Source organism: Fringilla coelebs (genome assembly GCF_963513975.1).
Source record: "Fringilla coelebs genome assembly, chromosome: 8".
Taxonomy (NCBI): Eukaryota; Metazoa; Chordata; class Aves; order Passeriformes; family Fringillidae; genus Fringilla; species Fringilla coelebs.
The window spans coordinates 658,015-725,392 of record NC_140066.1 but is presented as its reverse complement, the minus strand read 5'-3'; positions in this window follow the sequence as shown (position 1 = coordinate 725,392).

The window sequence follows — 67,378 nt, the reverse complement described above, 5'->3', positions numbered from 1 at the left end:
GTGCAGGAGAAGCGGCTGAGGCTTCCTTGCCGGAGAAGCGGCACCTTCGCCGGCAGAGAGCATCCTGCCGGCCGCGGTGCGCTCCGGAGCGGGGGCTTGTGCCGAAAGAGGCCGGCAACAGGCGCTGACCTTCGGACAGCTCCGGATGCCCGTCTAATGCGTCTCTTGTCGCCTACACGGCAGGGAAAAGCTTTTCCACTCTTTCTAGGAAGGAGAAAGTGTGCCAGCACAGCAAATGCCTCCCGGACTTTCCCTGCAATTCAGCAAGTGCTTTGCAGCTTGAAATTGGAAGGAAAGCCTCAGATTTAGCAGCCAGAGCTTCAGGAGGAGCAGCAGCGAGCACAGCATCGCTTTTGCAGCAGCTCCTTCCATGTGCATGTTTTTGGGAGTGGAAAGGCTTGCAGAGTGTTCAAGTAGCTTTTTCTCTCCGCTGGAAAGCTGCACGCTCAGTGCCAGTGTTCTGCAGCTTCTTTCTTCACGTTTCAGCAGCTAGCACGCTCTCCGTGTGCAGGAGAAGCGGCTGAGGCTTCCTTGCCGGAGAAGCGGCACCTTCGCCGGCAGAGAGCATCCTGCCGGCCGCGGTGCGCTCCGGAGCGGGGGCTTGTGCCGAAAGAGGCCGGCAACAGGCGCTTACCTTCGGACAGCTCCGGATGCCCGTCTAATGCGTCTCTTGTCGCCTACACGGCAGGGAAAAGCTTTTCCACTCTGTCTAGGAAGGAGAAAGTGTGCCAGCACAGCAAATGCCTCCCGGACTTTCCCTGCAATTCAGCAAGTGCTTTGCAGCTTGAAATTGGAAGGAAAGCCTCAGATTTAGCAGCCAGAGCTTCAGGAGGAGCAGCAGCGAGCACAGCATCGCTTTTGCAGCAGCTCCTTCCATGTGCATGTTTTTGGGAGTGGAAAGGCTTGCAGAGTGTTCAAGTAGCTTTTTCTCTCCGCTGGAAAGCTGCAGGCTCAGTGCCAGTGTTCTGCAGCTTCTTTCTTCACGTTTCAGCAGCTAGCACGCTCTCCGTGTGCAGGAGAAGCGGCTGAGGCTTCCTTGCCGGAGAAGCGGCACCTTCGCCGGCAGAGAGCATCCTGCCGGCCGCGGTGCGCTCCGGAGCGGGGGCTTGTGCCGAAAGAGGCCGGCAACAGGCGCTTACCTTCGGACAGCTCCGGATGCCCGTCTAATGCGTCTCTTGTCGCCTACACGGCAGGGAAAAGCTTTTCCACTCTGTCTAGGAAGGAGAAAGTGTGCCAGCACAGCAAATGCCTCCCGGACTTTCCCTGCAATTCAGCAAGTGCTTTGCAGCTTGAAATTGGAAGGAAAGCCTCAGATTTAGCAGCCAGAGCTTCAGGAGGAGCAGCAGCGAGCACAGCATCGCTTTTGCAGCAGCTCCTTCCATGTGCATGTTTTTGGGAGTGGAAAGGCTTGCAGAGTGTTCAAGTAGCTTTTTCTCTCCGCTGGAAAGCTACACGCTCAGTGCCAGTGTTCTGCAGCTTCTTTCTTCACGTTTCAGCAGCTAGCACGCTCTCCGTGTGCAGGAGAAGCGGCTGAGGCTTCCTTGCCGGAGAAGCGGCACCTTCGCCGGCAGAGAGCATCCTGCCGGCCGCGGTGCGCTCCGGAGCGGGGGCTTGTGCCGAAAGAGGCCGGCAACAGGCGCTGACCTTCGGACAGCTCCGGATGCCCGTCTAATGCGTCTCTTGTCGCCTACACGGCAGGGAAAAGCTTTTCCACTCTTTCTAGGAAGGAGAAAGTGTGCCAGCACAGCAAATGCCTCCCGGACTTTCCCTGCAATTCAGCAAGTGCTTTGCAGCTTGAAATTGGAAGGAAAGCCTCCGATTTAGCAGCCAGAGCTTCAGGAGGAGCAGCAGCGAGCACAGCATCGCTTTTGCAGCAGCTCCTTCCATGTGCATGTTTTTGGGAGTGGAAAGGCTTGCAGAGTGTTCAAGTAGCTTTTTCTCTCCGCTGGAAAGCTGCACGCTCAGTGCCAGTGTTCTGCAGCTTCTTTCTTCACGTTTCAGCAGCTAGCACGCTCTCCGTGTGCAGGAGAAGCGGCTGAGGCTTCCTTGCCGGAGAAGCGGCACCTTCGCCGGCAGAGAGCATCCTGCCGGCCGCGGTGCGCTCCGGAGCGGGGGCTTGTGCCGAAAGAGGCCGGCAACAGGCGCTTACCTTCGGACAGCTCCGGATGCCCGTCTAATGCGTCTCTTGTCGCCTACACGGTAGGGAAAAGCTTTTCCACTCTGTCTAGGAAGGAGAAAGTGTGCCAGCACAGCAAATGCCTCCCGGACTTTCCCTGCAATTCAGCAAGTGCTTTGCAGCTTGAAATTGGAAGGAAAGCCTCAGATTTAGCAGCCAGAGCTTCAGGAGGAGCAGCAGCGAGCACAGCATCGCTTTTGCAGCAGCTCCTTCCATGTGCATGTTTTTGGGAGTGGAAAGGCTTGCAGAGTGTTCAAGTAGCTTTTTCTCTCCGCTGGAAAGCTGCAGGCTCAGTGCCAGTGTTCTGCAGCTTCTTTCTTCACGTTTCAGCAGCTAGCACGCTCTCCGTGTGCAGGAGAAGCGGCTGAGGCTTCCTTGCCGGAGAAGCGGCACCTTCGCCGGCAGAGAGCATCCTGCCGGCCGCGGTGCGCTCCGGAGCGGGGGCTTGTGCCGAAAGAGGCCGGCAACAGGCGCTTACCTTCGGACAGCTCCGGATGCCCGTCTAATGCGTCTCTTGTCGCCTACACGGCAGGGAAAAGCTTTTCCACTCTGTCTAGGAAGGAGAAAGTGTGCCAGCACAGCAAATGCCTCCCGGACTTTCCCTGCAATTCAGCAAGTGCTTTGCAGCTTGAAATTGGAAGGAAAGCCTCCGATTTAGCAGCCAGAGCTTCAGGAGGAGCAGCAGCGAGCACAGCATCGCTTTTGCAGCAGCTCCTTCCATGTGCATGTTTTTGGGAGTGGAAAGGCTTGCAGAGTGTTCAAGTAGCTTTTTCTCTCCGCTGGAAAGCTGCACGCTCAGTGCCAGTGTTCTGCAGCTTCTTTCTTCACGTTTCAGCAGCTAGCACGCTCTCCGTGTGCAGGAGAAGCGGCTGAGGCTTCCTTGCCGGAGAAGCGGCACCTTCGCCGGCAGAGAGCATCCTGCCGGCCGCGGTGCGCTCCGGAGCGGGGGCTTGTGCCGAAAGAGGCCGGCAACAGGCGCTTACCTTCGGACAGCTCCGGATGCCCGTCTAATGCGTCTCTTGTCGCCTACACAGCAGGGAAAAGCTTTTCCACTCTGTCTAGGAAGGAGAAAGTGTGCCAGCACAGCAAATGCCTCCCGGACTTTCCCTGCAATTCAGCAAGTGCTTTGCAGCTTGAAATTGGAAGGAAAGCCTCCGATTTAGCAGCCAGAGCTTCAGGAGGAGCAGCAGCGAGCACAGCATCGCTTTTGCAGCAGCTCCTTCCATGTGCATGTTTTTGGGAGTGGAAAGGCTTGCAGAGTGTTCAAGTAGCTTTTTCTCTCCGCTGGAAAGCTGCACGCTCAGTGCCAGTGTTCTGCAGCTTCTTTCTTCACGTTTCAGCAGCTAGCACGCTCTCCGTGTGCAGGAAAAGCGGCTGAGGCTTCCTTGCCGGAGAAGCGGCACCTTCGGCGGCAGAGAGCATCCTGCCGGCCGCGGTGCGCTCCGGAGTGGGGGCTTGTGCCGAAAGAGGCCGGGAACAGGCGCTTACCTTCGGACAGCTCCGGATGCCCGTCTAATGCGTCTCTTGTCGCCTACACGGCAGGGAAAAGCTTTTCCACTCTGTCTAGGAAGGAGAAAGTGTGCCAGCACAGCAAATGCCTCCCGGACTTTCCCTGCAATTCAGCAAGTGCTTTGCAGCTTGAAATTGGAAGGAAAGCCTCCGATTTAGCAGCCAGAGCTTCAGGAGGAGCAGCAGCGAGCACAGCATCGCTTTTGCAGCAGCTCCTTCCATGTGCATGTTTTTGGGAGTGGAAAGGCTTGCAGAGTGTTCAAGTAGCTTTTTCTCTCCGCTGGAAAGCTGCACGCTCAGTGCCAGTGTTCTGCAGCTTCTTTCTTCACGTTTCAGCAGCTAGCACGCTCTCCGTGTGCAGGAGAAGCGGCTGAGGCTTCCTTGCCGGAGAAGCGGCACCTTCGCCGGCAGAGAGCATCCTGCCGGCCGCGGTGCGCTCCGGAGCGGGGGCTTGTGCCGAAAGAGGCCGGCAACAGGCGCTTACCTTCGGACAGCTCCGGATGCCCGTCTAATGCGTCTCTTGTCGCCTACACGGCAGGGAAAAGCTTTTCCACTCTTTCTAGGAAGGAGAAAGTGTGCCAGCACAGCAAATGCCTCCCGGACTTTCCCTGCAATTCAGCAAGTGCTTTGCAGCTTGAAATTGGAAGGAAAGCCTCCGATTTAGCAGCCAGAGCTTCAGGAGGAGCAGCAGCGAGCACAGCATCGGTTTTGCAGCAGCTCCTTCCATGTGCATGCTTTTGGGAGTGGGAAGGCTTGCAGAGTGTTCAAGTAGCTTTTTCTCTCCGCTGGAAAGCTGCACGCTCAGTGCCAGTGTTCTGCAGCTTCTTTCTTCACGTTTCAGCAGCTAGCACGCTCTCCGTGTGCAGGAGAAGCGGCTGAGGCTTCCTTGCCGGAGAAGCGGCACCTTCGCCGGCAGAGAGCATCCTGCCGGCCGCGGTGCGCTCCGGAGCGGGGGCTTGTGCCGAAAGAGGCCGGCAACAGGCGCTTACCTTCGGACAGCTCCGGATGCCCGTCTAATGCGTCTCTTGTCGCCTACACGGCAGGGAAAAGCTTTTCCACTCTGTCTGGGAAGGAGAAAGTGTGCCAGCACAGCAAATGCCTCCCGGACTTTCCCTGCAATTCAGCAAGTGCTTTGCAGCTTGAAATTGGAAGGAAAGCCTCCGATTTAGCAGCCAGAGCTTCAGGAGGAGCAGCAGCGAGCACAGCATCGCTTTTGCAGCAGCTCCTTCCATGTGCATGTTTTTGGGAGTGGAAAGGCTTGCAGAGTGTTCAAGTAGCTTTTTCTCTCCGCTGGAAAGCTGCAGGCTCAGTGCCAGTGTTCTGCAGCTTCTTTCTTCACGTTTCAGCAGCTAGCACGCTCTCCGTGTGCAGGAGAAGCGGCTGAGGCTTCCTTGCCGGAGAAGCGGCACCTTCGCCGGCAGAGAGCATCCTGCCGGCCGCGGTGCGCTCCGGAGCGGGGGCTTGTGCCGAAAGAGGCCGGCAACAGGCGCTTACCTTCGGACAGCTCCGGATGCCCGTCTAATGCGTCTCTTGTCGCCTACACGGCAGGGAAAAGCTTTTCCACTCTGTCTAGGAAGGAGAAAGTGTGCCAGCACAGCAAATGCCTCCCGGACTTTCCCTGCAATTCAGCAAGTGCTTTGCAGCTTGAAATTGGAAGGAAAGCCTCCGATTTAGCAGCCAGAGCTTCAGGAGGAGCAGCAGCGAGCACAGCATCGCTTTTGCAGCAGCTCCTTCCATGTGCATGTTTTTGGGAGTGGAAAGGCTTGCAGAGTGTTCAAGTAGCTTTTTCTCTCCGCTGGAAAGCTGCACGCTCAGTGCCAGTGTTCTGCAGCTTCTTTCTTCACGTTTCAGCAGCTAGCACGCTCTCCGTGTGCAGGAGAAGCGGCTGAGGCTTCCTTGCCGGAGAAGCGGCACCTTCGCCGGCAGAGAGCATCCTGCCGGCCGCGGTGCGCTCCGGAGCGGGGGCTTGTGCCGAAAGAGGCCGGCAACAGGCGCTTACCTTCGGACAGCTCCGGATGCCCGTCTAATGCGTCTCTTGTCGCCTACACGGCAGGGAAAAGCTTTTCCACTCTGTCTAGGAAGGAGAAAGTGTGCCAGCACAGCAAATGCCTCCCGGACTTTCCCTGCAATTCAGCAAGTGCTTTGCAGCTTGAAATTGGAAGGAAAGCCTCCGATTTAGCAGCCAGAGCTTCAGGAGGAGCAGCAGCGAGCACAGCATCGCTTTTGCAGCAGCTCCTTCCATGTGCATGTTTTTGGGAGTGGAAAGGCTTGCAGAGTGTTCAAGTAGCTTTTTCTCTCCGCTGGAAAGCTGCACGCTCAGTGCCAGTGTTCTGCAGCTTCTTTCTTCACGTTTCAGCAGCTAGCACGCTCTCCGTGTGCAGGAGAAGCGGCTGAGGCTTCCTTGCCGGAGAAGCGGCACCTTCGCCGGCAGAGAGCATCCTGCCGGCCGCGGTGCGCTCCGGAGCGGGGGCTTGTGCCGAAAGAGGCCGGCAACAGGCGCTTACCTTCGGACAGCTCCGGATGCCCGTCTAATGCGTCTCTTGTCGCCTAGACGGCAGGGAAAAGCTTTTCCACTCTTTCTAGGAAGGAGAAAGTGTGCCAGCACAGCAAATGCCTCCCGGACTTTCCCTGCAATTCAGCAAGTGCTTTGCAGCTTGAAATTGGAAGGAAAGCCTCCGATTTAGCAGCCAGAGCTTCAGGAGGAGCAGCAGCGAGCACAGCATCGGTTTTGCAGCAGCTCCTTCCATGTGCATGCTTTTGGGAGTGGGAAGGCTTGCAGAGTGTTCAAGTAGCTTTTTCTCTCCGCTGGAAAGCTGCACGCTCAGTGCCAGTGTTCTGCAGCTTCTTTCTTCACGTTTCAGCAGCTAGCACGCTCTCCGTGTGCAGGAGAAGCGGCTGAGGCTTCCTTGCCGGAGAAGCGGCACCTTCGCCGGCAGAGAGCATCCTGCCGGCCGCGGTGCGCTCCGGAGCGGGGGCTTGTGCCGAAAGAGGCCGGCAACAGGCGCTTACCTTCGGACAGCTCCGGATGCCCGTCTAATGCGTCTCTTGTCGCCTACACGGCAGGGAAAAGCTTTTCCACTCTGTCTGGGAAGGAGAAAGTGTGCCAGCACAGCAAATGCCTCCCGGACTTTCCCTGCAATTCAGCAAGTGCTTTGCAGCTTGAAATTGGAAGGAAAGCCTCCGATTTAGCAGCCAGAGCTTCAGGAGGAGCAGCAGCGAGCACAGCATCGCTTTTGCAGCAGCTCCTTCCATGTGCATGTTTTTGGGAGTGGAAAGGCTTGCAGAGTGTTCAAGTAGCTTTTTCTCTCCGCTGGAAAGCTGCAGGCTCAGTGCCAGTGTTCTGCAGCTTCTTTCTTCACGTTTCAGCAGCTAGCACGCTCTCCGTGTGCAGGAGAAGCGGCTGAGGCTTCCTTGCCGGAGAAGCGGCACCTTCGCCGGCAGAGAGCATCCTGCCGGCCGCGGTGCGCTCCGGAGCGGGGGCTTGTGCCGAAAGAGGCCGGCAACAGGCGCTTACCTTCGGACAGCTCCGGATGCCCGTCTAATGCGTCTCTTGTCGCCTACACGGCAGGGAAAAGCTTTTCCACTCTGTCTAGGAAGGAGAAAGTGTGCCAGCACAGCAAATGCCTCCCGGACTTTCCCTGCAATTCAGCAAGTGCTTTGCAGCTTGAAATTGGAAGGAAAGCCTCCGATTTAGCAGCCAGAGCTTCAGGAGGAGCAGCAGCGAGCACAGCATCGCTTTTGCAGCAGCTCCTTCCATGTGCATGTTTTTGGGAGTGGAAAGGCTTGCAGAGTGTTCAAGTAGCTTTTTCTCTCCGCTGGAAAGCTGCACGCTCAGTGCCAGTGTTCTGCAGCTTCTTTCTTCACGTTTCAGCAGCTAGCACGCTCTCCGTGTGCAGGAGAAGCGGCTGAGGCTTCCTTGCCGGAGAAGCGGCACCTTCGCCGGCAGAGAGCATCCTGCCGGCCGCGGTGCGCTCCGGAGCGGGGGCTTGTGCCGAAAGAGGCCGGCAACAGGCGCTTACCTTCGGACAGCTCCGGATGCCCGTCTAATGCGTCTCTTGTCGCCTACACGGCAGGGAAAAGCTTTTCCACTCTGTCTAGGAAGGAGAAAGTGTGCCAGCACAGCAAATGCCTCCCGGACTTTCCCTGCAATTCAGCAAGTGCTTTGCAGCTTGAAATTGGAAGGAAAGCCTCCGATTTAGCAGCCAGAGCTTCAGGAGGAGCAGCAGCGAGCACAGCATCGCTTTTGCAGCAGCTCCTTCCATGTGCATGTTTTTGGGAGTGGAAAGGCTTGCAGAGTGTTCAAGTAGCTTTTTCTCTCCGCTGGAAAGCTGCACGCTCAGTGCCAGTGTTCTGCAGCTTCTTTCTTCACGTTTCAGCAGCTAGCACGCTCTCCGTGTGCAGGAGAAGCGGCTGAGGCTTCCTTGCCGGAGAAGCGGCACCTTCGCCGGCAGAGAGCATCCTGCCGGCCGCGGTGCGCTCCGGAGCGGGGGCTTGTGCCGAAAGAGGCCGGCAACAGGCGCTTACCTTCGGACAGCTCCGGATGCCCGTCTAATGCGTCTCTTGTCGCCTACACGGCTGGGAAAAGCTTTTCCACTCTGTCTAGGAAGGAGAAAGTGTGCCAGCACAGCAAATGCCTCCCGGACTTTCCCTGCAATTCAGCAAGTGCTTTGCAGCTTGAAATTGGAAGGAAAGCCTCCGATTTAGCAGCCAGAGCTTCAGGAGGAGCAGCAGCGAGCACAGCATCGCTTTTGCAGCAGCTCCTTCCATGTGCATGTTTTTGGGAGTGGAAAGGCTTGCAGAGTGTTCAAGTAGCTTTTTCTCTCCGCTGGAAAGCTGCACGCTCAGTGCCAGTGTTCTGCAGCTTCTTTCTTGACGTTTCAGCAGCTAGCACGCTCTCCGTGTGCAGGAGAAGCGGCTGAGGCTTCCTTGCCGGAGAAGCGGCACCTTCGGCGGCAGAGAGCATCCTGCCGGCCGCGGTGCGCTCCGGAGCGGGGGCTTGTGCCGAAAGAGGCCGGCAACAGGCGCTTACCTTCGGACAGCTCCGGATGCCCGTCTAATGCGTCTCTTGTCGCCTACACGGCAGGGAAAAGCTTTTCCACTCTGTCTAGGAAGGAGAAAGTGTGCCAGCACAGCAAATGCCTCCCGGACTTTCCCTGCAATTCAGCAAGTGCTTTGCAGCTTGAAATTGGAAGGAAAGCCTCCGATTTAGCAGCCAGAGCTTCAGGAGGAGCAGCAGCGAGCACAGCATCGGTTTTGCAGCAGCTCCTTCCATGTGCATGCTTTTGGGAGTGGGAAGGCTTGCAGAGTGTTCAAGTAGCTTTTTCTCTCCGCTGGAAAGCTGCACGCTCAGTGCCAGTGTTCTGCAGCTTCTTTCTTCACGTTTCAGCAGCTAGCACGCTCTCCGTGTGCAGGAGAAGCGGCTGAGGCTTCCTTGCCGGAGAAGCGGCACCTTCGCCGGCAGAGAGCATCCTGCCGGCCGCGGTGCGCTCCGGAGCGGGGGCTTGTGCCGAAAGAGGCCGGCAACAGGCGCTTACCTTCGGACAGCTCCGGATGCCCGTCTAATGCGTCTCTTGTCGCCTACACGGCAGGGAAAAGCTTTTCCAATCTGTCTGGGAAGGAGAAAGTGTGCCAGCACAGCAAATGCCTCCCGGACTTTCCCTGCAATTCAGCAAGTGCTTTGCAGCTTGAAATTGGAAGGAAAGCCTCCGATTTAGCAGCCAGAGCTTCAGGAGGAGCAGCAGCGAGCACAGCATCGCTTTTGCAGCAGCTCCTTCCATGTGCATGTTTTTGGGAGTGGAAAGGCTTGCAGAGTGTTCAAGTAGCTTTTTCTCTCCGCTGGAAAGCTGCAGGCTCAGTGCCAGTGTTCTGCAGCTTCTTTCTTCACGTTTCAGCAGCTAGCACGCTCTCCGTGTGCAGGAGAAGCGGCTGAGGCTTCCTTGCCGGAGAAGCGGCACCTTCGCCGGCAGAGAGCATCCTGCCGGCCGCGGTGCGCTCCGGAGCGGGGGCTTGTGCCGAAAGAGGCCGGGAACAGGCGCTTACCTTCGGACAGCTCCGGATGCCCGTCTAATGCGTCTCTTGTCGCCTACACGGCTGGGAAAAGCTTTTCCACTCTGTCTAGGAAGGAGAAAGTGTGCCAGCACAGCAAATGCCTCCCGGACTTTCCCTGCAATTCAGCAAGTGCTTTGCAGCTTGAAATTGGAAGGAAAGCCTCAGATTTAGCAGCCAGAGCTTCAGGAGGAGCAGCAGCGAGCACAGCATCGCTTTTGCAGCAGCTCCTTCCATGTGCATGTTTTTGGGAGTGGAAAGGCTTGCAGAGTGTTCAAGTAGCTTTTTCTCTCCGCTGGAAAGCTGCAGGCTCAGTGCCAGTGTTCTGCAGCTTCTTTCTTCACGTTTCAGCAGCTAGCACGCTCTCCGTGTGCAGGAGAAGCGGCTGAGGCTTCCTTGCCGGAGAAGCGGCACCTTCGCCGGCAGAGAGCATCCTGCCGGCCGCGGTGCGCTCCGGAGCGGGGGCTTGTGCCGAAAGAGGCCGGGAACAGGCGCTTACCTTCGGACAGCTCCGGATGCCCGTCTAATGCGTCTCTTGTCGCCTACACGGCAGGGAAAAGCTTTTCCAATCTGTCTGGGAAGGAGAAAGTGTGCCAGCACAGCAAATGCCTCCCGGACTTTCCCTGCAATTCAGCAAGTGCTTTGCAGCTTGAAATTGGAAGGAAAGCCTCCGATTTAGCAGCCAGAGCTTCAGGAGGAGCAGCAGCGAGCACAGCATCGCTTTTGCAGCAGCTCCTTCCATGTGCATGTTTTTGGGAGTGGAAAGGCTTGCAGAGTGTTCAAGTAGCTTTTTCTCTCCGCTGGAAAGCTGCACGCTCAGTGCCAGTGTTCTGCAGCTTCTTTCTTGACGTTTCAGCAGCTAGCACGCTCTCCGTGTGCAGGAGAAGCGGCTGAGGCTTCCTTGCCGGAGAAGCGGCACCTTCGCCGGCAGGGAGCATCCTGCCGGCCGCGGTGCGCTCCGGAGCGGGGGCTTGTGCCGAAAGAGGCCGGGAACAGGCGCTTACCTTCGGACAGCTCCGGATGCCCGTCTAATGCGTCTCTTGTCGCCTACACGGCTGGGAAAAGCTTTTCCACTCTGTCTAGGAAGGAGAAAGTGTGCCAGCACAGCAAATGCCTCCCGGACTTTCCCTGCAATTCAGCAAGTGCTTTGCAGCTTGAAATTGGAAGGAAAGCCTCCGATTTAGCAGCCAGAGCTTCAGGAGGAGCAGCAGCGAGCACAGCATCGCTTTTGCAGCAGCTCCTTCCATGTGCATGTTTTTGGGAGTGGAAAGGCTTGCAGAGTGTTCAAGTAGCTTTTTCTCTCCGCTGGAAAGCTGCACGCTCAGTGCCAGTGTTCTGCAGCTTCTTTCTTTACGTTTCAGCAGCTAGCACGCTCTCCGTGTGCAGGAAAAGCGGCTGAGGCTTCCTTGCCGGAGAAGCGGCACCTTCGGCGGCAGAGAGCATCCTGCCGGCCGCGGTGCGCTCCGGAGCGGGGGCTTGTGCCGAAAGAGGCCGGGAACAGGCGCTTACCTTCGGACAGCTCCGGATGCCCGTCTAATGCGTCTCTTGTCGCCTACACGGCAGGGAAAAGCTTTTCCACTCTGTCTAGGAAGGAGAAAGTGTGCCAGCACAGCAAATGCCTCCCGGACTTTCCCTGCAATTCAGCAAGTGCTTTGCAGCTTGAAATTGGAAGGAAAGCCTCCGATTTAGCAGCCAGAGCTTCAGGAGGAGCAGCAGCGAGCACAGCATCGGTTTTGCAGCAGCTCCTTCCATGTGCATGTTTTTGGGAGTGGGAAGGCTTGCAGAGTGTTCAAGTAGCTTTTTCTCTCCGCTGGAAAGCTGCACGCTCAGTGCCAGTGTTCTGCAGCTTCTTTCTTCACGTTTCAGCAGCTAGCACGCTCTCCGTGTGCAGGAGAAGCGGCTGAGGCTTCCTTGCCGGAGAAGCGGCACCTTCGCCGGCAGAGAGCATCCTGCCGGCCGCGGTGCGCTCCGGAGCGGGGGCTTGTGCCGAAAGAGGCCGGCAACAGGCGCTTACCTTCGGACAGCTCCGGATGCCCGTCTAATGCGTCTCTTGTCGCCTACACGGCAGGGAAAAGCTTTTCCAATCTGTCTGGGAAGGAGAAAGTGTGCCAGCACAGCAAATGCCTCCCGGACTTTCCCTGCAATTCAGCAAGTGCTTTGCAGCTTGAAATTGGAAGGAAAGCCTCCGATTTAGCAGCCAGAGCTTCAGGAGGAGCAGCAGCGAGCACAGCATCGCTTTTGCAGCAGCTCCTTCCATGTGCATGTTTTTGGGAGTGGAAAGGCTTGCAGAGTGTTCAAGTAGCTTTTTCTCTCCGCTGGAAAGCTGCACGCTCAGTGCCAGTGTTCTGCAGCTTCTTTCTTCACGTTTCAGCAGCTAGCACGCTCTCCGTGTGCAGGAGAAGCGGCTGAGGCTTCCTTGCCGGAGAAGCGGCACCTTCGCCGGCAGGGAGCATCCTGCCGGCCGCGGTGCGCTCCGGAGCGGGGGCTTGTGCCGAAAGAGGCCGGCAACAGGCGCTTACCTTCGGACAGCTCCGGATGCCCGTCTAATGCGTCTCTTGTCGCCTACACGGCTGGGAAAAGCTTTTCCACTCTGTCTAGGAAGGAGAAAGTGTGCCAGCACAGCAAATGCCTCCCGGACTTTCCCTGCAATTCAGCAAGTGCTTTGCAGCTTGAAATTGGAAGGAAAGCCTCCGATTTAGCAGCCAGAGCTTCAGGAGGAGCAGCAGCGAGCACAGCATCGCTTTTGCAGCAGCTCCTTCCATGTGCATGTTTTTGGGAGTGGAAAGGCTTGCAGAGTGTTCAAGTAGCTTTTTCTCTCCGCTGGAAAGCTGCACGCTCAGTGCCAGTGTTCTGCAGCTTCTTTCTTCACGTTTCAGCAGCTAGCACGCTCTCCGTGTGCAGGAAAAGCGGCTGAGGCTTCCTTGCCGGAGAAGCGGCACCTTCGGCGGCAGAGAGCATCCTGCCGGCCGCGGTGCGCTCCGGAGCGGGGGCTTGTGCCGAAAGAGGCCGGGAACAGGCGCTTACCTTCGGACAGCTCCGGATGCCCGTCTAATGCGTCTCTTGTCGCCTACACGGCAGGGAAAAGCTTTTCCACTCTGTCTAGGAAGGAGAAAGTGTGCCAGCACAGCAAATGCCTCCCGGACTTTCCCTGCAATTCAGCAAGTGCTTTGCAGCTTGAAATTGGAAGGAAAGCCTCCGATTTAGCAGCCAGAGCTTCAGGAGGAGCAGCAGCGAGCACAGCATCGCTTTTGCAGCAGCTCCTTCCATGTGCATGTTTTTGGGAGTGGAAAGGCTTGCAGAGTGTTCAAGTAGCTTTTTCTCTCCGCTGGAAAGCTGCACGCTCAGTGCCAGTGTTCTGCAGCTTCTTTCTTCACGTTTCAGCAGCTAGCACGCTCTCCGTGTGCAGGAGAAGCGGCTGAGGCTTCCTTGCCGGAGAAGCGGCACCTTCGCCGGCAGAGAGCATCCTGCCGGCCGCGGTGCGCTCCGGAGCGGGGGCTTGTGCCGAAAGAGGCCGGCAACAGGCGCTTACCTTCGGACAGCTCCGGATGCCCGTCTAATGCGTCTCTTGTCGCCTACACGGCAGGGAAAAGCTTTTCCACTCTTTCTAGGAAGGAGAAAGTGTGCCAGCACAGCAAATGCCTCCCGGACTTTCCCTGCAATTCAGCAAGTGCTTTGCAGCTTGAAATTGGAAGGAAAGCCTCCGATTTAGCAGCCAGAGCTTCAGGAGGAGCAGCAGCGAGCACAGCATCGCTTTTGCAGCAGCTCCTTCCATGTGCATGTTTTTGGGAGTGGAAAGGCTTGCAGAGTGTTCAAGTAGCTTTTTCTCTCCGCTGGAAAGCTGCACGCTCAGTGCCAGTGTTCTGCAGCTTCTTTCTTCACGTTTCAGCAGCTAGCACGCTCTCCGTGTGCAGGAGAAGCGGCTGAGGCTTCCTTGCCGGAGAAGCGGCACCTTCGCCGGCAGAGAGCATCCTGCCGGCCGCGGTGCGCTCCGGAGCGGGGGCTTGTGCCGAAAGAGGCCGGGAACAGGCGCTTACCTTCGGACAGCTCCGGATGCCCGTCTAATGCGTCTCTTGTCGCCTACACGGCTGGGAAAAGCTTTTCCACTCTGTCTAGGAAGGAGAAAGTGTGCCAGCACAGCAAATGCCTCCCGGACTTTCCCTGCAATTCAGCAAGTGCTTTGCAGCTTGAAATTGGAAGGAAAGCCTCCGATTTAGCAGCCAGAGCTTCAGGAGGAGCAGCAGCGAGCACAGCATCGCTTTTGCAGCAGCTCCTTCCATGTGCATGTTTTTGGGAGTGGAAAGGCTTGCAGAGTGTTCAAGTAGCTTTTTCTCTCCGCTGGAAAGCTGCACGCTCAGTGCCAGTGTTCTGCAGCTTCTTTCTTCACGTTTCAGCAGCTAGCACGCTCTCCGTGTGCAGGAAAAGCGGCTGAGGCTTCCTTGCCGGAGAAGCGGCACCTTCGGCGGCAGAGAGCATCCTGCCGGCCGCGGTGCGCTCCGGAGCGGGGGCTTGTGCCGAAAGAGGCCGGGAACAGGCGCTTACCTTCGGACAGCTCCGGATGCCCGTCTAATGCGTCTCTTGTCGCCTACACGGCAGGGAAAAGCTTTTCCACTCTGTCTAGGAAGGAGAAAGTGTGCCAGCACAGCAAATGCCTCCCGGACTTTCCCTGCAATTCAGCAAGTGCTTTGCAGCTTGAAATTGGAAGGAAAGCCTCCGATTTAGCAGCCAGAGCTTCAGGAGGAGCAGCAGCGAGCACAGCATCGCTTTTGCAGCAGCTCCTTCCATGTGCATGTTTTTGGGAGTGGAAAGGCTTGCAGAGTGTTCAAGTAGCTTTTTCTCTCCGCTGGAAAGCTGCACGCTCAGTGCCAGTGTTCTGCAGCTTCTTTCTTCACGTTTCAGCAGCTAGCACGCTCTCCGTGTGCAGGAGAAGCGGCTGAGGCTTCCTTGCCGGAGAAGCGGCACCTTCGCCGGCAGAGAGCATCCTGCCGGCCGCGGTGCGCTCCGGAGCGGGGGCTTGTGCCGAAAGAGGCCGGCAACAGGCGCTTACCTTCGGACAGCTCCGGATGCCCGTCTAATGCGTCTCTTGTCGCCTACACGGCAGGGAAAAGCTTTTCCACTCTGTCTAGCAAGGAGAAAGTGTGCCAGCACAGCAAATGCCTCCCGGACTTTCCCTGCAATTCAGCAAGTGCTTTGCAGCTTGAAATTGGAAGGAAAGCCTCCGATTTAGCAGCCAGAGCTTCAGGAGGAGCAGCAGCGAGCACAGCATCGCTTTTGCAGCAGCTCCTTCCATGTGCATGTTTTTGGGAGTGGAAAGGCTTGCAGAGTGTTCAAGTAGCTTTTTCTCTCCGCTGGAAAGCTGCACGCTCAGTGCCAGTGTTCTGCAGCTTCTTTCTTCACGTTTCAGCAGCTAGCACGCTCTCCGTGTGCAGGAGAAGCGGCTGAGGCTTCCTTGCCGGAGAAGCGGCACCTTCGCCGGCAGAGAGCATCCTGCCGGCCGCGGTGCGCTCCGGAGCGGGGGCTTGTGCCGAAAGAGGCCGGCAACAGGCGCTTACCTTCGGACAGCTCCGGATGCCCGTCTAATGCGTCTCTTGTCGCCTACACGGCAGGGAAAAGCTTTTCCACTCTGTCTAGGAAGGAGAAAGTGTGCCAGCACAGCAAATGCCTCCCGGACTTTTCCTGCAATTCAGCAAGTGCTTTGCATACTTGAAATTGGAAGGAAAGCCTCAGATTTAGCAGCCAGAGCTTCAGGAGGAGCAGCAGCGAGCACAGCATCGCTTTTGCAGCAGCTCCTTCCACGTGCATGTTTTTTAGAGTTGGAAGGCTTGCAGAGTGTTCAAGTAGCTTTTTCTCTCCGCTGGAAAGCTGCAGGCTCAGTGCCAGTGTTCTGCAGCTTCTTTCTTCACGTTTCAGCAGCTAGCACGCTCTCCGTGTGCAGGAGAAGCGGCTGAGGCTTCCTTGCCGGAGAAGCGGCACGTTCGCCGGCAGAGAGCATCCTGCCGGCCGCGGTGCGCTCCGGAGCTGGGGCTTGTGCCGAAAGAGGCCGGCAACAGGCGCTTACCTTCGGACAGCTCCGGATGCCCGTCTAATGCGTCTCTTGTCGCCTACACGGCAGGGAAAAGCTTTTCCACTCTGTCTAGGAAGGAGAAAGTGTGCCAGCACAGCAAATGCCTCCCGGACTTTCCCTGCAATTCAGCAAGTGCTTTGCAGCTTGAAATTGGAAGGAAAGCCTCAGATTTAGCAGCCAGAGCTTCAGGAGGAGCAGCAGCGAGCACAGCATCGCTTTTGCAGCAGCTCCTTCCATGTGCATGTTTTTGGGAGTGGAAAGGCTTGCAGAGTGTTCAAGTAGCTTTTTCTCTCCGCTGGAAAGCTGCACGCTCAGTGCCAGTGTTCTGCAGCTTCTTTCTTCACGTTTCAGCAGCTAGCACGCTCTCCGTGTGCAGGAGAAGCGGCTGAGGCTTCCTTGCCGGAGAAGCGGCACCTTCGCCGGCAGAGAGCATCCTGCCGGCCGCGGTGCGCTCCGGAGCGGGGGCTTGTGCCGAAAGAGGCCGGGAACAGGCGCTTACCTTCGGACAGCTCCGGATGCCCGTCTAATGCGTCTCTTGTCGCCTACACGGCAGGGAAAAGCTTTTCCACTCTTTCTAGGAAGGAGAAAGTGTGCCAGCACAGCAAATGCCTCCCGGACTTTCCCTGCAATTCAGCAAGTGCTTTGCAGCTTGAAATTGGAAGGAAAGCCTCCGATTTAGCAGCCAGAGCTTCAGGAGGAGCAGCAGCGAGCACAGCATCGGTTTTGCAGCAGCTCCTTCCATGTGCATGCTTTTGGGAGTGGGAAGGCTTGCAGAGTGTTCAAGTAGCTTTTTCTCTCCGCTGGAAAGCTGCACGCTCAGTGCCAGTGCCAGTGTTCTGCAGCTTCTTTCTTCACGTTTCAGCAGCTAGCACGCTCTCCGTGTGCAGGAGAAGCGGCTGAGGCTTCCTTGCCGGAGAAGCGGCACCTTCGCCGGCAGAGAGCATCCTGCCGGCCGCGGTGCGCTCCGGAGCGGGGGCTTGTGCCGAAAGAGGCCGGCAACAGGCGCTTACCTTCGGACAGCTCCGGATGCCCGTCTAATGCGTCTCTTGTCGCCTACACGGCAGGGAAAAGCTTTTCCAATCTGTCTGGGAAGGAGAAAGTGTGCCAGCACAGCAAATGCCTCCCGGACTTTCCCTGCAATTCAGCAAGTGCTTTGCAGCTTGAAATTGGAAGGAAAGCCTCCGATTTAGCAGCCAGAGCTTCAGGAGGAGCAGCAGCGAGCACAGCATCGCTTTTGCAGCAGCTCCTTCCATGTGCATGTTTTTGGGAGTGGAAAGGCTTGCAGAGTGTTCAAGTAGCTTTTTCTCTCCGCTGGAAAGCTGCACGCTCAGTGCCAGTGTTCTGCAGCTTCTTTCTTCACGTTTCAGCAGCTAGCACGCTCTCCGTGTGCAGGAGAAGCGGCTGAGGCTTCCTTGCCGGAGAAGCGGCACCTTCGCCGGCAGAGAGCATCCTGCCGGCCGCGGTGCGCTCCGGAGCGGGGGCTTGTGCCGAAAGAGGCCGGCAACAGGCGCTTACCTTCGGACAGCTCCGGATGCCCGTCTAATGCGTCTCTTGTCGCCTACACGGCAGGGAAAAGCTTTTCCACTCTGTCTAGGAAGGAGAAAGTGTGCCAGCACAGCAAATGCCTCCCGGACTTTCCCTGCAATTCAGCAAGTGCTTTGCAGCTTGAAATTGGAAGGAAAGCCTCCGATTTAGCAGCCAGAGCTTCAGGAGGAGCAGCAGCGAGCACAGCATCGCTTTTGCAGCAGCTCCTTCCATGTGCATGTTTTTGGGAGTGGAAAGGCTTGCAGAGTGTTCAAGTAGCTTTTTCTCTCCGCTGGAAAGCTGCACGCTCAGTGCCAGTGTTCTGCAGCTTCTTTCTTCACGTTTTAGCAGCTAGCACGCTCTCCGTGTGCAGGAGAAGCGGCTGAGGCTTCCTTGCCGGAGAAGCGGCACCTTCGCCGGCAGAGAGCATCCTGCCGGCCGCGGTGCGCTCCGGAGCGGGGGCTTGTGCCGAAAGAGGCCGGCAACAGGCGCTTACCTTCGGACAGCTCCGGATGCCCGTCTAATGCGTCTCTTGTCGCCTACACGGCTGGGAAAAGCTTTTCCACTCTGTCTAGGAAGGAGAAAGTGTGCCAGCACAGCAAATGCCTCCCGGACTTTCCCTGCAATTCAGCAAGTGCTTTGCAGCTTGAAATTGGAAGGAAAGCCTCAGATTTAGCAGCCAGAGCTTCAGGAGGAGCAGCAGCGAGCACAGCATCGCTTTTGCAGCAGCTCCTTCCATGTGCATGTTTTTGGGAGTGGAAAGGCTTGCAGAGTGTTCAAGTAGCTTTTTCTCTCCGCTGGAAAGCTGCACGCTCAGTGCCAGTGTTCTGCAGCTTCTTTCTTCACGTTTCAGCAGCTAGCACGCTCTCCGTGTGCAGGAGAAGCGGCTGAGGCTTCCTTGCCGGAGAAGCGGCACCTTCGCCGGCAGAGAGCATCCTGCCGGCCGCGGTGCGCTCCGGAGCGGGGGCTTGTGCCGAAAGAGGCCGGCAACAGGCGCTTACCTTCGGACAGCTCCGGATGCCCGTCTAATGCGTCTCTTGTCGCCTACACGGCAGGGAAAAGCTTTTCCACTCTTTCTAGGAAGGAGAAAGTGTGCCAGCACAGCAAATGCCTCCCGGACTTTCCCTGCAATTCAGCAAGTGCTTTGCAGCTTGAAATTGGAAGGAAAGCCTCCGATTTAGCAGCCAGAGCTTCAGGAGGAGCAGCAGCGAGCACAGCATCGGTTTTGCAGCAGCTCCTTCCATGTGCATGCTTTTGGAAGTGGGAAGGCTTGCAGAGTGTTCAAGTAGCTTTTTCTCTCCGCTGGAAAGCTGCACGCTCAGTGCCAGTGTTCTGCAGCTTCTTTCTTCACGTTTCAGCAGCTAGCACGCTCTCCGTGTGCAGGAGAAGCGGCTGAGGCTTCCTTGCCGGAGAAGCGGCACCTTCGCCGGCAGAGAGCATCCTGCCGGCCGCGGTGCGCTCCGGAGCGGGGGCTTGTGCCGAAAGAGGCCGGGAACAGGCGCTTACCTTCGGACAGCTCCGGATGCCCGTCTAATGCGTCTCTTGTCGCCTACACGGCAGGGAAAAGCTTTTCCAATCTGTCTGGGAAGGAGAAAGTGTGCCAGCACAGCAAATGCCTCCCGGACTTTCCCTGCAATTCAGCAAGTGCTTTGCAGCTTGAAATTGGAAGGAAAGCCTCAGATTTAGCAGCCAGAGCTTCAGGAGGAGCAGCAGCGAGCACAGCATCGCTTTTGCAGCAGCTCCTTCCATGTGCATGTTTTTGGGAGTGGAAAGGCTTGCAGAGTGTTCAAGTAGCTTTTTCTCTCCGCTGGAAAGCTGCAGGCTCAGTGCCAGTGTTCTGCAGCTTCTTTCTTCACGTTTCAGCAGCTAGCACGCTCTCCGTGTGCAGGAGAAGCGGCTGAGGCTTCCTTGCCGGAGAAGCGGCACCTTCGCCGGCAGAGAGCATCCTGCCGGCCGCGGTGCGCTCCGGAGCGGGGGCTTGTGCCGAAAGAGGCCGGGAACAGGCGCTTACCTTCGGACAGCTCCGGATGCCCGTCTAATGCGTCTCTTGTCGCCTACACGGCTGGGAAAAGCTTTTCCACTCTGTCTAGGAAGGAGAAAGTGTGCCAGCACAGCAAATGCCTCCCGGACTTTCCCTGCAATTCAGCAAGTGCTTTGCAGCTTGAAATTGGAAGGAAAGCCTCCGATTTAGCAGCCAGAGCTTCAGGAGGAGCAGCAGCGAGCACAGCATCGCTTTTGCAGCAGCTCCTTCCATGTGCATGTTTTTGGGAGTGGAAAGGCTTGCAGAGTGTTCAAGTAGCTTTTTCTCTCCGCTGGAAAGCTGCACGCTCAGTGCCAGTGTTCTGCAGCTTCTTTCTTCACGTTTCAGCAGCTAGCACGCTCTCCGTGTGCAGGAAAAGCGGCTGAGGCTTCCTTGCCGGAGAAGCGGCACCTTCGGCGGCAGAGAGCATCCTGCCGGCCGCGGTGCGCTCCGGAGCGGGGGCTTGTGCCGAAAGAGGCCGGGAACAGGCGCTTACCTTCGGACAGCTCCGGATGCCCGTCTAATGCGTCTCTTGTCGCCTACACGGCAGGGAAAAGCTTTTCCACTCTGTCTAGGAAGGAGAAAGTGTGCCAGCACAGCAAATGCCTCCCGGACTTTCCCTGCAATTCAGCAAGTGCTTTGCAGCTTGAAATTGGAAGGAAAGCCTCCGATTTAGCAGCCAGAGCTTCAGGAGGAGCAGCAGCGAGCACAGCATCGCTTTTGCAGCAGCTCCTTCCATGTGCATGTTTTTGGGAGTGGAAAGGCTTGCAGAGTGTTCAAGTAGCTTTTTCTCTCCGCTGGAAAGCTGCACGCTCAGTGCCAGTGTTCTGCAGCTTCTTTCTTCACGTTTCAGCAGCTAGCACGCTCTCCGTGTGCAGGAGAAGCGGCTGAGGCTTCCTTGCCGGAGAAGCGGCACCTTCGCCGGCAGAGAGCATCCTGCCGGCCGCGGTGCGCTCCGGAGCGGGGGCTTGTGCCGAAAGAGGCCGGGAACAGGCGCTTACCTTCGGACAGCTCCGGATGCCCGTCTAATGCGTCTCTTGTCGCCTACACGGCAGGGAAAAGCTTTTCCACTCTGTCTAGGAAGGAGAAAGTGTGCCAGCACAGCAAATGCCTCCCGGACTTTCCCTGCAATTCAGCAAGTGCTTTGCAGCTTGAAATTGGAAGGAAAGCCTCCGATTTAGCAGCCAGAGCTTCAGGAGGAGCAGCAGCGAGCACAGCATCGGTTTTGCAGCAGCTCCTTCCATGTGCATGCTTTTGGGAGTGGGAAGGCTTGCAGAGTGTTCAAGTAGCTTTTTCTCTCCGCTGGAAAGCTGCACGCTCAGTGCCAGTGTTCTGCAGCTTCTTTCTTCACGTTTCAGCAGCTAGCACGCTCTCCGTGTGCAGGAGAAGCGGCTGAGGCTTCCTTGCCGGAGAAGCGGCACCTTCGCCGGCAGAGAGCATCCTGCCGGCCGCGGTGCGCTCCGGAGCGGGGGCTTGTGCCGAAAGAGGCCGGCAACAGGCGCTTACCTTCGGACAGCTCCGGATGCCCGTCTAATGCGTCTCTTGTCGCCTACACGGCAGGGAAAAGCTTTTCCACTCTGTCTAGCAAGGAGAAAGTGTGCCAGCACAGCAAATGCCTCCCGGACTTTCCCTGCAATTCAGCAAGTGCTTTGCAGCTTGAAATTGGAAGGAAAGCCTCCGATTTAGCAGCCAGAGCTTCAGGAGGAGCAGCAGCGAGCACAGCATCGCTTTTGCAGCAGCTCCTTCCATGTGCATGTTTTTGGGAGTGGAAAGGCTTGCAGAGTGTTCAAGTAGCTTTTTCTCTCCGCTGGAAAGCTGCACGCTCAGTGCCAGTGTTCTGCAGCTTCTTTCTTCACGTTTCAGCAGCTAGCACGCTCTCCGTGTGCAGGAGAAGCGGCTGAGGCTTCCTTGCCGGAGAAGCGGCACCTTCGCCGGCAGAGAGCATCCTGCCGGCCGCGGTGCGCTCCGGAGCGGGGGCTTGTGCCGAAAGAGGCCGGCAACAGGCGCTTACCTTCGGACAGCTCCGGATGCCCGTCTAATGCGTCTCTTGTCGCCTACACGGCAGGGAAAAGCTTTTCCACTCTGTCTAGGAAGGAGAAAGTGTGCCAGCACAGCAAATGCCTCCCGGACTTTCCCTGCAATTCAGCAAGTGCTTTGCATACTTGAAATTGGAAGGAAAGCCTCAGATTTAGCAGCCAGAGCTTCAGGAGGAGCAGCAGCGAGCACAGCATCGCTTTTGCAGCAGCTCCTTCCACGTGCATGTTTTTTAGAGTTGGAAGGCTTGCAGAGTGTTCAAGTAGCTTTTTCTCTCCGCTGGAAAGCTGCACGCTCAGTGCCAGTGTTCTGCAGCTTCTTTCTTCACGTTTCAGCAGCTAGCACGCTCTCCGTGTGCAGGAGAAGCGGCTGAGGCTTCCTTGCCGGAGAAGCGGCACCTTCGCCGGCAGAGAGCATCCTGCCGGCCGCGGTGCGCTCCGGAGCGGGGGCTTGTGCCGAAAGAGGCCGGCAACAGGCGCTTACCTTCGGACAGCTCCGGATGCCCGTCTAATGCGTCTCTTGTCGCCTACACGGCAGGGAAAAGCTTTTCCACTCTGTCTAGCAAGGAGAAAGTGTGCCAGCACAGCAAATGCCTCCCGGACTTTCCCTGCAATTCAGCAAGTGCTTTGCAGCTTGAAATTGGAAGGAAAGCCTCCGATTTAGCAGCCAGAGCTTCAGGAGGAGCAGCAGCGAGCACAGCATCGGTTTTGCAGCAGCTCCTTCCATGTGCATGCTTTTGGGAGTGGGAAGGCTTGCAGAGTGTTCAAGTAGCTTTTTCTCTCCGCTGGAAAGCTGCACGTTCAGTGCCAGTGTTCTGCAGCTTCTTTCTTCACGTTTCAGCAGCTAGCACGCTCTCCGTGTGCAGGAGAAGCGGCTGAGGCTTCCTTGCCGGAGAAGCGGCACCTTCGCCGGCAGAGAGCATCCTGCCGGCCGCGGTGCGCTCCGGAGCGGGGGCTTGTGCCGAAAGAGGCCGGCAACAGGCGCTTACCTTCGGACAGCTCCGGATGCCCGTCTAATGCGTCTCTTGTCGCCTACACGGCAGGGAAAAGCTTTTCCACTCTGTCTAGCAAGGAGAAAGTGTGCCAGCACAGCAAATGCCTCCCGGACTTTCCCTGCAATTCAGCAAGTGCTTTGCAGCTTGAAATTGGAAGGAAAGCCTCCGATTTAGCAGCCAGAGCTTCAGGAGGAGCAGCAGCGAGCACAGCATCGCTTTTGCAGCAGCTCCTTCCATGTGCATGTTTTTGGGAGTGGAAAGGCTTGCAGAGTGTTCAAGTAGCTTTTTCTCTCCGCTGGAAAGCTGCACGCTCAGTGCCAGTGTTCTGCAGCTTCTTTCTTCACGTTTCAGCAGCTAGCACGCTCTCCGTGTGCAGGAGAAGCGGCTGAGGCTTCCTTGCCGGAGAAGCGGCACCTTCGCCGGCAGAGAGCATCCTGCCGGCCGCGGTGCGCTCCGGAGCGGGGGCTTGTGCCGAAAGAGGCCGGCAACAGGCGCTTACCTTCGGACAGCTCCGGATGCCCGTCTAATGCGTCTCTTGTCGCCTACACGGCAGGGAAAAGCTTTTCCACTCTGTCTAGGAAGGAGAAAGTGTGCCAGCACAGCAAATGCCTCCCGGACTTTCCCTGCAATTCAGCAAGTGCTTTGCATACTTGAAATTGGAAGGAAAGCCTCAGATTTAGCAGCCAGAGCTTCAGGAGGAGCAGCAGCGAGCACAGCATCGCTTTTGCAGCAGCTCCTTCCACGTGCATGTTTTTTAGAGTTGGAAGGCTTGCAGAGTGTTCAAGTAGCTTTTTCTCTCCGCTGGAAAGCTGCACGCTCAGTGCCAGTGTTCTGCAGCTTCTTTCTTCACGTTTCAGCAGCTAGCACGCTCTCCGTGTGCAGGAGAAGCGGCTGAGGCTTCCTTGCCGGAGAAGCGGCACCTTCGCCGGCAGAGAGCATCCTGCCGGCCGCGGTGCGCTCCGGAGCGGGGGCTTGTGCCGAAAGAGGCCGGCAACAGGCGCTTACCTTCGGACAGCTCCGGATGCCCGTCTAATGCGTCTCTTGTCGCCTACACGGCAGGGAAAAGCTTTTCCACTCTGTCTAGCAAGGAGAAAGTGTGCCAGCACAGCAAATGCCTCCCGGACTTTCCCTGCAATTCAGCAAGTGCTTTGCAGCTTGAAATTGGAAGGAAAGCCTCCGATTTAGCAGCCAGAGCTTCAGGAGGAGCAGCAGCGAGCACAGCATCGCTTTTGCAGCAGCTCCTTCCATGTGCATGTTTTTGGGAGTGGAAAGGCTTGCAGAGTGTTCAAGTAGCTTTTTCTCTCCGCTGGAAAGCTGCAGGCTCAGTGCCAGTGTTCTGCAGCTTCTTTCTTCACGTTTCAGCAGCTAGCACGCTCTCCGTGTGCAGGAGAAGCGGCTGAGGCTTCCTTGCCGGAGAAGCGGCACCTTCGCCGGCAGAGAGCATCCTGCCGGCCGCGGTGCGCTCCGGAGCGGGGGCTTGTGCCGAAAGAGGCCGGGAACAGGCGCTTACCTTCGGACAGCTCCGGATGCCCGTCTAATGCGTCTCTTGTCGCCTACACGGCAGGGAAAAGCTTTTCCACTCTGTCTAGGAAGGAGAAAGTGTGCCAGCACAGCAAATGCCTCCCGGACTTTCCCTGCAATTCAGCAAGTGCTTTGCAGCTTGAAATTGGAAGGAAAGCCTCCGATTTAGCAGCCAGAGCTTCAGGAGGAGCAGCAGCGAGCACAGCATCGCTTTTGCAGCAGCTCCTTCCATGTGCATGTTTTTGGGAGTGGAAAGGCTTGCAGAGTGTTCAAGTAGCTTTTTCTCTCCGCTGGAAAGCTGCAGGCTCAGTGCCAGTGTTCTGCAGCTTCTTTCTTCACGTTTCAGCAGCTAGCACGCTCTCCGTGTGCAGGAGAAGCGGCTGAGGCTTCCTTGCCGGAGAAGCGGCACCTTCGCCGGCAGAGAGCATCCTGCCGGCCGCGGTGCGCTCCGGAGCGGGGGCTTGTGCCGAAAGAGGCCGGCAACAGGCGCTTACCTTCGGACAGCTCCGGATGCCCGTCTAATGCGTCTCTTGTCGCCTACACGGCAGGGAAAAGCTTTTCCACTCTGTCTAGGAAGGAGAAAGTGTGCCAGCACAGCAAATGCCTCCCGGACTTTCCCTGCAATTCAGCAAGTGCTTTGCAGCTTGAAATTGGAAGGAAAGCCTCCGATTTAGCAGCCAGAGCTTCAGGAGGAGCAGCAGCGAGCACAGCATCGCTTTTGCAGCAGCTCCTTCCATGTGCATGTTTTTGGGAGTGGAAAGGCTTGCAGAGTGTTCAAGTAGCTTTTTCTCTCCGCTGGAAAGCTGCAGGCTCAGTGCCAGTGTTCTGCAGCTTCTTTCTTCACGTTTCAGCAGCTAGCACGCTCTCCGTGTGCAGGAGAAGCGGCTGAGGCTTCCTTGCCGGAGAAGCGGCACCTTCGCCGGCAGAGAGCATCCTGCCGGCCGCGGTGCGCTCCGGAGCGGGGGCTTGTGCCGAAAGAGGCCGGCAACAGGCGCTTACCTTCGGACAGCTCCGGATGCCCGTCTAATGCGTCTCTTGTCGCCTACACGGCAGGGAAAAGCTTTTCCACTCTTTCTAGGAAGGAGAAAGTGTGCCAGCACAGCAAATGCCTCCCGGACTTTCCCTGCAATTCAGCAAGTGCTTTGCAGCTTGAAATTGGAAGGAAAGCCTCCGATTTAGCAGCCAGAGCTTCAGGAGGAGCAGCAGCGAGCACAGCATCGCTTTTGCAGCAGCTCCTTCCATGTGCATGTTTTTGGGAGTGGAAAGGCTTGCAGAGTGTTCAAGTAGCTTTTTCTCTCCGCTGGAAAGCTGCACGCTCAGTGCCAGTGTTCTGCAGCTTCTTTCTTGACGTTTCAGCAGCTAGCACGCTCTCCGTGTGCAGGAGAAGCGGCTGAGGCTTCCTTGCCGGAGAAGCGGCACCTTCGCCGGCAGAGAGCATCCTGCCGGCCGCGGTGCGCTCCGGAGCGGGGGCTTGTGCCGAAAGAGGCCGGCAACAGGCGCTTACCTTCGGACAGCTCCGGATGCCCGTCTAATGCGTCTCTTGTCGCCTACACGGCAGGGAAAAGCTTTTCCACTCTGTCTAGGAAGGAGAAAGTGTGCCAGCACAGCAAATGCCTCCCGGACTTTCCCTGCAATTCAGCAAGTGCTTTGCAGCTTGAAATTGGAAGGAAAGCCTCCGATTTAGCAGCCAGAGCTTCAGGAGGAGCAGCAGCGAGCACAGCATCGCTTTTGCAGCAGCTCCTTCCATGTGCATGTTTTTGGGAGTGGAAAGGCTTGCAGAGTGTTCAAGTAGCTTTTTCTCTCCGCTGGAAAGCTGCACGCTCAGTGCCAGTGTTCTGCAGCTTCTTTCTTCACGTTTCAGCAGCTAGCACGCTCTCCGTGTGCAGGAGAAGCGGCTGAGGCTTCCTTGCCGGAGAAGCGGCACCTTCGCCGGCAGAGAGCATCCTGCCGGCCGCGGTGCGCTCCGGAGCGGGGGCTTGTGCCGAAAGAGGCCGGCAACAGGCGCTTACCTTCGGACAGCTCCGGATGCCCGTCTAATGCGTCTCTTGTCGCCTACACGGCAGGGAAAAGCTTTTCCACTCTGTCTAGCAAGGAGAAAGTGTGCCAGCACAGCAAATGCCTCCCGGACTTTCCCTGCAATTCAGCAAGTGCTTTGCAGCTTGAAATTGGAAGGAAAGCCTCCGATTTAGCAGCCAGAGCTTCAGGAGGAGCAGCAGCGAGCACAGCATCGCTTTTGCAGCAGCTCCTTCCATGTGCATGTTTTTGGGAGTGGAAAGGCTTGCAGAGTGTTCAAGTAGCTTTTTCTCTCCGCTGGAAAGCTGCAGGCTCAGTGCCAGTGTTCTGCAGCTTCTTTCTTCACGTTTCAGCAGCTAGCACGCTCTCCGTGTGCAGGAGAAGCGGCTGAGGCTTCCTTGCCGGAGAAGCGGCACCTTCGCCGGCAGAGAGCATCCTGCCGGCCGCGGTGCGCTCCGGAGCGGGGGCTTGTGCCGAAAGAGGCCGGCAACAGGCGCTTACCTTCGGACAGCTCCGGATGCCCGTCTAATGCGTCTCTTGTCGCCTACACGGCAGGGAAAAGCTTTTCCACTCTGTCTAGCAAGGAGAAAGTGTGCCAGCACAGCAAATGCCTCCCGGACTTTCCCTGCAATTCAGCAAGTGCTTTGCAGCTTGAAATTGGAAGGAAAGCCTCCGATTTAGCAGCCAGAGCTTCAGGAGGAGCAGCAGCGAGCACAGCATCGCTTTTGCAGCAGCTCCTTCCATGTGCATGTTTTTGGGAGTGGAAAGGCTTGCAGAGTGTTCAAGTAGCTTTTTCTCTCCGCTGGAAAGCTGCAGGCTCAGTGCCAGTGTTCTGCAGCTTCTTTCTTCACGTTTCAGCAGCTAGCACGCTCTCCGTGTGCAGGAGAAGCGGCTGAGGCTTCCTTGCCGGAGAAGCGGCACCTTCGCCGGCAGAGAGCATCCTGCCGGCCGCGGTGCGCTCCGGAGCGGGGGCTTGTGCCGAAAGAGGCCGGCAACAGGCGCTTACCTTCGGACAGCTCCGGATGCCCGTCTAATGCGTCTCTTGTCGCCTACACGGCTGGGAAAAGCTTTTCCACTCTGTCTAGGAAGGAGAAAGTGTGCCATCACAGCAAATGCCTCCCGGACTTTCCCTGCAATTCAGCAAGTGCTTTGCAGCTTGAAATTGGAAGGAAAGCCTCCGATTTAGCAGCCAGAGCTTCAGGAGGAGCAGCAGCGAGCACAGCATCGCTTTTGCAGCAGCTCCTTCCATGTGCATGTTTTTGGGAGTGGAAAGGCTTGCAGAGTGTTCAAGTAGCTTTTTCTCTCCGCTGGAAAGCTGCACGCTCAGTGCCAGTGTTCTGCAGCTTCTTTCTTCACGTTTCAGCAGCTAGCACGCTCTCCGTGTGCAGGAGAAGCGGCTGAGGCTTCCTTGCCGGAGAAGCGGCACCTTCGCCGGCAGAGAGCATCCTGCCGGCCGCGGTGCGCTCCGGAGCGGGGGCTTGTGCCGAAAGAGGCCGGCAACAGGCGCTTACCTTCGGACAGCTCCGGATGCCCGTCTAATGCGTCTCTTGTCGCCTACACGGCAGGGAAAAGCTTTTCCAATCTGTCTGGGAAGGAGAAAGTGTGCCAGCACAGCAAATGCCTCCCGGACTTTCCCTGCAATTCAGCAAGTGCTTTGCAGCTTGAAATTGGAAGGAAAGCCTCCGATTTAGCAGCCAGAGCTTCAGGAGGAGCAGCAGCGAGCACAGCATCGCTTTTGCAGCAGCTCCTTCCATGTGCATGTTTTTGGGAGTGGAAAGGCTTGCAGAGTGTTCAAGTAGCTTTTTCTCTCCGCTGGAAAGCTGCACGCTCAGTGCCAGTGTTCTGCAGCTTCTTTCTTGACGTTTCAGCAGCTAGCACGCTCTCCGTGTGCAGGAGAAGCGGCTGAGGCTTCCTTGCCGGAGAAGCGGCACCTTCGCCGGCAGAGAGCATCCTGCCGGCCGCGGTGCGCTCCGGAGCGGGGGCTTGTGCCGAAAGAGGCCGGGAACAGGCGCTTACCTTCGGACAGCTCCGGATGCCCGTCTAATGCGTCTCTTGTCGCCTACACGGCAGGGAAAAGCTTTTCCACTCTGTCTAGGAAGGAGAAAGTGTGCCAGCACAGCAAATGCCTCCCGGACTTTCCCTGCAATTCAGCAAGTGCTTTGCAGCTTGAAATTGGAAGGAAAGCCTCCGATTTAGCAGCCAGAGCTTCAGGAGGAGCAGCAGCGAGCACAGCATCGCTTTTGCAGCAGCTCCTTCCATGTGCATGCTTTTGGGAGTGGGAAGGCTTGCAGAGTGTTCAAGTAGCTTTTTCTCTCCGCTGGAAAGCTGCACGCTCAGTGCCAGTGTTCTGCAGCTTCTTTCTTCACGTTTCAGCAGCTAGCACGCTCTCCGTGTGCAGGAGAAGCGGCTGAGGCTTCCTTGCCGGAGAAGCGGCACCTTCGCCGGCAGAGAGCATCCTGCCGGCCGCGGTGCGCTCCGGAGCGGGGGCTTGTGCCGAAAGAGGCCGGCAACAGGCGCTTACCTTCGGACAGCTCCGGATGCCCGTCTAATGCGTCTCTTGTCGCCTACACGGCAGGGAAAAGCTTTTCCACTCTGTCTAGGAAGGAGAAAGTGTGCCAGCAGAGCAAATGCCTCCCGGACTTTCCCTGCAATTCAGCAAGTGCTTTGCAGCTTGAAATTGGAAGGAAAGCCTCCGATTTAGCAGCCAGAGCTTCAGGAGGAGCAGCAGCGAGCACAGCATCGCTTTTGCAGCAGCTCCTTCCATGTGCATGTTTTTGGGAGTGGAAAGGCTTGCAGAGTGTTCAAGTAGCTTTTTCTCTCCGCTGGAAAGCTGCACGCTCAGTGCCAGTGTTCTGCAGCTTCTTTCTTCACGTTTCAGCAGCTAGCACGCTCTCCGTGTGCAGGAGAAGCGGCTGAGGCTTCCTTGCCGGAGAAGCGGCACCTTCGCCGGCAGAGAGCATCCTGCCGGCCGCGGTGCGCTCCGGAGCGGGGGCTTGTGCCGAAAGAGGCCGGCAACAGGCGCTTACCTTCGGACAGCTCCGGATGCCCGTCTAATGCGTCTCTTGTCGCCTACACGGCAGGGAAAAGCTTTTCCACTCTGTCTAGGAAGGAGAAAGTGTGCCAGCACAGCAAATGCCTCCCGGACTTTCCCTGCAATTCAGCAAGTGCTTTGCATACTTGAAATTGGAAGGAAAGCCTCAGATTTAGCAGCCAGAGCTTCAGGAGGAGCAGCAGCGAGCACAGCATCGCTTTTGCAGCAGCTCCTTCCACGTGCATGTTTTTTAGAGTTGGAAGGCTTGCAGAGTGTTCAAGTAGCTTTTTCTCTCCGCTGGAAAGCTGCACGCTCAGTGCCAGTGTTTTGCAGCTTCTTTCTTCACGTTTCAGCAGCTAGCACGCTCTCCGTGTGCAGGAGAAGCGGCTGAGGCTTCCTTGCCGGAGAAGCGGCACCTTCGCCGGCAGAGAGCATCCTGCCGGCCGCGGTGCGCTCCGGAGCGGGGGCTTGTGCCGAAAGAGGCCGGCAACAGGCGCTTACCTTCGGACAGCTCCGGATGCCCGTCTAATGCGTCTCTTGTCGCCTACACGGCAGGGAAAAGCTTTTCCACTCTGTCTAGCAAGGAGAAAGTGTGCCAGCACAGCAAATGCCTCCCGGACTTTCCCTGCAATTCAGCAAGTGCTTTGCAGCTTGAAATTGGAAGGAAAGCCTCCGATTTAGCAGCCAGAGCTTCAGGAGGAGCAGCAGCGAGCACAGCATCGCTTTTGCAGCAGCTCCTTCCATGTGCATGTTTTTGGGACTGGAAAGGCTTGCAGAGTGTTCAAGTAGCTTTTTCTCTCCGCTGGAAAGCTGCAGGCTCAGTGCCAGTGTTCTGCAGCTTCTTTCTTCACGTTTCAGCAGCTAGCACGCTCTCCGTGTGCAGGAGAAGCGGCTGAGGCTTCCTTGCCGGAGAAGCGGCACCTTCGCCGGCAGAGAGCATCCTGCCGGCCGCGGTGCGCTCCGGAGCGGGGGCTTGTGCCGAAAGAGGCCGGCAACAGGCGCTTACCTTCGGACAGCTCCGGATGCCCGTCTAATGCGTCTCTTGTCGCCTACACGGCAGGGAAAAGCTTTTCCACTCTGTCTAGGAAGGAGAAAGTGTGCCAGCACAGCAAATGCCTCCCGGACTTTCCCTGCAATTCAGCAAGTGCTTTGCAGCTTGAAATTGGAAGGAAAGCCTCCGATTTAGCAGCCAGAGCTTCAGGAGGAGCAGCAGCGAGCACAGCATCGCTTTTGCAGCAGCTCCTTCCATGTGCATGTTTTTGGGAGTGGAAAGGCTTGCAGAGTGTTCAAGTAGCTTTTTCTCTCCGCTGGAAAGCTGCAGGCTCAGTGCCAGTGTTCTGCAGCTTCTTTCTTCACGTTTCAGCAGCTAGCACGCTCTCCGTGTGCAGGAGAAGCGGCTGAGGCTTCCTTGCCGGAGAAGCGGCACCTTCGCCGGCAGAGAGCATCCTGCCGGCCGCGGTGCGCTCCGAAGCGGGGGCTTGTGCCGAAAGAGGCCGGCAACAGGCGCTTACCTTCGGACAGCTCCGGATGCCCGTCTAATGCGTCTCTTGTCGCCTACACGGCAGGGAAAAGCTTTTCCACTCTGTCTAGCAAGGAGAAAGTGTGCCAGCACAGCAAATGCCTCCCGGACTTTCCCTGCAATTCAGCAAGTGCTTTGCAGCTTGAAATTGGAAGGAAAGCCTCCGATTTAGCAGCCAGAGCTTCAGGAGGAGCAGCAGCGAGCACAGCATCGCTTTTGCAGCAGCTCCTTCCATGTGCATGTTTTTGGGAGTGGAAAGGCTTGCAGAGTGTTCAAGTAGCTTTTTCTCTCCGCTGGAAAGCTGCACGCTCAGTGCCAGTGTTCTGCAGCTTCTTTCTTCACGTTTCAGCAGCTAGCACGCTCTCCGTGTGCAGGAGAAGCGGCTGAGGCTTCCTTGCCGGAGAAGCGGCACCTTCGCCGGCAGAGAGCATCCTGCCGGCCGCGGTGCGCTCCGGAGCGGGGGCTTGTGCCGAAAGAGGCCGGCAACAGGCGCTTACCTTCGGACAGCTCCGGATGCCCGTCTAATGCGTCTCTTGTCGCCTACACGGCAGGGAAAAGCTTTTCCACTCTTTCTAGGAAGGAGAAAGTGTGCCAGCACAGCAAATGCCTCCCGGACTTTCCCTGCAATTCAGCAAGTGCTTTGCAGCTTGAAATTGGAAGGAAAGCCTCCGATTTAGCAGCCAGAGCTTCAGGAGGAGCAGCAGCGAGCACAGCATCGCTTTTGCAGCAGCTCCTTCCATGTGCATGTTTTTGGGAGTGGAAAGGCTTGCAGAGTGTTCAAGTAGCTTTTTCTCCCCGCTGGAAAGCTGCACGCTCAGTGCCAGTGTTCTGCAGCTTCTTTCTTCACGTTTCAGCAGCTAGCACGCTCTCCGTGTGCAGGAGAAGCGGCTGAGGCTTCCTTGCCGGAGAAGCGGCACCTTCGCCGGCAGAGAGCATCCTGCCGGCCGCGGTGCGCTCCGGAGCGGGGGCTTGTGCCGAAAGAGGCCGGCAACAGGCGCTTACCTTCGGACAGCTCCGGATGCCCGTCTAATGCGTCTCTTGTCGCCTACACGGCAGGGAAAAGCTTTTCCACTCTGTCTAGCAAGGAGAAAGTGTGCCAGCACAGCAAATGCCTCCCGGACTTTCCCTGCAATTCAGCAAGTGCTTTGCAGCTTGAAATTGGAAGGAAAGCCTCCGATTTAGCAGCCAGAGCTTCAGGAGGAGCAGCAGCGAGCACAGCATCGCTTTTGCAGCAGCTCCTTCCATGTGCATGTTTTTGGGAGTGGAAAGGCTTGCAGAGTGTTCAAGTAGCTTTTTCTCTCCGCTGGAAAGCTGCACGCTCAGTGCCAGTGTTCTGCAGCTTCTTTCTTCACGTTTCAGCAGCTAGCACGCTCTCCGTGTGCAGGAGAAGCGGCTGAGGCTTCCTTGCCGGAGAAGCGGCACCTTCGCCGGCAGAGAGCATCCTGCCGGCCGCGGTGCGCTCCGGAGCGGGGGCTTGTGCCGAAAGAGGCCGGGAACAGGCGCTTACCTTCGGACAGCTCCGGATGCCCGTCTAATGCGTCTCTTGTCGCCTACACGGCAGGGAAAAGCTTTTCCACTCTGTCTAGCAAGGAGAAAGTGTGCCAGCACAGCAAATGCCTCCCGGACTTTCCCTGCAATTCAGCAAGTGCTTTGCAGCTTGAAATTGGAAGGAAAGCCTCCGATTTAGCAGCCAGAGCTTCAGGAGGAGCAGCAGCGAGCACAGCATCGCTTTTGCAGCAGCTCCTTCCATGTGCATGTTTTTGGGAGTGGAAAGGCTTGCAGAGTGTTCAAGTAGCTTTTTCTCTCCGCTGGAAAGCTGCACGCTCAGTGCCAGTGTTCTGCAGCTTCTTTCTTCACGTTTCAGCAGCTAGCACGCTCTCCGTGTGCAGGAGAAGCGGCTGAGGCTTCCTTGCCGGAGAAGCGGCACCTTCGCCGGCAGAGAGCATCCTGCCGGCCGCGGTGCGCTCCGGAGCGGGGGCTTGTGCCGAAAGAGGCCGGCAACAGGCGCTTACCTTCGGACAGCTCCGGATGCCCGTCTAATGCGTCTCTTGTCGCCTACACGGCAGGGAAAAGCTTTTCCACTCTTTCTAGGAAGGAGAAAGTGTGCCAGCACAGCAAATGCCTCCCGGACTTTCCCTGCAATTCAGCAAGTGCTTTGCAGCTTGAAATTGGAAGGAAAGCCTCCGATTTAGCAGCCAGAGCTTCAGGAGGAGCAGCAGCGAGCACAGCATCGCTTTTGCAGCAGCTCCTTCCACGTGCATGTTTTTGGGAGTGGAAAGGCTTGCAGAGTGTTCAAGTAGCTTTTTCTCTCCGCTGGAAAGCTGCACGCTCAGTGCCAGTGTTCTGCAGCTTCTTTCTTCACGTTTCAGCAGCTAGCACGCTCTCCGTGTGCAGGAGAAGCGGCTGAGGCTTCCTTGCCGGAGAAGCGGCACCTTCGCCGGCAGAGAGCATCCTGCCGGCCGCGGTGCGCTCCGGAGCGGGGGCTTGTGCCGAAAGAGGCCGGCAACAGGCGCTTACCTTCGGACAGCTCCGGATGCCCGTCTAATGCGTCTCTTGTCGCCTACACGGCAGGGAAAAGCTTTTCCACTCTGTCTAGGAAGGAGAAAGTGTGCCAGCACAGCAAATGCCTCCCGGACTTTCCCTGCAATTCAGCAAATGCTTTGCAGCTTGAAATTGGAAGGAAAGCCTCCGATTTAGCAGCCAGAGATTCAGGAGGAGCAGCAGCGAGCACAGCATCGCTTTTGCAGCAGCTCCTTCCATGTGCATGTTTTTGGGAGTGGAAAGGCTTGCAGAGTGTTCAAGTAGCTTTTTCTCTCCGCTGGAAAGCTGCACGCTCAGTGCCAGTGTTCTGCAGCTTCTTTCTTCACGTTTCAGCAGCTAGCACGCTCTCCGTGTGCAGGAGAAGCGGCTGAGGCTTCCTTGCCGGAGAAGCGGCACCTTCGCCGGCAGAGAGCATCCTGCCGGCCGCGGTGCGCTCCGGAGCGGGGGCTTGTGCCGAAAGAGGCCGGGAACAGGCGCTTACCTTCGGACAGCTCTGGATGCCCGTCTAATGCGTCTCTTGTCGCCTACACGGCAGGGAAAAGCTTTTCCACTCTGTCTAGCAAGGAGAAAGTGTGCCAGCACAGCAAATGCCTCCCGGACTTTCCCTGCAATTCAGCAAGTGCTTTGCAGCTTGAAATTGGAAGGAAAGCCTCCGATTTAGCAGCCAGAGCTTCAGGAGGAGCAGCAGCGAGCACAGCATCGCTTTTGCAGCAGCTCCTTCCATGTGCATGTTTTTGGGAGTGGAAAGGCTTGCAGAGTGTTCAAGTAGCTTTTTCTCTCCGCTGGAAAGCTGCACGCTCAGTGCCAGTGTTCTGCAGCTTCTTTCTTCACGTTTCAGCAGCTAGCACGCTCTCCGTGTGCAGGAGAAGCGGCTGAGGCTTCCTTGCCGGAGAAGCGGCACCTTCGCCGGCAGAGAGCATCCTGCCGGCCGCGGTGCGCTCCGGAGCGGGGGCTTGTGCCGAAAGAGGCCGGCAACAGGCGCTTACCTTCGGACAGCTCCGGATGCCCGTCTAATGCGTCTCTTGTCGCCTACACGGCAGGGAAAAGCTTTTCCACTCTGTCTAGGAAGGAGAAAGTGTGCCAGCACAGCAAATGCCTCCCGGACTTTCCCTGCAATTCAGCAAGTGCTTTGCAGCTTGAAATTGGAAGGAAAGCCTCCGATTTAGCAGCCAGAGCTTCAGGAGGAGCAGCAGCGAGCACAGCATCGCTTTTGCAGCAGCTCCTTCCATGTGCATGTTTTTGGGAGTGGAAAGGCTTGCAGAGTGTTCAAGTAGCTTTTTCTCCCCGCTGGAAAGCTGCACGCTCAGTGCCAGTGTTCTGCAGCTTCTTTCTTCACGTTTCAGCAGCTAGCACGCTCTCCGTGTGCAGGAGAAGCGGCTGAGGCTTCCTTGCCGGAGAAGCGGCACCTTCGCCGGCAGAGAGCATCCTGCCGGCCGCGGTGCGCTCCGGAGCGGGGGCTTGTGCCGAAAGAGGCCGGGAACAGGCGCTTACCTTCGGACAGCTCCGGATGCCCGTCTAATGCGTCTCTTGTCGCCTACACGGCAGGGAAAAGCTTTTCCACTCTGTCTAGCAAGGAGAAAGTGTGCCAGCACAGCAAATGCCTCCCGGACTTTCCCTGCAATTCAGCAAGTGCTTTGCAGCTTGAAATTGGAAGGAAAGCCTCAGATTTAGCAGCCAGAGCTTCAGGAGGAGCAGCAGCGAGCACAGCATCGCTTTTGCAGCAGCTCCTTCCATGTGCATGTTTTTGGGAGTGGAAAGGCTTGCAGAGTGTTCAAGTAGCTTTTTCTCTCCGCTGGAAAGCTGCACGCTCAGTGCCAGTGTTCTGCAGCTTCTTTCTTCACGTTTCAGCAGCTAGCACGCTCTCCGTGTGCAGGAGAAGCGGCTGAGGCTTCCTTGCCGGAGAAGCGGCACCTTCGCCGGCAGAGAGCATCCTGCCGGCCGCGGTGCGCTCCGGAGCGGGGGCTTGTGCCGAAAGAGGCCGGCAACAGGCGCTTACCTTCGGACAGCTCCGGATGCCCGTCTAATGCGTCTCTTGTCGCCTACACGGCAGGGAAAAGCTTTTCCACTCTGTCTAGGAAGGAGAAAGTGTGCCAGCACAGCAAATGCCTCCCGGACTTTCCCTGCAATTCAGCAAGTGCTTTGCAGCTTGAAATTGGAAGGAAAGCCTCCGATTTAGCAGCCAGAGCTTCAGGAGGAGCAGCAGCGAGCACAGCATCGCTTTTGCAGCAGCTCCTTCCATGTGCATGTTTTTGGGACTGGAAAGGCTTGCAGAGTGTTCAAGTAGCTTTTTCTCTCCGCTGGAAAGCTGCACGCTCAGTGCCAGTGTTCTGCAGCTTCTTTCTTCACGTTTCAGCAGCTAGCACGCTCTCCGTGTGCAGGAGAAGCGGCTGAGGCTTCCTTGCCGGAGAAGCGGCACCTTCGCCGGCAGAGAGCATCCTGCCGGCCGCGGTGCGCTCCGGAGCGGGGGCTTGTGCCGAAAGAGGCCGGCAACAGGCGCTTACCTTCGGACAGCTCCGGATGCCCGTCTAATGCGTCTCTTGTCGCCTACACGGCAGGGAAAAGCTTTTCCACTCTGTCTAGGAAGGAGAAAGTGTGCCAGCACAGCAAATGCCTCCCGGACTTTCCCTGCAATTCAGCAAGTGCTTTGCAGCTTGAAATTGGAAGGAAAGCCTCCGATTTAGCAGCCAGAGCTTCAGGAGGAGCAGCAGCGAGCACAGCATCGCTTTTGCAGCAGCTCCTTCCATGTGCATGTTTTTGGGAGTGGAAAGGCTTGCAGAGTGTTCAAGTAGCTTTTTCTCTCCGCTGGAAAGCTGCACGCTCAGTGCCAGTGTTCTGCAGCTTCTTTCTTCACGTTTCAGCAGCTAGCACGCTCTCCGTGTGCAGGAGAAGCGGCTGAGGCTTCCTTGCCGGAGAAGCGGCACCTTCGCCGGCAGAGAGCATCCTGCCGGCCGCGGTGCGCTCCGGAGCGGGGGCTTGTGCCGAAAGAGGCCGGCAACAGGCGCTTACCTTCGGACAGCTCCGGATGCCCGTCTAATGCGTCTCTTGTCGCCTACACGGCAGGGAAAAGCTTTTCCACTCTGTCTAGGAAGGAGAAAGTGTGCCAGCACAGCAAATGCCTCCCGGACTTTCCCTGCAATTCAGCAAATGCTTTGCAGCTTGAAATTGGAAGGAAAGCCTCCGATTTAGCAGCCAGAGCTTCAGGAGGAGCAGCAGCGAGCACAGCATCGCTTTTGCAGCAGCTCCTTCCATGTGCATGTTTTTGGGACTGGAAAGGCTTGCAGAGTGTTCAAGTAGCTTTTTCTCTCCGCTGGAAAGCTGCAGGCTCAGTGCCAGTGTTCTGCAGCTTCTTTCTTCACGTTTCAGCAGCTAGCACGCTCTCCGTGTGCAGGAGAAGCGGCTGAGGCTTCCTTGCCGGAGAAGCGGCACCTTCGCCGGCAGAGAGCATCCTGCCGGCCGCGGTGCGCTCCGGAGCGGGGGCTTGTGCCGAAAGAGGCCGGCAACAGGCGCTGACCTTCGGACAGCTCCGGATGCCCGTCTAATGCGTCTCTTGTCGCCTACACGGCAGGGAAAAGCTTTTCCACTCTGTCTAGGAAGGAGAAAGTGTGCCAGCACAGCAAATGCCTCCCGGACTTTCCCTGCAATTCAGCAAGTGCTTTGCAGCTTGAAATTGGAAGGAAAGCCTCCGATTTAGCAGCCAGAGCTTCAGGAGGAGCAGCAGCGAGCACAGCATCGCTTTTGCAGCAGCTCCTTCCATGTGCATGTTTTTGGGAGTGGAAAGGCTTGCAGAGTGTTCAAGTAGCTTTTTCTCTCCGCTGGAAAGCTGCACGCTCAGTGCCAGTGTTCTGCAGCTTCTTTCTTCACGTTTCAGCAGCTAGCACGCTCTCCGTGTGCAGGAGAAGCGGCTGAGGCTTCCTTGCCGGAGAAGCGGCACCTTCGCCGGCAGAGAGCATCCTGCCGGCCGCGGTGCGCTCCGGAGCGGGGGCTTGTGCCGAAAGAGGCCGGCAACAGGCGCTTACCTTCGGACAGCTCCGGATGCCCGTCTAATGCGTCTCTTGTCGCCTACACGGCAGGGAAAAGCTTTTCCACTCTGTCTAGCAAGGAGAAAGTGTGCCAGCACAGCAAATGCCTCCCGGACTTTCCCTGCAATTCAGCAAGTGCTTTGCAGCTTGAAATTGGAAGGAAAGCCTCCGATTTAGCAGCCAGAGCTTCAGGAGGAGCAGCAGCGAGCACAGCATCGCTTTTGCAGCAGCTCCTTCCATGTGCATGTTTTTGGGACTGGAAAGGCTTGCAGAGCGTTCAAGTAGCTTTTTCTCTCCGCTGGAAAGCTGCACGCTCAGTGCCAGTGTTCTGCAGCTTCTTTCTTCACGTTTCAGCAGCTAGCACGCTCTCCGTGTGCTGGAGAAGCGGCTGAGGCTTCCTTGCCGGAGAAGCGGCACCTTCGCCGGCAGAGAGCATCCTGCCGGCCGCGGTGCGCTCCGGAGCGGGGGCTTGTGCCGAAAGAGGCCGGCAACAGGCGCTTACCTTCGGACAGCTCCGGATGCCCGTCTAATGCGTCTCTTGTCGCCTACACGGCAGGGAAAAGCTTTTCCACTCTGTCTAGGAAGGAGAAAGTGTGCCAGCACAGCAAATGCCTCCCGGACTTTCCCTGCAATTCAGCAAGTGCTTTGCAGCTTGAAATTGGAAGGAAAGCCTCCGATTTAGCAGCCAGAGCTTCAGGAGGAGCAGCAGCGAGCACAGCATCGCTTTTGCAGCAGCTCCTTCCACGTGCATGTTTTTGGGAGTGGAAAGGCTTGCAGAGTGTTCAAGTAGCTTTTTCTCTCCGCTGGAAAGCTGCACGCTCAGTGCCAGTGTTCTGCAGCTTCTTTCTTCACGTTTCAGCAGCTAGCACGCTCTCCGTGTGCAGGAGAAGCGGCTGAGGCTTCCTTGCCGGAGAAGCGGCACCTTCGCCGGCAGAGAGCATCCTGCCGGCCGCGGTGCGCTCCGGAGCGGGGGCTTGTGCCGAAAGAGGCCGGCAACAGGCGCTGACCTTCGGACAGCTCCGGATGCCCGTCTAATGCGTCTCTTGTCGCCTACACGGCAGGGAAAAGCTTTTCCACTCTGTCTAGGAAGGAGAAAGTGTGCCAGCACAGCAAATGCCTCCCGGACTTTCCCTGCAATTCAGCAAGTGCTTTGCAGCTTGAAATTGGAAGGAAAGCCTCCGATTTAGCAGCCAGAGCTTCAGGAGGAGCAGCAGCGAGCACAGCATCGCTTTTGCAGCACCTCCTTCCATGTGCATGTTTTTGGGAGTGGAAAGGCTTGCAGAGTGTTCAAGTAGCTTTTTCTCTCCGCTGGAAAGCTGCACGCTCAGTGCCAGTGTTCTGCAGCTTCTTTCTTCACGTTTCAGCAGCTAGCACGCTCTCCGTGTGCAGGAGAAGCGGCAGAGGCTTCCTTGCCGGAGAAGCGGCACCTTCGCCGGCAGAGAGCATCCTGCCGGCCGCGGTGCGCTCCGGAGCGGGGGCTTGTGCCGAAAGAGGCCGGCAACAGGCGCTTACCTTCGGACAGCTCCGGATGCCCGTCTAATGCGTCTCTTGTCGCCTACACGGCAGGGAAAAGCTTTTCCACTCTGTCTAGCAAGGAGAAAGTGTGCCAGCACAGCAAATGCCTCCCGGACTTTCCCTGCAATTCAGCAAGTGCTTTGCAGCTTGAAATTGGAAGGAAAGCCTCAGATTTAGCAGCCAGAGCTTCAGGAGGAGCAGCAGCGAGCACAGCATCGCTTTTGCAGCAGCTCCTTCCACGTGCATGTTTTTTAGAGTTGGAAGGCTTGCAGAGTGTTCAAGTAGCTTTTTCTCTCCGCTGGAAAGCTGCAGGCTCAGTGCCAGTGTTCTGCAGCTTCTTTCTTCACGTTTCAGCAGCTAGCACGCTCTCCGTGTGCAGGAGAAGCGGCTGAGGCTTCCTTGCCGGAGAAGCGGCACCTTCGCCGGCAGAGAGCATCCTGCCGGCCGCGGTGCGCTCCGGAGCGGGGGCTTGTGCCGAAAGAGGCCGGCAACAGGCGCTTACCTTCGGACAGCTCCGGATGCCCGTCTAATGCGTCTCTTGTCGCCTACACGGCAGGGAAAAGCTTTTCCACTCTGTCTAGCAAGGAGAAAGTGTGCCAGCACAGCAAATGCCTCCCGGACTTTCCCTGCAATTCAGCAAGTGCTTTGCAGCTTGAAATTGGAAGGAAAGCCTCAGATTTAGCAGCCAGAGCTTCAGGAGGAGCAGCAGCGAGCACAGCATCGCTTTTGCAGCAGCTCCTTCCATGTGCATGTTTTTGGGAGTGGAAAGGCTTGCAGAGTGTTCAAGTAGCTTTTTCTCTCCGCTGGAAAGCTGCACGCTCAGTGCCAGTGTTCTGCAGCTTCTTTCTTCACGTTTCAGCAGCTAGCACGCTCTCCGTGTGCAGGAGAAGCGGCTGAGGCTTCCTTGCCGGAGAAGCGGCACCTTCGCCGGCAGAGAGCATCCTGCCGGCCGCGGTGCGCTCCGGAGCGGGGGCTTGTGCCGAAAGAGGCCGGCAACAGGCGCTTACCTTCGGACAGCTCCGGATGCCCGTCTAATGCGTCTCTTGTCGCCTACACGGCAGGGAAAAGCTTTTCCACTCTGTCTAGGAAGGAGAAAGTGTGCCAGCACAGCAAATGCCTCCCGGACTTTCCCTGCAATTCAGCAAGTGCTTTGCAGCTTGAAATTGGAAGGAAAGCCTCAGATTTAGCAGCCAGAGCTTCAGGAGGAGCAGCAGCGAGCACAGCATCGCTTTTGCAGCAGCTCCTTCCACGTGCATGTTTTTTAGAGTTGGAAGGCTTGCAGAGTGTTCAAGTAGCTTTTTCTCTCCGCTGGAAAGCTGCACGCTCAGTGCCAGTGTTCTGCAGCTTCTTTCTTCACGTTTCAGCAGCTAGCACGCTCTCCGTGTGCAGGAGAAGCGGCTGAGGCTTCCTTGCCGGAGAAGCGGCACCTTCGCCGGCAGAGAGCATCCTGCCGGCCGCGGTGCGCTCCGGAGCGGGGGCTTGTGCCGAAAGAGGCCGGCAACAGGCGCTTACCTTCGGACAGCTCCGGATGCCCGTCTAATGCGTCTCTTGTCGCCTACACGGCAGGGAAAAGCTTTTCCACTCTGTCTAGCAAGGAGAAAGTGTGCCAGCACAGCAAATGCCTCCCGGACTTTCCCTGCAATTCAGCAAGTGCTTTGCAGCTTGAAATTGGAAGGAAAGCCTCCGATTTAGCAGCCAGAGCTTCAGGAGGAGCAGCAGCGAGCACAGCATCGCTTTTGCAGCAGCTCCTTCCATGTGCATGTTTTTGGGAGTGGAAAGGCTTGCAGAGTGTTCAAGTAGCTTTTTCTCTCCGCTGGAAAGCTGCAGGCTCAGTGCCAGTGTTCTGCAGCTTCTTTCTTCACGTTTCAGCAGCTAGCACGCTCTCCGTGTGCAGGAGAAGCGGCTGAGGCTTCCTTGCCGGAGAAGTGGCACCTTCGCCGGCAGAGAGCATCCTGCCTGCCGCGGTGCGCTCCGAAGCGGGGGCTTGTGCCGAAAGAGGCCGGGAACAGGCGCTTACCTTCGGACAGCTCCGGATGCCCGTCTAATGCGTCTCTTGTCGCCTACACGGCAGGGAAAAGCTTTTCCACTCTGTCTAGCAAGGAGAAAGTGTGCCAGCACAGCAAATGCCTCCCGGACTTTCCCTGCAATTCAGCAAATGCTTTGCAGCTTGGAATTGGAAGGAAAGCCTCCGCGTTAGCAGCCAGAGCTTCAGGAGGAGCAGCAGCGAGCACAGCATCGCTTTTGCAGCAGCTCTTTCCATGTGCATGCTTTTGGGAGTGGGAAGGCTTGCAGAGTGTTCAAGTAGCTTTTTCTCTCCGCTGGAAAGCTGCAGGCTCAGTGCCAGTGTTCTGCAGCTTCTTTCTTCACGTTTCAGCAGCTAGCACGCTCTCCGTGTGCAGGAGAAGCGGCTGAGGCTTCCTTGCCGGAGAAGCGGCACCTTCGCCGGCAGAGAGCATCGTGCCGGCCGCGGTGCGCTCCGGAGCGGGGGCTTGTGCCGAAAGAGGCCAGGAACAGGCGCTTACCTTCGGACAGCTCCGGATGCCCGTCTAATGCGTCTCTTGTCGCCTACACGGCAGGGAAAAGCTTTTCCACTCTGTCTAGGAAGGAGAAAGTGTGCCAGCACAGCAAATGCCTCCCGGACTTTCCCTGCAATTCAGCAAGTGCTTTGCAGCTTGAAATTGGAAGGAAAGCCTCAGATTTAGCAGCCAGAGCTTCAGGAGGAGCAGCAGCGAGCACAGCATCGCTTTTGCAGCAGCTCCTTCCATGTGCATGTTTTTGGGACTGGAAAGGCTTGCAGAGTGTTCAAGGAGCTTTTTCTCTCCGCTGGAAAGCTGCACGCTCAGTGCCAGTGTTCTGCAGCTTCTTTCTTCACGTTTCAGCAGCTAGCACGCTCTCCGTGTGCAGGAGAAGCGGCTGAGGCTTCCTTGCCGGAGAAGCGGCACCTTCGCCGGCAGAGAGCCTCCGGCCGGCCGCGGTGCGCTCCGGAGCGGGGGCTTGTGCCGAAAGAGGCCGGCAACAGGCGCTTACCTTCGGACAGCTCCGGATGCCCGTCTAATGCGTCTCTTGTCGCCTACACGGCAGGGAAAAGCTTTTCCACTCTGTCTAGGAAGGAGAAAGTGTGCCAGCACAGCAAATGCCTCCCGGACTTTCCCTGCAATTCAGCAAGTGCTTTGCAGCTTGAAATTGGAAGGAAAGCCTCCGATTTAGCAGCCAGAGCTTCAGGAGGAGCAGCAGCGAGCACAGCATCGCTTTTGCAGCGGCTCCTTCCATGTGCATGTTTTTGGGACTGGAAAGGCTTGCAGAGTGTTCAAGTAGCTTTTTCTCTCCGCTGGAAAGCTGCACGCTCAGTGCCAGTGTTCTGCAGCTTCTTTCTTCACGTTTCAGCAGCTAGCACGCTCTCCGTGTGCAGGAGAAGCGGCTGAGGCTTCCTTGCCGGAGAAGCGGCACCTTCGCCGGCAGAGAGCATCCTGCCGGCCGCGGTGCGCTCCGGAGCGGGGGCTTGTGCCGAAAGAGGCCGGCAACAGGCGCTTACCTTCGGACAGCTCCGGATGCCCGTCTAATGCGTCTCTTGTCGCCTACACGGCAGGGAAAAGCTTTTCCACTCTGTCTAGGAAGGAGAAAGTGTGCCAGCACAGCAAATGCCTCCCGGACTTTCCCTGCAATTCAGCAAGTGCTTTGCAGCTTGAAATTGGAAGGAAAGCCTCAGATTTAGCAGCCAGAGCTTCAGGAGGAGCAGCAGCGAGCACAGCATCGCTTTTGCAGCAGCTCCTTCCATGTGCATGTTTTTGGGACTGGAAAGGCTTGCAGAGTGTTCAAGTAGCTTTTTCTCTCCGCTGGAAAGCTGAACGCTCAGTGCCAGTGTTCTGCAGCTTCTTTCTTCACGTTTCAGCAGCTAGCACGCTCTCCGTGTGCAGGAGAAGCGGCTGAGGCTTCCTTGCCGGAGAAGCGGCACCTTCGCCGGCAGAGAGCCTCCGGCCGGCCGCGGTGCGCTCCGGAGCGGGGGCTTGTGCCGAAAGAGGCCGGGAACAGGCGCTTACCTTCGGACAGCTCCGGATGCCCGTCTAATGCGTCTCTTGTCGCCTACACGGCAGGGAAAAGCTTTTCCACTCTGTCTAGGAAGGAGAAAGTGTGCCAGCACAGCAAATGCCTCCCGGACTTTCCCTGCAATTCAGCAAGTGCTTTGCAGCTTGAAATTGGAAGGAAAGCCTCCGATTTAGCAGCCAGAGCTTCAGGAGGAGCAGCAGCGAGCACAGCATCGCTTTTGCAGCAGCTCCTTCCATGTGCATGTTTTTGGGAGTGGAAAGGCTTGCAGAGTGTTCAAGTAGCTTTTTCTCTCCGCTGGAAAGCTGCACGCTCAGTGCCAGTGTTCTGCAGCTTCTTTCTTCACGTTTCAGCAGCTAGCACGCTCTCCGTGTGCAGGAGAAGCGGCTGAGGCTTCCTTGCCGGAGAAGCGGCACCTTCGCCGGCAGAGAGCATCCTGCCGGCCGCGGTGCGCTCCGGAGCGGGGGCTTGTGCCGAAAGAGGCCGGCAACAGGCGCTTACCTTCGGACAGCTCCGGATGCCCGTCTAATGCGTCTCTTGTCGCCTACACGGCAGGGAAAAGCTTTTCCACTCTGTCTAGGAAGGAGAAAGTGTGCCAGCACAGCAAATGCCTCCCGGACTTTCCCTGCAATTCAGCAAGTGCTTTGCAGCTTGAAATTGGAAGGAAAGCCTCCGATTTAGCAGCCAGAGCTTCAGGAGGAGCAGCAGCGAGCACAGCATCGCTTTTGCAGCAGCTCCTTCCATGTGCATGTTTTTGGGAGTGGAAAGGCTTGCAGAGTGTTCAAGTAGCTTTTTCTCTCCGCTGGAAAGCTGCACGCTCAGTGCCAGTGTTCTGCAGCTTCTTTCTTCACGTTTCAGCAGCTAGCACGCTCTCCGTGTGCAGGAGAAGCGGCTGAGGCTTCCTTGCCGGAGAAGCGGCACCTTCGCCGGCAGAGAGCATCCTGCCGGCCGCGGTGCGCTCCGGAGCGGGGGCTTGTGCCGAAAGAGGCCGGCAACAGGCGCTTACCTTCGGACAGCTCCGGATGCCCGTCTAATGCGTCTCTTGTCGCCTACACGGCAGGGAAAAGCTTTTCCACTCTGTCTAGGAAGGAGAAAGTGTGCCAGCACAGCAAATGCCTCCCGGACTTTCCCTGCAATTCAGCAAGTGCTTTGCAGCTTGAAATTGGAAGGAAAGCCTCCGATTTAGCAGCCAGAGCTTCAGGAGGAGCAGCAGCGAGCACAGCATCGCTTTTGCAGCAGCTCCTTCCATGTGCATGTTTTTGGGAGTGGAAAGGCTTGCAGAGTGTTCAAGTAGCTTTTTCTCTCCGCTGGAAAGCTGCAAGCTCAGTGCCAGTGTTCTGCAGCTTCTTTCTTCACGTTTCAGCAGCTAGCACGCTCTCCGTGTGCAGGAGAAGCGGCTGAGGCTTCCTTGCCGGAGAAGCGGCACCTTCGCCGGCAGAGAGCCTCCGGCCGGCCGCGGTGCGCTCCGGAGCGGGGGCTTGTGCCGAAAGAGGCCGGGAACAGGCGCTTACCTTCGGACAGCTCCGGATGCCCGTCTAATGCGTCTCTTGTCGCCTACACGGCAGGGAAAAGCTTTTCCACTCTGTCTAGGAAGGAGAAAGTGTGCCAGCACAGCAAATGCCTCCCGGACTTTCCCTGCAATTCAGCAAGTGCTTTGCAGCTTGAAATTGGAAGGAAAGCCTCCGATTTAGCAGCCAGAGCTTCAGGAGGAGCAGCAGCGAGCACAGCATCGCTTTTGCAGCAGCTCCTTCCATGTGCATGTTTTTGGGAGTGGAAAGGCTTGCAGAGTGTTCAAGTAGCTTTTTCTCTCCGCTGGAAAGCTGCACGCTCAGTGCCAGTGTTCTGCAGCTTCTTTCTTCACGTTTCAGCAGCTAGCACGCTCTCCGTGTGCAGGAGAAGCGGTTGAGGCTTCCTTGCCGGAGAAGCGGCACCTTCGCCGGCAGAGAGCATCCTGCCGGCCGCGGTGCGCTCCGGAGCGGGGGCTTGTGCCGAAAGAGGCCGGGAACAGGCGCTTACCTTCGGACAGCTCCGGATGCCCGTCTAATGCGTCTCTTGTCGCCTACACGGCAGGGAAAAGCTTTTCCACTCTGTCTAGGAAGGAGAAAGTGTGCCAGCACAGCAAATGCCTCCCGGACTTTCCCTGCAATTCAGCAAGTGCTTTGCAGCTTGAAATTGGAAGGAAAGCCTCCGATTTAGCAGCCAGAGCTTCAGGAGGAGCAGCAGCGAGCACAGCATCGCTTTTGCAGCAGCTCCTTCCATGTGCATGTTTTTGGGAGTGGAAAAGCTTGCAGAGTGTTCAAGTAGCTTTTTCTCTCCGCTGGAAAGCTGCACGCTCAGTGCCAGTGTTCTGCAGCTTCTTTCTTCACGTTTCAGCAGCTAGCACGCTCTCCGTGTGCAGGAGAAGCGGCTGAGGCTTCCTTGCCGGAGAAGCGGCACCTTCGCCGGCAGAGAGCATCGTGCCGGCGAAGGTGCGCTCCGGAGCGGGGGCTTGTGCCGAAAGAGGCCGGCAACAGGCGCTTACCTTCGGACAGCTCCGGATGCCCGTCTAATGCGTCTCTTGTCGCCTACACGGCAGGGAAAAGCTTTTCCACTCTGTCTAGCAAGGAGAAAGTGTGCCAGCACAGCAAATGCCTCCCGGACTTTCCCTGCAATTCAGCAAGTGCTTTGCAGCTTGAAATTGGAAGGAAAGCCTCAGATTTAGCAGCCAGAGCTTCAGGAGGAGCAGCAGCGAGCACAGCATCGCTTTTGCAGCAGCTCCTTCCATGTGCATGTTTTTGGGAGTGGAAAGGCTTGCAGAGTGTTCAAGGAGCTTTTTCTCTCCGCTGGAAAGCTGCACGCTCAGTGCCAGTGTTCTGCAGCTTCTTTCTTCACGTTTCAGCAGCTAGCACGCTCTCCGTGTGCAGGAGAAGCGGCTGAGGCTTCCTTGCCGGAGAAGCGGCACCTTCGCCGGCAGAGAGCATCCTGCCGGCCGCGGTGCGCTCCGGAGCGGGGGCTTGTGCCGAAAGAGGCCGGCAACAGGCGCTTACCTTCGGACAGCTCCGGATGCCCGTCTAATGCGTCTCTTGTCGCCTACACGGCAGGGAAAAGCTTTTCCACTCTGTCTAGGAAGGAGAAAGTGTGCCAGCACAGCAAATGCCTCCCGGACTTTGCCTGCAATTCAGCAAGTGCTTTGCAGCTTGAAATTGGAAGGAAAGCCTCCGATTTAGCAGCCAGAGCTTCAGGAGGAGCAGCAGCGAGCACAGCATCGCTTTTGCAGCAGCTCCTTCCATGTGCATGTTTTTGGGAGTGGAAAGGCTTGCAGAGTGTTCAAGTAGCTTTTTCTCTCCGCTGGAAAGCTGCACGCTCAGTGCCAGTGTTCTGCAGCTTCTTTCTTCACGTTTCAGCAGCTAGCACGCTCTCCGTGTGCAGGAGAAGCGGCTGAGGCTTCCTTGCCGGAGAAGCGGCACCTTCGCCGGCAGAGAGCCTCCGGCCGGCCGCGGTGCGCTCCGGAGCGGGGGCTTGTGCCGAAAGAGGCCGGGAAGAGGCGCTTACCTTCGGACAGCTCCGGATGCCCGTCTAATGCGTCTCTTGTCGCCTACACGGCAGGGAAAAGCTTTTCCACTCTGTCTAGGAAGGAGAAAGTGTGCCAGCACAGCAAATGCCTCCCGGACTTTCCCTGCAATTCAGCAAGTGCTTTGCAGCTTGAAATTGGAAGGAAAGCCTCCGATTTAGCAGCCAGAGCTTCAGGAGGAGCAGCAGCGAGCACAGCATCGCTTTTGCAGCAGCTCCTTCCATGTGCATGTTTTTGGGAGTGGAAAGGCTTGCAGAGTGTTCAAGGAGCTTTTTCTCTCCGCTGGAAAGCTGCAGGCTCAGTGCCAGTGTTCTGCAGCTTCTTTCTTCACGTTTCAGCAGCTAGCACGCTCTCCGTGTGCAGGAGAAGCGGCTGAGGCTTCCTTGCCGGAGAAGCGGCACCTTCGCTGGCAGAGAGCATCCTGCCGGCGAAGGTGCGCTCCGGAGCGGGGGCTTGTGCCGAAAGAGGCCGGCAACAGGCGCTTACCTTCGGACAGCTCCGGATGCCCGTCTAATGCGTCTCTTGTCGCCTACACGGCAGGGAAAAGCTTTTCCACTCTGTCTAGGAAGGAGAAAGTGTGCCAGCACAGCAAATGCCTCCCGGACTTTCCCTGCAATTCAGCAAGTGCTTTGCAGCTTGAAATTGGAAGGAAAGCCTCCGATTTAGCAGCCAGAGCTTCAGGAGGAGCAGCAGCGAGCACAGCATCGCTTTTGCAGCAGCTCCTTCCATGTGCATGTTTTTGGGAGTGGAAAGGCTTGCAGAGTGTTCAAGTAGCTTTTTCTCTCCGCTGGAAAGCTGCACGCTCAGTGCCAGTGTTCTGCAGCTTCTTTCTTCACGTTTCAGCAGCTAGCACGCTCTCCGTGTGCAGGAGAAGCGGCTGAGGCTTCCTTGCCGGAGAAGCGGCACCTTCGCCGGCAGAGAGCCTCCGGCCGGCCGCGGTGCGCTCCGGAGCGGGGGCTTGTGCCGAAAGAGGCCGGCAACAGGCGCTTACCTTCGGACAGCTCCGGATGCCCGTCTAATGCGTCTCTTGTCGCCTACACGGCAGGGAAAAGCTTTTCCACTCTGTCTAGGAAGGAGAAAGTGTGCCAGCACAGCAAATGCCTCCCGGACTTTCCCTGCAATTCAGCAAGTGCTTTGCAGCTTGAAATTGGAAGGAAAGCCTCAGATTTAGCAGCCAGAGCTTCAGGAGGAGCAGCAGCGAGCACAGCATCGCTTTTGCAGCACCTCCTTCCATGTGCATGTTTTTGGGAGTGGAAAGGCTTGCAGAGTGTTCAAGTAGCTTTTTCTCTCCGCTGGAAAGCTGCACGCTCAGTGCCAGTGTTCTGCAGCTTCTTTCTTCACGTTTCAGCAGCTAGCACGCTCTCCGTGTGCAGGAGAAGCGGCTGAGGCTTCCTTGCCGGAGAAGCGGCACCTTCGCCGGCAGAGAGCCTCCGGCCGGCCGCGGTGCGCTCCGGAGCGGGGGCTTGTGCCGAAAGAGGCCGGGAACAGGCGCTTACCTTCGGACAGCTCCGGATGCCCGTCTAATGCGTCTCTTGTCGCCTACACGGCAGGGAAAAGCTTTTCCACTCTGTCTAGGAAGGAGAAAGTGTGCCAGCACAGCAAATGCCTCCCGGACTTTCCCTGCAATTCAGCAAGTGCTTTGCAGCTTGAAATTGGAAGGAAAGCCTCAGATTTAGCAGCCAGAGCTTCAGGAGGAGCAGCAGCGAGCACAGCATCGCTTTTGCAGCAGCTCCTTCCATGTGCATGTTTTTGGGAGTGGAAAGGCTTGCAGAGTGTTCAAGTAGCTTTTTCTCTCCGCTGGAAAGCTGCACGCTCAGTGCCAGTGTTCTGCAGCTTCTTTCTTCACGTTTCAGCAGCTAGCACGCTCTCCGTGTGCAGGAGAAGCGGTTGAGGCTTCCTTGCCGGAGAAGCGGCACCTTCGCCGGCAGAGAGCATCCTGCCGGCCGCGGTGCGCTCCGGAGCGGGGGCTTGTGCCGAAAGAGGCCGGGAACAGGCGCTTACCTTCGGACAGCTCCGGATGCCCGTCTAATGCGTCTCTTGTCGCCTACACGGCAGGGAAAAGCTTTTCCACTCTGTCTAGGAAGGAGAAAGTGTGCCAGCACAGCAAATGCCTCCCGGACTTTCCCTGCAATTCAGCAAGTGCTTTGCAGCTTGAAATTGGAAGGAAAGCCTCCGATTTAGCAGCCAGAGCTTCAGGAGGAGCAGCAGCGAGCACAGCATCGCTTTTGCAGCAGCTCCTTCCATGTGCATGTTTTTGGGAGTGGAAAAGCTTGCAGAGTGTTCAAGTAGCTTTTTCTCTCCGCTGGAAAGCTGCACGCTCAGTGCCAGTGTTCTGCAGCTTCTTTCTTCACGTTTCAGCAGCTAGCACGCTCTCCGTGTGCAGGAGAAGCGGCTGAGGCTTCCTTGCCGGAGAAGCGGCACCTTCGCCGGCAGAGAGCATCCTGCCGGCGAAGGTGCGCTCCGGAGCGGGGGCTTGTGCCGAAAGAGGCCGGCAACAGGCGCTTACCTTCGGACAGCTCCGGATGCCCGTCTAATGCGTCTCTTGTCGCCTACACGGCAGGGAAAAGCTTTTCCACTCTGTCTAGCAAGGAGAAAGTGTGCCAGCACAGCAAATGCCTCCCGGACTTTCCCTGCAATTCAGCAAGTGCTTTGCAGCTTGAAATTGGAAGGAAAGCCTCAGATTTAGCAGCCAGAGCTTCAGGAGGAGCAGCAGCGAGCACAGCATCGCTTTTGCAGCAGCTCCTTCCATGTGCATGTTTTTGGGAGTGGAAAGGCTTGCAGAGTGTTCAAGGAGCTTTTTCTCTCCGCTGGAAAGCTGCACGCTCAGTGCCAGTGTTCTGCAGCTTCTATCTTCACGTTTCAGCAGCTAGCACGCTCTCCGTGTGCAGGAGAAGCGGCTGAGGCTTCCTTGCCGGAGAAGCGGCACCTTCGCCGGCAGAGAGCATCCTGCCGGCCGCGGTGCGCTCCGGAGCGGGGGCTTGTGCCGAAAGAGGCCGGCAACAGGCGCTTACCTTCGGACAGCTCCGGATGCCCGTCTAATGCGTCTCTTGTCGCCTACACGGCAGGGAAAAGCTTTTCCACTCTGTCTAGCAAGGAGAAAGTGTGCCAGCACAGCAAATGCCTCCCGGACTTTCCCTGCAATTCAGCAAGTGCTTTGCAGCTTGAAATTGGAAGGAAAGCCTCAGATTTAGCAGCCAGAGCTTCAGGAGGAGCAGCAGCGAGCACAGCATCGCTTTTGCAGCAGCTCCTTCCATGTGCATGTTTTTGGGAGTGGAAAGGCTTGCAGAGTGTTCAAGGAGCTTTTTCTCTCCGCTGGAAAGCTGCACGCTCAGTGCCAGTGTTCTGCAGCTTCTATCTTCACGTTTCAGCAGCTAGCACGCTCTCCGTGTGCAGGAGAAGCGGCTGAGGCTTCCTTGCCGGAGAAGCGGCACCTTCGCCGGCAGAGAGCATCCTGCCGGCCGCGGTGCGCTCCGGAGCGGGGGCTTGTGCCGAAAGAGGCCGGCAACAGGCGCTTACCTTCGGACAGCTCCGGATGCCCGTCTAATGCGTCTCTTGTCGCCTACACGGCAGGGAAAAGCTTTTCCACTCTGTCTAGCAAGGAGAAAGTGTGCCAGCACAGCAAATGCCTCCCGGACTTTCCCTGCAATTCAGCAAGTGCTTTGCAGCTTGAAATTGGAAGGAAAGCCTCCGATTTAGCAGCCAGAGCTTCAGGAGGAGCAGCAGCGAGCACAGCATCGCTTTTGCAGCAGCTCCTTCCATGTGCATGTTTTTGGGAGTGGAAAGGCTTGCAGAGTGTTCAAGTAGCTTTTTCTCTCCGCTGGAAAGCTGCACGCTCAGTGCCAGTGTTCTGCAGCTTCTTTCTTCACGTTTCAGCAGCTAGCACGCTCTCCGTGTGCAGGAGAAGCGGCTGAGGCTTCCTTGCCGGAGAAGCGGCACCTTCGCCGGCAGAGAGCCTCCGGCCGGCCGCGGTGCGCTCCGGAGCGGGGGCTTGTGCCGAAAGAGGCCGGCAACAGGCGCTTACCTTCGGACAGCTCCGGATGCCCGTCTAATGCGTCTCTTGTCGCCTACACGGCAGGGAAAAGCTTTTCCACTCTGTCTAGGAAGGAGAAAGTGTGCCAGCACAGCAAATGCCTCCCGGACTTTCCCTGCAATTCAGCAAGTGCTTTGCAGCTTGAAATTGGAAGGAAAGCCTCAGATTTAGCAGCCAGAGCTTCAGGAGGAGCAGCAGCGAGCACAGCATCGCTTTTGCAGCAGCTCCTTCCATGTGCATGTTTTTGGGAGTGGAAAGGCTTGCAGAGTGTTCAAGTAGCTTTTTCTCTCCGCTGGAAAGCTGCACGCTCAGTGCCAGTGTTCTGCAGCTTCTTTCTTCACGTTTCAGCAGCTAGCACGCTCTCCGTGTGCAGGAGAAGCGGCTGAGGCTTCCTTGCCGGAGAAGCGGCACCTTCGCCGGCAGAGAGCCTCCGGCCGGCCGCGGTGCGCTCCGGAGCGGGGGCTTGTGCCGAAAGAGGCCGGGAACAGGCGCTTACCTTCGGACAGCTCCGGATGCCCGTCTAATGCGTCTCTTGTCGCCTACACGGCAGGGAAAAGCTTTTCCACTCTGTCTAGGAAGGAGAAAGTGTGCCAGCACAGCAAATGCCTCCCGGACTTTCCCTGCAATTCAGCAAGTGCTTTGCAGCTTGAAATTGGAAGGAAAGCCTCAGATTTAGCAGCCAGAGCTTCAGGAGGAGCAGCAGCGAGCACAGCATCGCTTTTGCAGCAGCTCCTTCCATGTGCATGTTTTTGGGAGTGGAAAGGCTTGCAGAGTGTTCAAGTAGCTTTTTCTCTCCGCTGGAAAGCTGCACGCTCAGTGCCAGTGTTCTGCAGCTTCTTTCTTCACGTTTCAGCAGCTAGCACGCTCTCCGTGTGCAGGAGAAGCGGCTGAGGCTTCCTTGCCGGAGAAGCGGCACCTTCGCCGGCAGAGAGCATCCTGCCGGCCGCGGTGCGCTCCGGAGCGGGGGCTTGTGCCGAAAGAGGCCGGCAACAGGCGCTTACCTTCGGACAGCTCCGGATGCCCGTCTAATGCGTCTCTTGTCGCCTACACGGCAGGGAAAAGCTTTTCCACTCTGTCTAGGAAGGAGAAAGTGTGCCAGCACAGCAAATGCCTCCCGGACTTTCCCTGCAATTCAGCAAGTGCTTTGCAGCTTGAAATTGGAAGGAAAGCCTCCGATTTAGCAGCCAGAGCTTCAGGAGGAGCAGCAGCGAGCACAGCATCGCTTTTGCAGCAGCTCCTTCCATGTGCATGTTTTTGGGAGTGGAAAGGCTTGCAGAGTGTTCAAGTAGCTTTTTCTCTCCGCTGGAAAGCTGCACGCTCAGTGCCAGTGTTCTGCAGCTTCTTTCTTCACGTTTCAGCAGCTAGCACGCTCTCCGTGTGCAGGAGAAGCGGCTGAGGCTTCCTTGCCGGAGAAGCGGCACCTTCGCCGGCAGAGAGCCTCCGGCCGGCCGCGGTGCGCTCCGGAGCGGGGGCTTGTGCCGAAAGAGGCCGGCAACAGGCGCTTACCTTCGGACAGCTCCGGATGCCCGTCTAATGCGTCTCTTGTCGCCTACACGGCAGGGAAAAGCTTTTCCACTCTGTCTAGGAAGGAGAAAGTGTGCCAGCACAGCAAATGCCTCCCGGACTTTCCCTGCAATTCAGCAAGTGCTTTGCAGCTTGAAATTGGAAGGAAAGCCTCAGATTTAGCAGCCAGAGCTTCAGGAGGAGCAGCAGCGAGCACAGCATCGCTTTTGCAGCAGCTCCTTCCATGTGCATGTTTTTGGGAGTGGAAAGGCTTGCAGAGTGTTCAAGTAGCTTTTTCTCTCCGCTGGAAAGCTGCACGCTCAGTGCCAGTGTTCTGCAGCTTCTTTCTTCACGTTTCAGCAGCTAGCACGCTCTCCGTGTGCAGGAGAAGCGGCTGAGGCTTCCTTGCCGGAGAAGCGGCACCTTCGCCGGCAGAGAGCCTCCGGCCGGCCGCGGTGCGCTCCGGAGCGGGGGCTTGTGCCGAAAGAGGCCGGGAACAGGCGCTTACCTTCGGACAGCTCCGGATGCCCGTCTAATGCGTCTCTTGTCGCCTACACGGCAGGGAAAAGCTTTTCCACTCTGTCTAGCAAGGAGAAAGTGTGCCAGCACAGCAAATGCCTCCCGGACTTTCCCTGCAATTCAGCAAGTGCTTTGCAGCTTGAAATTGGAAGGAAAGCCTCCGATTTAGCAGCCAGAGCTTCAGGAGGAGCAGCAGCGAGCACAGCATCGCTTTTGCAGCAGCTCCTTCCATGTGCATGTTTTTGGGAGTGGAAAGGCTTGCAGAGTGTTCAAGGAGCTTTTTCTCTCCGCTGGAAAGCTGCACGCTCAGTGCCAGTGTTCTGCAGCTTCTTTCTTCACGTTTCAGCAGCTAGCACGCTCTCCGTGTGCAGGAGAAGCGGCTGAGGCTTCCTTGCCGGAGAAGCGGCACCTTCGCCGGCAGAGAGCATCCTGCCGGCCGCGGTGCGCTCCGGAGCGGGGGCTTGTGCCGAAAGAGGCCGGCAACAGGCGCTTACCTTCGGACAGCTCCGGATGCCCGTCTAATGCGTCTCTTGTCGCCTACACGGCTGGGAAAAGCTTTTCCACTCTGTCTAGGAAGGAGAAAGTGTGCCAGCACAGCAAATGCCTCCCGGACTTTCCCTGCAATTCAGCAAGTGCTTTGCAGCTTGAAATTGGAAGGAAAGCCTCAGATTTAGCAGCCAGAGCTTCAGGAGGAGCAGCAGCGAGCACAGCATCGCTTTTGCAGCACCTCCTTCCATGTGCATGTTTTTGGGAGTGGAAAGGCTTGCAGAGTGTTCAAGTAGCTTTTTCTCTCCGCTGGAAAGCTGCACGCTCAGTGCCAGTGTTCTGCAGCTTCTTTCTTCACGTTTCAGCAGCTAGCACGCTCTCCGTGTGCAGGAGAAGCGGCAGAGGCTTCCTTGCCGGAGAAGCGGCACCTTCGCCGGCAGAGAGCATCCTGCCGGCCGCGGTGCGCTCCGGAGCGGGGGCTTGTGCCGAAAGAGGCCGGCAACAGGCGCTTACCTTCGGACAGCTCCGGATGCCCGTCTAATGCGTCTCTTGTCGCCTACACGGCAGGGAAAAGCTTTTCCACTCTGTCTAGGAAGGAGAAAGTGTGCCAGCACAGCAAATGCCTCCCGGACTTTCCCTGCAATTCAGCAAGTGCTTTGCAGCTTGAAATTGGAAGGAAAGCCTCCGATTTAGCAGCCAGAGCTTCAGGAGGAGCAGCAGCGAGCACAGCATCGCTTTTGCAGCAGCTCCTTCCACGTGCATGTTTTTTAGAGTTGGAAGGCTTGCAGAGTGTTCAAGTAGCTTTTTCTCTCCGCTGGAAAGCTGCAGGCTCAGTGCCAGTGTTCTGCAGCTTCTTTCTTCACGTTTCAGCAGCTAGCACGCTCTCCGTGTGCAGGAGAAGCGGCTGAGGCTTCCTTGCCGGAGAAGCGGCACCTTCGCCGGCAGAGAGCATCCTGCCGGCCGCGGTGCGCTCCGGAGCGGGGGCTTGTGCCGAAAGAGGCCGGCAACAGGCGCTTACCTTCGGACAGCTCCGGATGCCCGTCTAATGCGTCTCTTGTCGCCTACACGGCAGGGAAAAGCTTTTCCACTCTGTCTAGCAAGGAGAAAGTGTGCCAGCACAGCAAATGCCTCCCGGACTTTCCCTGCAATTCAGCAAGTGCTTTGCAGCTTGAAATTGGAAGGAAAGCCTCAGATTTAGCAGCCAGAGCTTCAGGAGGAGCAGCAGCGAGCACAGCATCGCTTTTGCAGCAGCTCCTTCCATGTGCATGTTTTTGGGAGTGGAAAGGCTTGCAGAGTGTTCAAGTAGCTTTTTCTCTCCGCTGGAAAGCTGCACGCTCAGTGCCAGTGTTCTGCAGCTTCTTTCTTCACGTTTCAGCAGCTAGCACGCTCTCCGTGTGCAGGAGAAGCGGCTGAGGCTTCCTTGCCGGAGAAGCGGCACCTTCGCCGGCAGAGAGCATCCTGCCGGCCGCGGTGCGCTCCGGAGCGGGGGCTTGTGCCGAAAGAGGCCGGCAACAGGCGCTTACCTTCGGACAGCTCCGGATGCCCGTCTAATGCGTCTCTTGTCGCCTACACGGCAGGGAAAAGCTTTTCCACTCTGTCTAGGAAGGAGAAAGTGTGCCAGCACAGCAAATGCCTCCCGGACTTTCCCTGCAATTCAGCAAGTGCTTTGCAGCTTGAAATTGGAAGGAAAGCCTCCGATTTAGCAGCCAGAGCTTCAGGAGGAGCAGCAGCGAGCACAGCATCGCTTTTGCAGCAGCTCCTTCCACGTGCATGTTTTTTAGAGTTGGAAGGCTTGCAGAGTGTTCAAGTAGCTTTTTCTCTCCGCTGGAAAGCTGCACGCTCAGTGCCAGTGTTCTGCAGCTTCTTTCTTCACGTTTCAGCAGCTAGCACACTCTCCGTGTGCAGGAGAAGCGGCTGAGGCTTCCTTGCCGGAGAAGCGGCACCTTCGCCGGCAGAGAGCATCCTGCCGGCCGCGGTGCGCTCCGGAGCGGGGGCTTGTGCCGAAAGAGGCCGGCAACAGGCGCTTACCTTCGGACAGCTCCGGATGCCCGTCTAATGCGTCTCTTGTCGCCTACACGGCAGGGAAAAGCTTTTCCACTCTGTCTAGCAAGGAGAAAGTGTGCCAGCACAGCAAATGCCTCCCGGACTTTCCCTGCAATTCAGCAAGTGCTTTGCAGCTTGAAATTGGAAGGAAAGCCTCCGATTTAGCAGCCAGAGCTTCAGGAGGAGCAGCAGCGAGCACAGCATCGCTTTTGCAGCAGCTCCTTCCATGTGCATGTTTTTGGGAGTGGAAAGGCTTGCAGAGTGTTCAAGTAGCTTTTTCTCTCCGCTGGAAAGCTGCAGGCTCAGTGCCAGTGTTCTGCAGCTTCTTTCTTCACGTTTCAGCAGCTAGCACGCTCTCCGTGTGCAGGAGAAGCGGCTGAGGCTTCCTTGCCGGAGAAGCGGCACCTTCGCCGGCAGAGAGCATCCTGCCGGCCGCGGTGCGCTCCGAAGCGGGGGCTTGTGCCGAAAGAGGCCGGGAACAGGCGCTTACCTTCGGACAGCTCCGGATGCCCGTCTAATGCGTCTCTTGTCGCCTACACGGCAGGGAAAAGCTTTTCCACTCTGTCTAGGAAGGAGAAAGTGTGCCAGCACAGCAAATGCCTCCCGGACTTTCCCTGCAATTCAGCAAGTGCTTTGCAGCTTGAAATTGGAAGGAAAGCCTCCGATTTAGCAGCCAGAGCTTCAGGAGGAGCAGCAGCGAGCACAGCATCGCTTTTGCAGCGGCTCCTTCCATGTGCATGTTTTTGGGAGTGGAAAGGCTTGCAGAGTGTTCAAGTAGCTTTTTCTCTCCGCTGGAAAGCTGCACGCTCAGTGCCAGTGTTCTGCAGCTTCTTTCTTCACGTTTCAGCAGCTAGCACGCTCTCCGTGTGCAGGAGAAGCGGCTGAGGCTTCCTTGCCGGAGAAGCGGCACCTTCGCCGGCAGAGAGCATCCTGCCGGCCGCGGTGCGCTCCGGAGCGGGGGCTTGTGCCGAAAGAGGCCGGGAACAGGCGCTTACCTTCGGACAGCTCCGGATGCCCGTCTAATGCGTCTCTTGTCGCCTACACGGCAGGGAAAAGCTTTTCCACTCTGTCTAGGAAGGAGAAAGTGTGCCAGCACAGCAAATGCCTCCCGGACTTTCCCTGCAATTCAGCAAGTGCTTTGCAGCTTGAAATTGGAAGGAAAGCCTCCGATTTAGCAGCCAGAGCTTCAGGAGGAGCAGCAGCGAGCACAGCATCGCTTTTGCAGCGGCTCCTTCCATGTGCATGTTTTTGGGACTGGAAAGGCTTGCAGAGTGTTCAAGTAGCTTTTTCTCTCCGCTGGAAAGCTGCACGCTCAGTGCCAGTGTTCTGCAGCTTCTTTCTTCACGTTTCAGCAGCTAGCACGCTCTCCGTGTGCAGGAGAAGCGGCTGAGGCTTCCTTGCCGGAGAAGCGGCACCTTCGCCGGCAGAGAGCATCCTGCCGGCCGCGGTGCGCTCCGGAGCGGGGGCTTGTGCCGAAAGAGGCCGGCAACAGGCGCTTACCTTCGGACAGCTCCGGATGCCCGTCTAATGCGTCTCTTGTCGCCTACACGGCAGGGAAAAGCTTTTCCACTCTGTCTAGGAAGGAGAAAGTGTGCCAGCACAGCAAATGCCTCCCGGACTTTCCCTGCAATTCAGCAAGTGCTTTGCAGCTTGAAATTGGAAGGAAAGCCTCAGATTTAGCAGCCAAAGCTTCAGGAGGAGCAGCAGCGAGCACAGCATCGCTTTTGCAGCAGCTCCTTCCATGTGCATGTTTTTGGGAGTGGAAAGGCTTGCAGAGTGTTCAAGGAGCTTTTTCTCTCCGCTGGAAAGCTGCACGCTCAGTGCCAGTGTTCTGCAGCTTCTTTCTTCACGTTTCAGCAGCTAGCACGCTCTCCGTGTGCAGGAGAAGCGGCTGAGGCTTCCTTGCCGGAGAAGCGGCACCTTCGCCGGCAGAGAGCCTCCGGCCGGCCGCGGTGCGCTCCGGAGCGGGGGCTTGTGCCGAAAGAGGCCGGGAACAGGCGCTTACCTTCGGACAGCTCCGGATGCCCGTCTAATGCGTCTCTTGTCGCCTACACGGCAGGGAAAAGCTTTTCCACTCTGTCTAGGAAGGAGAAAGTGTGCCAGCACAGCAAATGCCTCGCGGACTTTCCCTGCAATTCAGCAAGTGCTTTGCAGCTTGAAATTGGAAGGAAAGCCTCAGATTTAGCAGCCAGAGCTTCAGGAGGAGCAGCAGCGAGCACAGCATCGCTTTTGCAGCAGCTCCTTCCATGTGCATGTTTTTGGGACTGGAAAGGCTTGCAGAGTGTTCAAGTAGCTTTTTCTCTCCGCTGGAAAGCTGAACGCTCAGTGCCAGTGTTCTGCAGCTTCTTTCTTCACGTTTCAGCAGCTAGCACGCTCTCCGTGTGCAGGAGAAGCGGCTGAGGCTTCCTTGCCGGAGAAGCGGCACCTTCGCCGGCAGAGAGCCTCCGGCCGGCCGCGGTGCGCTCCGGAGCGGGGGCTTGTGCCGAAAGAGGCCGGGAACAGGCGCTTACCTTCGGACAGCTCCGGATGCCCGTCTAATGCGTCTCTTGTCGCCTACACGGCAGGGAAAAGCTTTTCCACTCTGTCTAGGAAGGAGAAAGTGTGCCAGCACAGCAAATGCCTCCCGGACTTTCCCTGCAATTCAGCAAGTGCTTTGCAGCTTGAAATTGGAAGGAAAGCCTCCGATTTAGCAGCCAGAGCTTCAGGAGGAGCAGCAGCGAGCACAGCATCGCTTTTGCAGCAGCTCCTTCCATGTGCATGTTTTTGGGAGTGGAAAGGCTTGCAGAGTGTTCAAGTAGCTTTTTCTCTCCGCTGGAAAGCTGCACGCTCAGTGCCAGTGTTCTGCAGCTTCTTTCTTCACGTTTCAGCAGCTAGCACGCTCTCCGTGTGCAGGAGAAGCGGCTGAGGCTTCCTTGCCGGAGAAGCGGCACCTTCGCCGGCAGAGAGCATCCTGCCGGCCGCGGTGCGCTCCGGAGCGGGGGCTTGTGCCGAAAGAGGCCGGCAACAGGCGCTTACCTTCGGACAGCTCCGGATGCCCGTCTAATGCGTCTCTTGTCGCCTACACGGCAGGGAAAAGCTTTTCCACTCTGTCTAGGAAGGAGAAAGTGTGCCAGCACAGCAAATGCCTCCCGGACTTTCCCTGCAATTCAGCAAGTGCTTTGCAGCTTGAAATTGGAAGGAAAGCCTCCGATTTAGCAGCCAGAGCTTCAGGAGGAGCAGCAGCGAGCACAGCATCGCTTTTGCAGCAGCTCCTTCCATGTGCATGTTTTTGGGAGTGGAAAGGCTTGCAGAGTGTTCAAGTAGCTTTTTCTCTCCGCTGGAAAGCTGCACGCTCAGTGCCAGTGTTCTGCAGCTTCTTTCTTCACGTTTCAGCAGCTAGCACGCTCTCCGTGTGCAGGAGAAGCGGCTGAGGCTTCCTTGCCGGAGAAGCGGCACCTTCGCCGGCAGAGAGCATCCTGCCGGCCGCGGTGCGCTCCGGAGCGGGGGCTTGTGCCGAAAGAGGCCGGCAACAGGCGCTTACCTTCGGACAGCTCCGGATGCCCGTCTAATGCGTCTCTTGTCGCCTACACGGCAGGGAAAAGCTTTTCCACTCTGTCTAGGAAGGAGAAAGTGTGCCAGCACAGCAAATGCCTCCCGGACTTTCCCTGCAATTCAGCAAGTGCTTTGCAGCTTGAAATTGGAAGGAAAGCCTCCGATTTAGCAGCCAGAGCTTCAGGAGGAGCAGCAGCGAGCACAGCATCGCTTTTGCAGCAGCTCCTTCCATGTGCATGTTTTTGGGAGTGGAAAGGCTTGCAGAGTGTTCAAGTAGCTTTTTCTCTCCGCTGGAAAGCTGCAAGCTCAGTGCCAGTGTTCTGCAGCTTCTTTCTTCACGTTTCAGCAGCTAGCACGCTCTCCGTGTGCAGGAGAAGCGGCTGAGGCTTCCTTGCCGGAGAAGCGGCACCTTCGCCGGCAGAGAGCCTCCGGCCGGCCGCGGTGCGCTCCGGAGCGGGGGCTTGTGCCGAAAGAGGCCGGGAACAGGCGCTTACCTTCGGACAGCTCCGGATGCCCGTCTAATGCGTCTCTTGTCGCCTACACGGCAGGGAAAAGCTTTTCCACTCTGTCTAGGAAGGAGAAAGTGTGCCAGCACAGCAAATGCCTCCCGGACTTTCCCTGCAATTCAGCAAGTGCTTTGCAGCTTGAAATTGGAAGGAAAGCCTCAGATTTAGCAGCCAGAGCTTCAGGAGGAGCAGCAGCGAGCACAGCATCGCTTTTGCAGCAGCTCCTTCCATGTGCATGTTTTTGGGAGTGGAAAGGCTTGCAGAGTGTTCAAGTAGCTTTTTCTCTCCGCTGGAAAGCTGCACGCTCAGTGCCAGTGTTCTGCAGCTTCTTTCTTCACGTTTCAGCAGCTAGCACGCTCTCCGTGTGCAGGAGAAGCGGTTGAGGCTTCCTTGCCGGAGAAGCGGCACCTTCGCCGGCAGAGAGCATCCTGCCGGCCGCGGTGCGCTCCAAAGCGGGGGCTTGTGCCGAAAGAGGCCGGGAACAGGCGCTTACCTTCGGACAGCTCCGGATGCCCGTCTAATGCGTCTCTTGTCGCCTACACGGCAGGGAAAAGCTTTTCCACTCTGTCTAGGAAGGAGAAAGTGTGCCAGCACAGCAAATGCCTCCCGGACTTTCCCTGCAATTCAGCAAGTGCTTTGCAGCTTGAAATTGGAAGGAAAGCCTCCGATTTAGCAGCCAGAGCTTCAGGAGGAGCAGCAGCGAGCACAGCATCGCTTTTGCAGCAGCTCCTTCCATGTGCATGTTTTTGGGAGTGGAAAAGCTTGCAGAGTGTTCAAGTAGCTTTTTCTCTCCGCTGGAAAGCTGCACGCTCAGTGCCAGTGTTCTGCAGCTTCTTTCTTCACGTTTCAGCAGCTAGCACGCTCTCCGTGTGCAGGAGAAGCGGCTGAGGCTTCCTTGCCGGAGAAGCGGCACCTTCGCCGGCAGAGAGCATCGTGCCGGCGAAGGTGCGCTCCGGAGCGGGGGCTTGTGCCGAAAGAGGCCGGCAACAGGCGCTTACCTTCGGACAGCTCCGGATGCCCGTCTAATGCGTCTCTTGTCGCCTACACGGCAGGGAAAAGCTTTTCCACTCTGTCTAGCAAGGAGAAAGTGTGCCAGCACAGCAAATGCCTCCCGGACTTTCCCTGCAATTCAGCAAGTGCTTTGCAGCTTGAAATTGGAAGGAAAGCCTCAGATTTAGCAGCCAGAGCTTCAGGAGGAGCAGCAGCGAGCACAGCATCGCTTTTGCAGCAGCTCCTTCCATGTGCATGTTTTTGGGAGTGGAAAGGCTTGCAGAGTGTTCAAGGAGCTTTTTCTCTCCGCTGGAAAGCTGCACGCTCAGTGCCAGTGTTCTGCAGCTTCTTTCTTCACGTTTCAGCAGCTAGCACGCTCTCCGTGTGCAGGAGAAGCGGCTGAGGCTTCCTTGCCGGAGAAGCGGCACCTTCGCCGGCAGAGAGCATCCTGCCGGCCGCGGTGCGCTCCGGAGCGGGGGCTTGTGCCGAAAGAGGCCGGCAACAGGCGCTTACCTTCGGACAGCTCCGGATGCCCGTCTAATGCGTCTCTTGTCGCCTACACGGCAGGGAAAAGCTTTTCCACTCTGTCTAGGAAGGAGAAAGTGTGCCAGCACAGCAAATGCCTCCCGGACTTTCCCTGCAATTCAGCAAGTGCTTTGCAGCTTGAAATTGGAAGGAAAGCCTCCGATTTAGCAGCCAGAGCTTCAGGAGGAGCAGCAGCGAGCACAGCATCGCTTTTGCAGCAGCTCCTTCCATGTGCATGTTTTTGGGAGTGGAAAGGCTTGCAGAGTGTTCAAGTAGCTTTTTCTCTCCGCTGGAAAGCTGCACGCTCAGTGCCAGTGTTCTGCAGCTTCTTTCTTCACGTTTCAGCAGCTAGCACGCTCTCCGTGTGCAGGAGAAGCGGCTGAGGCTTCCTTGCCGGAGAAGCGGCACCTTCGCCGGCAGAGAGCCTCCGGCCGGCCGCGGTGCGCTCCGGAGCGGGGGCTTGTGCCGAAAGAGGCCGGGAAGAGGCGCTTACCTTCGGACAGCTCCGGATGCCCGTCTAATGCGTCTCTTGTCGCCTACACGGCAGGGAAAAGCTTTTCCACTCTGTCTAGGAAGGAGAAAGTGTGCCAGCACAGCAAATGCCTCCCGGACTTTCCCTGCAATTCAGCAAGTGCTTTGCAGCTTGAAATTGGAAGGAAAGCCTCCGATTTAGCAGCCAGAGCTTCAGGAGGAGCAGCAGCGAGCACAGCATCGCTTTTGCAGCAGCTCCTTCCATGTGCATGTTTTTGGGAGTGGAAAGGCTTGCAGAGTGTTCAAGGAGCTTTTTCTCTCCGCTGGAAAGCTGCAGGCTCAGTGCCAGTGTTCTGCAGCTTCTTTCTTCACGTTTCAGCAGCTAGCACGCTCTCCGTGTGCAGGAGAAGCGGCTGAGGCTTCCTTGCCGGAGAAGCGGCACCTTCGCCGGCAGAGAGCATCCTGCCGGCGAAGGTGCGCTCCGGAGCGGGGGCTTGTGCCGAAAGAGGCCGGCAACAGGCGCTTACCTTCGGACAGCTCCGGATGCCCGTCTAATGCGTCTCTTGTCGCCTACACGGCAGGGAAAAGCTTTTCCACTCTGTCTAGGAAGGAGAAAGTGTGCCAGCACAGCAAATGCCTCCCGGACTTTCCCTGCAATTCAGCAAGTGCTTTGCAGCTTGAAATTGGAAGGAAAGCCTCCGATTTAGCAGCCAGAGCTTCAGGAGGAGCAGCAGCGAGCACAGCATCGCTTTTGCAGCAGCTCCTTCCATGTGCATGTTTTTGGGAGTGGAAAGGCTTGCAGAGTGTTCAAGTAGCTTTTTCTCTCCGCTGGAAAGCTGCACGCTCAGTGCCAGTGTTCTGCAGCTTCTTTCTTCACGTTTCAGCAGCTAGCACGCTCTCCGTGTGCAGGAGAAGCGGCTGAGGCTTCCTTGCCGGAGAAGCGGCACCTTCGCCGGCAGAGAGCCTCCGGCCGGCCGCGGTGCGCTCCGGAGCGGGGGCTTGTGCCGAAAGAGGCCGGCAACAGGCGCTTACCTTCGGACAGCTCCGGATGCCCGTCTAATGCGTCTCTTGTCGCCTACACGGCAGGGAAAAGCTTTTCCACTCTGTCTAGGAAGGAGAAAGTGTGCCAGCACAGCAAATGCCTCCCGGACTTTCCCTGCAATTCAGCAAGTGCTTTGCAGCTTGAAATTGGAAGGAAAGCCTCAGATTTAGCAGCCAGAGCTTCAGGAGGAGCAGCAGCGAGCACAGCATCGCTTTTGCAGCACCTCCTTCCATGTGCATGTTTTTGGGAGTGGAAAGGCTTGCAGAGTGTTCAAGTAGCTTTTTCTCTCCGCTGGAAAGCTGCACGCTCAGTGCCAGTGTTCTGCAGCTTCTTTCTTCACGTTTCAGCAGCTAGCACGCTCTCCGTGTGCAGGAGAAGCGGCTGAGGCTTCCTTGCCGGAGAAGCGGCACCTTCGCCGGCAGAGAGCCTCCGGCCGGCCGCGGTGCGCTCCGGAGCGGGGGCTTGTGCCGAAAGAGGCCGGGAACAGGCGCTTACCTTCGGACAGCTCCGGATGCCCGTCTAATGCGTCTCTTGTCGCCTACACGGCAGGGAAAAGCTTTTCCACTCTGTCTAGGAAGGAGAAAGTGTGCCAGCACAGCAAATGCCTCCCGGACTTTCCCTGCAATTCAGCAAGTGCTTTGCAGCTTGAAATTGGAAGGAAAGCCTCAGATTTAGCAGCCAGAGCTTCAGGAGGAGCAGCAGCGAGCACAGCATCGCTTTTGCAGCAGCTCCTTCCATGTGCATGTTTTTGGGAGTGGAAAGGCTTGCAGAGTGTTCAAGTAGCTTTTTCTCTCCGCTGGAAAGCTGCACGCTCAGTGCCAGTGTTCTGCAGCTTCTTTCTTCACGTTTCAGCAGCTAGCACGCTCTCCGTGTGCAGGAGAAGCGGTTGAGGCTTCCTTGCCGGAGAAGCGGCACCTTCGCCGGCAGAGAGCATCCTGCCGGCCGCGGTGCGCTCCGGAGCGGGGGCTTGTGCCGAAAGAGGCCGGCAACAGGCGCTTACCTTCGGACAGCTCCGGATGCCCGTCTAATGCGTCTCTTGTCGCCTACACGGCAGGGAAAAGCTTTTCCACTCTGTCTAGGAAGGAGAAAGTGTGCCAGCACAGCAAATGCCTCCCGGACTTTCCCTGCAATTCAGCAAGTGCTTTGCAGCTTGAAATTGGAAGGAAAGCCTCAGATTTAGCAGCCAAAGCTTCAGGAGGAGCAGCAGCGAGCACAGCATCGCTTTTGCAGCAGCTCCTTCCATGTGCATGTTTTTGGGAGTGGAAAGGCTTGCAGAGTGTTCAAGGAGCTTTTTCTCTCCGCTGGAAAGCTGCACGCTCAGTGCCAGTGTTCTGCAGCTTCTTTCTTCACGTTTCAGCAGCTAGCACGCTCTCCGTGTGCAGGAGAAGCGGCTGAGGCTTCCTTGCCGGAGAAGCGGCACCTTCGCCGGCAGAGAGCCTCCGGCCGGCCGCGGTGCGCTCCGGAGCGGGGGCTTGTGCCGAAAGAGGCCGGGAACAGGCGCTTACCTTCGGACAGCTCCGGATGCCCGTCTAATGCGTCTCTTGTCGCCTACACGGCAGGGAAAAGCTTTTCCACTCTGTCTAGGAAGGAGAAAGTGTGCCAGCACAGCAAATGCCTCGCGGACTTTCCCTGCAATTCAGCAAGTGCTTTGCAGCTTGAAATTGGAAGGAAAGCCTCAGATTTAGCAGCCAGAGCTTCAGGAGGAGCAGCAGCGAGCACAGCATCGCTTTTGCAGCAGCTCCTTCCATGTGCATGTTTTTGGGACTGGAAAGGCTTGCAGAGTGTTCAAGTAGCTTTTTCTCTCCGCTGGAAAGCTGAACGCTCAGTGCCAGTGTTCTGCAGCTTCTTTCTTCACGTTTCAGCAGCTAGCACGCTCTCCGTGTGCAGGAGAAGCGGCTGAGGCTTCCTTGCCGGAGAAGCGGCACCTTCGCCGGCAGAGAGCCTCCGGCCGGCCGCGGTGCGCTCCGGAGCGGGGGCTTGTGCCGAAAGAGGCCGGGAACAGGCGCTTACCTTCGGACAGCTCCGGATGCCCGTCTAATGCGTCTCTTGTCGCCTACACGGCAGGGAAAAGCTTTTCCACTCTGTCTAGGAAGGAGAAAGTGTGCCAGCACAGCAAATGCCTCCCGGACTTTCCCTGCAATTCAGCAAGTGCTTTGCAGCTTGAAATTGGAAGGAAAGCCTCCGATTTAGCAGCCAGAGCTTCAGGAGGAGCAGCAGCGAGCACAGCATCGCTTTTGCAGCAGCTCCTTCCATGTGCATGTTTTTGGGAGTGGAAAGGCTTGCAGAGTGTTCAAGTAGCTTTTTCTCTCCGCTGGAAAGCTGCACGCTCAGTGCCAGTGTTCTGCAGCTTCTTTCTTCACGTTTCAGCAGCTAGCACGCTCTCCGTGTGCAGGAGAAGCGGCTGAGGCTTCCTTGCCGGAGAAGCGGCACCTTCGCCGGCAGAGAGCATCCTGCCGGCCGCGGTGCGCTCCGGAGCGGGGGCTTGTGCCGAAAGAGGCCGGCAACAGGCGCTTACCTTCGGACAGCTCCGGATGCCCGTCTAATGCGTCTCTTGTCGCCTACACGGCAGGGAAAAGCTTTTCCACTCTGTCTAGGAAGGAGAAAGTGTGCCAGCACAGCAAATGCCTCCCGGACTTTCCCTGCAATTCAGCAAGTGCTTTGCAGCTTGAAATTGGAAGGAAAGCCTCCGATTTAGCAGCCAGAGCTTCAGGAGGAGCAGCAGCGAGCACAGCATCGCTTTTGCAGCAGCTCCTTCCATGTGCATGTTTTTGGGAGTGGAAAGGCTTGCAGAGTGTTCAAGTAGCTTTTTCTCTCCGCTGGAAAGCTGCACGCTCAGTGCCAGTGTTCTGCAGCTTCTTTCTTCACGTTTCAGCAGCTAGCACGCTCTCCGTGTGCAGGAGAAGCGGCTGAGGCTTCCTTGCCGGAGAAGCGGCACCTTCGCCGGCAGAGAGCATCCTGCCGGCCGCGGTGCGCTCCGGAGCGGGGGCTTGTGCCGAAAGAGGCCGGCAACAGGCGCTTACCTTCGGACAGCTCCGGATGCCCGTCTAATGCGTCTCTTGTCGCCTACACGGCAGGGAAAAGCTTTTCCACTCTGTCTAGGAAGGAGAAAGTGTGCCAGCACAGCAAATGCCTCCCGGACTTTCCCTGCAATTCAGCAAGTGCTTTGCAGCTTGAAATTGGAAGGAAAGCCTCCGATTTAGCAGCCAGAGCTTCAGGAGGAGCAGCAGCGAGCACAGCATCGCTTTTGCAGCAGCTCCTTCCATGTGCATGTTTTTGGGAGTGGAAAGGCTTGCAGAGTGTTCAAGTAGCTTTTTCTCTCCGCTGGAAAGCTGCAAGCTCAGTGCCAGTGTTCTGCAGCTTCTTTCTTCACGTTTCAGCAGCTAGCACGCTCTCCGTGTGCAGGAGAAGCGGCTGAGGCTTCCTTGCCGGAGAAGCGGCACCTTCGCCGGCAGAGAGCCTCCGGCCGGCCGCGGTGCGCTCCGGAGCGGGGGCTTGTGCCGAAAGAGGCCGGGAACAGGCGCTTACCTTCGGACAGCTCCGGATGCCCGTCTAATGCGTCTCTTGTCGCCTACACGGCAGGGAAAAGCTTTTCCACTCTGTCTAGGAAGGAGAAAGTGTGCCAGCACAGCAAATGCCTCCCGGACTTTCCCTGCAATTCAGCAAGTGCTTTGCAGCTTGAAATTGGAAGGAAAGCCTCAGATTTAGCAGCCAGAGCTTCAGGAGGAGCAGCAGCGAGCACAGCATCGCTTTTGCAGCAGCTCCTTCCATGTGCATGTTTTTGGGAGTGGAAAGGCTTGCAGAGTGTTCAAGTAGCTTTTTCTCTCCGCTGGAAAGCTGCACGCTCAGTGCCAGTGTTCTGCAGCTTCTTTCTTCACGTTTCAGCAGCTAGCACGCTCTCCGTGTGCAGGAGAAGCGGTTGAGGCTTCCTTGCCGGAGAAGCGGCACCTTCGCCGGCAGAGAGCATCCTGCCGGCCGCGGTGCGCTCCAAAGCGGGGGCTTGTGCCGAAAGAGGCCGGGAACAGGCGCTTACCTTCGGACAGCTCCGGATGCCCGTCTAATGCGTCTCTTGTCGCCTACACGGCAGGGAAAAGCTTTTCCACTCTGTCTAGGAAGGAGAAAGTGTGCCAGCACAGCAAATGCCTCCCGGACTTTCCCTGCAATTCAGCAAGTGCTTTGCAGCTTGAAATTGGAAGGAAAGCCTCCGATTTAGCAGCCAGAGCTTCAGGAGGAGCAGCAGCGAGCACAGCATCGCTTTTGCAGCAGCTCCTTCCATGTGCATGTTTTTGGGAGTGGAAAAGCTTGCAGAGTGTTCAAGTAGCTTTTTCTCTCCGCTGGAAAGCTGCACGCTCAGTGCCAGTGTTCTGCAGCTTCTTTCTTCACGTTTCAGCAGCTAGCACGCTCTCCGTGTGCAGGAGAAGCGGCTGAGGCTTCCTTGCCGGAGAAGCGGCACCTTCGCCGGCAGAGAGCATCGTGCCGGCGAAGGTGCGCTCCGGAGCGGGGGCTTGTGCCGAAAGAGGCCGGCAACAGGCGCTTACCTTCGGACAGCTCCGGATGCCCGTCTAATGCGTCTCTTGTCGCCTACACGGCAGGGAAAAGCTTTTCCACTCTGTCTAGCAAGGAGAAAGTGTGCCAGCACAGCAAATGCCTCCCGGACTTTCCCTGCAATTCAGCAAGTGCTTTGCAGCTTGAAATTGGAAGGAAAGCCTCAGATTTAGCAGCCAGAGCTTCAGGAGGAGCAGCAGCGAGCACAGCATCGCTTTTGCAGCAGCTCCTTCCATGTGCATGTTTTTGGGAGTGGAAAGGCTTGCAGAGTGTTCAAGGAGCTTTTTCTCTCCGCTGGAAAGCTGCACGCTCAGTGCCAGTGTTCTGCAGCTTCTTTCTTCACGTTTCAGCAGCTAGCACGCTCTCCGTGTGCAGGAGAAGCGGCTGAGGCTTCCTTGCCGGAGAAGCGGCACCTTCGCCGGCAGAGAGCATCCTGCCGGCCGCGGTGCGCTCCGGAGCGGGGGCTTGTGCCGAAAGAGGCCGGCAACAGGCGCTTACCTTCGGACAGCTCCGGATGCCCGTCTAATGCGTCTCTTGTCGCCTACACGGCAGGGAAAAGCTTTTCCACTCTGTCTAGGAAGGAGAAAGTGTGCCAGCACAGCAAATGCCTCCCGGACTTTCCCTGCAATTCAGCAAGTGCTTTGCAGCTTGAAATTGGAAGGAAAGCCTCCGATTTAGCAGCCAGAGCTTCAGGAGGAGCAGCAGCGAGCACAGCATCGCTTTTGCAGCAGCTCCTTCCATGTGCATGTTTTTGGGAGTGGAAAGGCTTGCAGAGTGTTCAAGTAGCTTTTTCTCTCCGCTGGAAAGCTGCACGCTCAGTGCCAGTGTTCTGCAGCTTCTTTCTTCACGTTTCAGCAGCTAGCACGCTCTCCGTGTGCAGGAGAAGCGGCTGAGGCTTCCTTGCCGGAGAAGCGGCACCTTCGCCGGCAGAGAGCCTCCGGCCGGCCGCGGTGCGCTCCGGAGCGGGGGCTTGTGCCGAAAGAGGCCGGGAAGAGGCGCTTACCTTCGGACAGCTCCGGATGCCCGTCTAATGCGTCTCTTGTCGCCTACACGGCAGGGAAAAGCTTTTCCACTCTG